The 72,089-nt window shown below is 35.0% G+C and overlaps 2 protein-coding genes and 1 non-coding gene across 3 annotated transcripts; 2 read left to right on the top strand and 1 right to left on the bottom strand.

Moving 5' to 3' along the window:
* The first annotated feature begins 19,212 nt into the window (after positions 1-19,212).
* On the top strand, positions 19,213-34,487 carry LOC140817474 (structural maintenance of chromosomes flexible hinge domain-containing protein GMI1-like). The gene is given in 39 exon segments (XM_073177180.1): positions 19,213-19,385; positions 19,861-20,259; positions 20,348-20,377; positions 20,532-20,618; positions 20,694-20,749; positions 21,077-21,157; positions 21,657-21,729; positions 22,357-22,412; positions 22,529-22,634; positions 22,729-22,788; positions 24,062-24,148; positions 24,229-24,282; positions 24,669-24,804; positions 24,927-24,988; positions 25,121-25,249; positions 25,555-25,645; positions 25,765-25,799; positions 26,783-26,858; positions 27,004-27,183; positions 27,366-27,524; positions 27,711-27,732; positions 27,819-27,930; positions 28,021-28,137; positions 28,284-28,595; positions 28,692-28,801; positions 29,240-29,411; positions 29,490-29,598; positions 29,724-29,738; positions 29,741-29,817; positions 30,042-30,164; positions 30,614-30,680; positions 31,198-31,283; positions 31,445-31,726; positions 31,801-32,100; positions 32,224-32,338; positions 32,957-33,146; positions 33,227-33,376; positions 33,587-33,904; positions 33,996-34,487. Coding segments are annotated over 38 exon segments (4,887 nt in total). The 5' UTR covers positions 19,213-19,385; the 3' UTR covers positions 34,249-34,487.
* A 5,292-nt stretch (positions 34,488-39,779) lies between these two features.
* Positions 39,780-39,853, bottom strand: TRNAQ-CUG (transfer RNA glutamine (anticodon CUG)). Its single transcript has one exon. It is a non-coding gene; the product is annotated as a tRNA-Gln (tRNA).
* A 4,758-nt stretch (positions 39,854-44,611) lies between these two features.
* On the top strand, positions 44,612-47,818 carry LOC140817390 (CLP protease regulatory subunit CLPX1, mitochondrial-like). Its single transcript, XM_073177048.1, is given in 11 exon segments — positions 44,612-44,681; positions 44,785-44,862; positions 45,116-45,172; positions 45,322-45,392; positions 45,940-46,039; positions 46,128-46,232; positions 46,327-46,389; positions 46,551-46,673; positions 46,983-47,014; positions 47,016-47,136; positions 47,226-47,818. Coding segments are annotated over 10 exon segments (756 nt in total). The 5' UTR covers positions 44,612-44,681; positions 44,785-44,847; the 3' UTR covers positions 47,295-47,818.
* Positions 47,819-72,089: the final 24,271 nt, after the last annotated feature.

Here is a 72,089-nt window from a genome sequence, read left to right as displayed (position 1 = left end):
TCATTGTTCATCAGAAAGTTTGGTAGATTCATGAGGAAGAATCAGGGAAAATTTCAGAAGAACTACCAAAGAAATAACTCCAGAGAAGATTCAAACGCTTGCTATAACTGTGGAAAGCCAGGACATTTCATTGCTGACTGTCCAAAACCAAAGAAGGACAATCAAGTCTCAACTGAACGGAAAAAGAAATTATATGAGCACAAAAGGAGACCTAGGGATGACAGGAAAACCTACAAAAAGAAGCATGAAGTGCTAGTAGCTGAAGAAAGCAAAGCCAAATGGGCAGAATCTGACAGTGAGGAGTCAGATCAGGAAACTTCATGCAGCTCAAGTGATGAAGAGGAGGAAGTAAAGTGCCTAATGGCTGATGATATTGAAGTAGAGTCGAGTAGCCAGCAGGTATTTGACTTTAGCTCTACTGATTTCTCAAGAGATGAACTTATTTCTACTCTTCATGACATGGTTAATGAGTATCAAAAGCTTGCTTTATCTTTTGAAAAAGCCAAAGCAAAGCAAAATGATCCCGTGGACAACAATACTAAAACTGATCAGTCAGTTGATATGTTGAGTCTAAAAAGGGAAATTGTTGAGCTTAACACTGAAAAGAGCAGGAATCAGTTAATGATTCAAAAGTTGATGCTTGAAAATGCAAAGCACACCGAGCTCATTCAGGCTTGGAACAAATCTTCTGTAGCTCTAACTGATATTCAAAATTCGCAAAAATCAGTTGCTGACAAGACTGGACTAGGGTTCAGTAGTCAAAGTGAGATACCTTCCAATGATACTCAGTCACAACTGAATATGGACAAAGGGAAATACATTCGTTTTGTCAAATCAGTTGTGGAACAAGAACAGTTTGAACCAAGTAAACTGATTGAACCGCCTATTGAGAACAAGAACAAGGCAAATAGATATGGTATTGGATACAGTCCAAAAGTTTCAACTGACTCTTGTGGTCAATCATCAAAAAGGATTTCAAAACGATTTTCAAATGAATACTCCAACTACTATAACAGTAAGCCTGTTCAGAAACGATACTGGCTGAACAATCAGTTGAAAAAGACAAAATCACATGTTGTTTCACCGACGCATCACACACAAAACGAGAAAGACCATATGGAATACGGTAACTAGAAAGTCAGTCAAGATAATCCAGGTCTGGATTCCTAAAGGACTAATCTGTTTAGGACCCAAATAGATATGGGTACCAAAAGTTATATATTGTGTGTGAGTGCAGGAAACAGGTACAACTGAAGATTCAGTTTGGTATTTGGACAGTGGATGCTCAAGACATATGACAGGAGATTCAAAACTGCTATCCCAATTGATCCAATACAATGGTCCAAAAATCAGTTTTGGAGACAATTCCAAAGGTACAACTGTGGGTAAGGGTAAGCTTATCCATGGTAATTTTATCATCAATGATGTCTTACTAGTTGAAAATCTTAAGTATAATCTGATTAGCATCAGTCAGTTATGCGATAATGGATTTTCAGTTCAATTTGACAAACTTATTTGTTCAGTCAAAAACTCAACTGATGAGATCATCCTAACTGGCAAAAGATGTGGAAACACATATAAAGTCAGCTGGAATGATCAACCTTATGCACCAGTATGTTTTATTGCTTCAAAATCTACCAAAAACTGGTTATGGCATAAGAGACTAAATCACCTGAATTTCAAATCTATTGCATATTTGAGTAAACATGATCTTGTTACTGGATTGCCCAAAATGGATTTTACAAAAGACAAAATTTGCTCAGCATGTCAGTTTGGTAAACAAATAAAATCTTCTTTTAAGAACAAGGGTCGTAAATCTTCTTCCCGATGCTTAGAGCTGTTACATATGGATCTATTTGGTCCAATACCAGTCATGAGCTTAGGGGGAATGAAATACACCTTGGTGGTTGTAGACGATTTTTCAAGATTCACTTGGGTCATTTTTCTCAAGACCAAAGACCAAACTGCTGCTCAACTGATCAAGTTTTTCAAAAGATTATTAAATGAAAAATCAGTTGGAATTGATAGAATCAGATCCGATCGAGGAACTGAATTCATCAATCAAATTCTTTCAAATTATTTAGAGAATACTGGAATCAAACATGAGCTCTCAGCAGCTTGAACTCCTCAGCAAAATGGTGTAGCTGAAAGGAGAAATCGGACCCTCAAAGAAGCTGCTAGAACAATGCTTGCTGATTCTAGTATCTCTCAAAGGTTTTGGACAGAAGCAGTGACCATGCTCTCAACTGAAAAAGGAAATAAGACTGGAATACGTCTCAACTGAACAGCAGGCAGCTGATATCTTCACCAAACCATTACCCGAGACTAAGTTTTCTCATTTTAGAAATATACTTGGTTTAATTGATTTATCTTAATCAGTTTTACGGTTTTCAGTCATTAATTGGCGATTCATTTAAATCCTCAGTTGTCAAATTGTTTTTCAATCAGTTATCTACTTATTTCTCATATCAGTTTGTTATCAGTCATATGTTCAAACTAATGTAAAAACAAAATGCAGGAGAATAAGAAACATCGATTCTTTCATTAACAATATCTGAAAAAGTTCTCACGGATTACATCGAGATACTTTTCCTCTATATGGTTCATCCATATAGACACCCACCCTCTTATTGCTGGAGTGGAAGTCTTGGAATAGCTGTGGGTTCTGATGAGCTTCCTCAAAGCTCCTCTTTCCTTGTACACCATCAACTGATAGATATGCGGGCCGTCAAAGAAGTCACAAATTTCGGAAACGTGCAAACGTTCCCTACACTTGCTTATCTTGGCCATCAGTTTTGGAGTATTCACCTCTCCACTGTAGTACAATATTTGAAGTTTCTGCAGACTTTTCCAAAGGCCTAGAACCTTCTCGTATATCTGCTCTTCAATAGCAGCTCTCATTTTGGCCTCAGCTGCTTCCATGAAAATTTTAGCATCTTCGGGAACTCTTGAGCTTCCTGCACCTGCCATTATTGTTTATCGTTTAAAAGATATATGTTTAAATCTAACTGAGTTACTCGTATTTATAGCACAGGATGACGGAAGATGAAAGGATGACGTCAGCAGACGATTAATCTTCTAACCAATAAGATTTACTTCCCTTTTACGCCTAAGCTTTATTTAATGCATGTTCTAAGGGGGAATAATTTGATTTAAAATGATAACTGAGAAGTCAGTTGTTAGCAAAGTCTCGGCTAAAATCCCTCAGTTTTACAAACTGAAAGTTCAGTTGGGAACTTTTCTAATCTTCTCACATACGTTATTCATTTAATCATATTTTATTCAGATGAACCGACGTGACTGATTTACAAGCATTAAATGCTCTCTGTCAACCAATCAGAGGTTGCAACGTGGCATTTTCTGATTCATTTAAAACTGTACACACGCCTAGTACACACGTACACACGATTTTTTCCGTAAAAATTCTATGGACTGACACGTGTCCGATAATTCAAACAGTCACACATTTCAGTACTTTACCCGCTTAGATTCAGTTCGTCTTCCTTACGTTTACAACTATTCTAAATTTCCAGAGCAAACGCAAACCATTCATCTCTTCGTTTCAGGAATCTACGTATCTTCAGAAATGGCAAATCAAACACCAGCATATATGTTGAATGCAATGGCAATAAACTTTGGATCTATCTTATCCTTTGGAGAAACTGCAGCAAAGAAAGTATTTCAAAGACTGGAGACAGCTGGATTGAAGCATTTCTTGGGCCAATATTCTCAAGAAATATATATTAAGGAGGTCCAAGAAGTCTATTCTTCTGGGCAAATCAATGCTGCTGGAGAAATTGTTTCAACAATCAACAATCAGCAACTGATCATATCTGAGGATTCTTTCGGAGAAATTTTTCTATTGCCATCAGATGGCATGACCTTACTCTCAGATATAAAAGCATCCGATGTGGAGGAGATGCAAACACAACTCTCTGCTGATGGTCAAAAGATTAAAGTCTCAGACCCAAAGAAAGAACTGAAGCAGGAGGTTCAGTTACTAGCAGATATTGTGGCTAAGGGTCTTGTTTCTAAAGCAGGTTCTTTTGCTGCTTTGACCCTTGAGAAATTTCAGGCTATGACGATCATCATGGCTGAAAGAAAACTCAACTGGAAGAAGTTTCTGTTTACTATTCTGAAGAATATGTTTGTTTCTTCGAAACAATCCAAAGGATTTGCAGTGCAGATCAGTTATCTGCTGAAAGGTAAAGGATTGGTGGGTGAAGACTCTGAAAGAATGTCGAAGTTCAAGGTTTTTAACGCCAAGAACGCCCAGCCAATCAAGACAAAATTGGATATCTCCCCTGATAAATTTGTTGAAGTGAAGAAGGAAATAGGAGTTGAACAAGCTGCTCCTAAATCAGTTAAGAAGACCAAGTCTCTGGCCCAAGTAAAGCCAGTTAAAAGAAAATTGATCATAGCTGAATCTGAGTCCGAGCAGAATCCATCACCTAAAATATCAAAGAAGCCGAGGACTCGCAAGTCTAAATCAGCAAAATTTGAGGTCAATGTCCCTGCTGAAAGGACTTTTTCATCGGGTGATCAACCGCCCATTAAAGCAGTGCCCCTTAAAGTTGTTCTTCCGGGTCAAACTGAAAAGTCAGTCAGGATCAAAGCTCCTCAGACTCAGATCAAGACCCCTGCTGTATTAGCCCAGGCTAGGCCAAAGGGTATTTCAATTATTGAAAGGGTTGAAACCACGAGAACTGGACTTGAGATTCCTCACATCTTAAGCACAGACAAGGGAAAGGGAAAGATAACTGAAGAGCCCAGACCCACCAACACTATTCAAACTCACATTGATCTTGTATGGGAACAAGTCAATGCCTTTGCTGCTACACAACTTGTGGCATATGATAGCTGGACTGTCTTCAGGACTGAAGTTTTTGCGAAACAATTGAAGAGAAAGTCCCAACTGAACAAATTTATTAAGTTGGAAGACATTGTTCTCAGCACTGTCAAGGCAGCTACAATTGTTCAGGCTTTGCAACGCCGAACCTATTTCTTTGATCAAGTAAGGGCCAAGAAGTTGGCTCAGATATTGGAAAAACTGAAGGAGAACTACATTCCCACCAGTCCAACTGTCTATTCTGATAGAGCTGTCATCACTCAGCTGGATACTGATCTTATCAGAATCCAATCAGAAATCAAATTTTGGGAGATAGATCAAGAATTGGTTCTTCACACAGGCACTTCTGCTGATGTTGAAGGTGATAAGGAGATAATGACTGAGGAACCAAACCAGCAAACAACAGAGACTGAACAGGCTATTCCTTCAACTGAATTGCCAGTTCAGAATTCACCACCTGCTAAACAACAACTTTACACTGAGGCTGAACTCTCATTGGCCAACATCGATGAGATAATTCAAACAGTGGTACTAGAATCTCAGATGGATGTTCTTAGAACTGATTCAGTTGATCACTCTGTTGATCATACTATTCCTGAAGATTCTACATTAGCTCAGCTAGATGTATCTGCTGAAAAGTTATCTCCAACTGATGTGCCAGTTAACTCAACTGATCAACACCAAGAGGCACCAGTTGATGAATCTGCTGAATCGCCTACACTTCAAGTTCTCTCTTCACCTCCTACAGAACAGGCGAAGATTGCTACAACTGATGTTAATATTCATAAGGAGATGGAAAAGACTGATAAAGCTCTGATCATTTTTGATGAAGCTACAAAAGCACCAGACTTTTCTGATCCTCCAGAAGTCTCAGACATGGATCTAGTTCTTGAAGAGATCCAAAATATGCAGCACAACATGACCAAGATGGTGTCTGCCATGACAGTTATGCAGAACACTCAGCTGTCCCACACCTTGAAGCTGGATCATTCTCATGAATTCAATAAAGAGAGACTAAATGAGATGCAGGCTGCTATTCGTTCTTTAAATGCAGCAATTATCGAAGTTCAAAAGTTCAAAGGAGTAGCTGCAACTTTTACTACATCTCAGACATCCACTAACAGTCGAATTGACGGTGTTCAGACACTGATGTCCAGGAAAGTGGATGCGCTACAGCTAGTAGTCCAAACTTCAATCGAAAATATTTCAACCTCCGTCTCAGTCCTATCGAAAGAAGTGCAGAAATTATCAGTTAAGATGGACTTGTTTGACAAAAAGGGGGAAGAAATAAAAGAACTGATAAGGGAAGAACTGAAAGAGCTGTTGAGGAAACAGAGAGAAGCCTAAATCTCTTGTTTATTGTATGATTCAGTTGACCAGTGAATATTTTATCTACTATGAGAATCTATTCAGTTTATTTTATCTACAATGAAGTCAGTTACTATTCCTTATTTTACTCAGTTTTGTCAAACACCATAAAGGAGGAAATTGTTGGAAACCATATTCCGGAGTTTGACAAATTAACACAACTGAACTAAGTAACTGAATCGAGCAACTGAATGGGCGTCAGGCTTAACTGAATTACGCAACGAGTTACTAACTGTTTACGTAACTGAACATTCAGCAATTATTTAAGCGCCTCAACCATCGATCAGTAAAGTGTGTTCCTAACTGAACACGTCATCAGTTGATCGCGACAACCGACATATAGTACAGTCTAACTGCAACAGTAGTAGTGGAACGCCGCATTTCAGAAGTTGTAGTGTACGAATGTCAGAAAATGTCGACGTGGCAAATAACGGGCTTTATTTCAAATAAATGTTACCGTTGATAGAAGCCTATAAATAGTCAAAGAGAGCAGCTGAATAACAGACCGAATATCTAACATTCTGAACTACTCGAATCACTTGCTGTTACTCTGCGAAAATATTCACTCACCTTCATCAAATCAAAGCTCACGCTTATTAGTTTTATCAGTAGCATTCAGGCTACGTTTTGAGCTAGAAAAGCACTTTGTAATCTTCGATAGATTGTATAAGTTGTGCTAAGATCAGTTGTGATATGTAAAAGAGTTGTTAACTAAGAGTTTCAGTTTTGGCAATAGATAAGTCCAAACTGAAGTGGGTCAGTACACGTTATTGTATTTGATCAAAGTCTTTTAGTGAATATCATATCTTCGTGATAGAAGGGGTGACGTAGGAGTTATTCAAGTCTCCGAACATCCAGAAACAATTCACGTGTTATTTACTTTCAGTTATTTATTCTATCTTTCAGTCAGTTAGTTTTCCGCAACTGTTTTATCAGTTTAACTGATTGTTATCGACAGACGAGATATCTTGAGTCAGTTTATAACAGAACTGAACTCAACCCTTCGAAGAAATTTTAATTCAGCAAGTGTTTATTCAACCCCCCCCCCTTCTAAACACTTCACCTTCAGTTAAACGATCATATCATGGTTGGTATTTTTTTTTAGATTAAATAAATTCAAAAATCCTAAACCATGGTTGGTATTTTTTTTAGATTAAATAAAAAATAAATAATATATAATGACACGTGTCATTCATTGAAGGGGTAAGGGCAGTGCCCTTAAGCCCAGGATCGACTAAACCCTATTTAAATATGCTTGGTAACTCTCCATTCTAGTTACCCTTCAATGGCTCTTCATGGTATAATAATTCTCTCACCTTTAACTCACCAATAAGGCAAAAACTTGTGTGAGACGGTCTCACGGGTTATATTTGTGAGACGGATCTCTTATTTGGGTAATCCATGAAAAAGTATTACTTATTATGCTAAGAGTATTACTTTTTATTGTGAATATGGGTAGGGTTGACCCGTCTCACGGATTAAGATCCGTGAGACGGTCTCACATGAGACCTACTCCACCAATAATTGGTAATTCAAGCACCATTATTCACCTAGTTTCCCTCAACCCACTAATCTAGCATATCAATTCCATACCTCTCATGCAACAAGAATAGAAACAATTGATTTGTCATTAAAACTCCTCACTTGTAACCTCCATCTAAATGCATTTCATGACTCATTAATCACCCCTTGTAACCTTCACCTTCACTACTTAGCATTCCTCCACCCTTAGCTGCTGAAATCATGAAACAGCAGCAGAAAAACAAGAAAGAGAATTCAACTCCGACTCCGCCGCGCCGTGTTCGTCGTATTGGTTTGTTTTCTTCAAAACAGATTTCCAGGCATATATATATATATTGTTTATTTTCTCTTCAATCAAGTCCTATAGATATTTTTAAACCACTATATGTCCATGATTTAAGAAACAAAACACAATTTGACAGCAACTTGCAAAAATCGGTGCAGGCCCCTCCTCGGCCATTTGCTTTAAAACTCACGGATGGTGTGTTCTTTTGATTACAGGATGTTGCTTCGGTTCCAGGCACTCAAGGCTGCATCTAGGCATGATTTAGAGTGTGTTAGGATGTTGGTAAGATACTCTGGTCGGTGGTTCAAGCCCAATGGCCATTTGTTTCATAAATTAGACATTTCATGCACAGCTGCTGCCACTGCACTTTGACAGCAGAATTGTTTCGGTTCAGATGTCTTGTTTGAGTTCTTGGCTGGATTTTAGCCTATGGCCTTGGACTGGACAGTACCCCTATGAGTTATGAAATTTATGTTTTTGGTCGTTTGTGATTTGGATTAGTTTAGAGGCCGTACGAGAATTTACGGTGCAATGTGCCAAAGTGACTCTCGAAAGAGTGTTTTATGATTTTGGCCTCCATTCACTATTTTTCGTGTATTACAGTTCTTATGGATATTCTTTCATCATGTTAGGTGTATTTTAATCATAGTTAAACGATGGTTCAATGTTGGTTTGAGTTGGTACGAAGCCATGGTTGGAAACTAGGTTGTTGGTCTCGTTTGTCTCGTTTTTTTTTTTGGTTCGAATATGAAGTTTTTGTCAAGTTGAGATTATTTTCATGTGTCTCATGTTAGGATTAGGTTGCAGCAAGCCTGGGAACGATCCAACTCATCCGGTAAAAACAGGGTTATAATTATATTACGTGCATAAAAAAATAAAATGTTTATTTTGAGATATATGCGTTATGTCTTGTGGTCACCTCACGTTTATGGGATCTCTCTACCCGGTGACTTACGACCGGTTTACGATTATGTATGGGTACATACATCCAGTCCAAGGTCTGTGGTGATCTCTACCGCCCAGTATATTGTGGTTTAGTATGATCAGACGTTCATGATATGTTATGGGCCACTTACGTTGAAACATTATCTCTACCAGAAAAATTACGATATGGTATTTTATGACAGGGCTCTATCGAGCAAATCTTTTACGTACGATTTTCAGATATGCATGTATTTATATTTACTCATGACACGATTTTCACGTTACACTTTACGATACGATAATTTTACGTTGTATGCGATCTTATGATATATTTACTCATTATTCACGATATATTCATGCTGAGTCTTTAGACTCACTAGACTTGATTGTTTTAGGTACTGATGAGGTCGAGACTGAGGGCAGAGACCAGTGAGCTAGCTTGGGTCAGCAGTAGTAGGAACCCGAGGACCTCATATTTCAGTTTATTCACCTTTTCATGTTCACACTCAGTTTTTAATATGTTGAATTATTTTAAGTTGTTGTTTTGAAACACAAAATTTACTTCCACTGTTATTTTAAAGTTAAATCCATTTATAGGTTTATAATGAAACAAGTTGTTTATTTAAAGAGAAAATTTTAATAATTCCGCGAAAAATACGAATACGAATTACGGGCCTTTACAATTTTGATATTGGGCTGAAAATGATGAAATTTGAAGCTTCTTGTGCGGAGAGAAGTGAAAGAATGTAGATGAGCGCACTTGACTTGAATATAACAATAACCCAATACACGAAATGATATATAAGGAAGATATGGAAGTCGTAAACTCGAAACCGATTTGCAGTGAATGAAAAATTATTTATTTATGATAAAAATATCTACTCGAAATGTATATTATAATTTTCAAGTAAATTTTAAATTTTATAGGACGAATTCCATTCAATTAATTTTTTGAATGTTAATGGATCTGAAACCCATTACAATAAAGACACTGGGAAAAGAGAAAATTTCATATTTTTTGAGCCTGCTTGTTAACAAATTTTTGAAAGTATTATTGAGTAATCCAAATTCTCAAAAGCATTTAATATATGAATTTAAACAAAAACAAAAACAAAAGCAAACAGCAAACAGCAAAGCCGAAAACATTTGAAATGTTCATCAGTCATGTATCGGTAGAAAACTGCCTGTTGTTACCCGCTCTCTCATTAAGTTCAGAGATAATTCACCTTTTAGTGCATTTTATCAAATTCTTTAATCTAATTATAAAATTCTTATTAATTTATTATTGTTTCACGTTGATTGGCTTCGACTGATTTCGATCGATTTAAATTCGTGTGACCTGGTTTCAAATGATTTTTAAGTTCACGTGTACAAGTTTAACTGATTTTAAGTTTATGTTTGTTAGTTTCAACTTACTTTTAGTTCACTTTGATTGGTTTCAACTGACTTTTCAATTCATGTAGATTGATTTTGAGCGAACTTAAGTTGATGTTAACTGGTTTTGACTGATTTTTAGTTCTCATTAACTTGTTTTTGACTGATTTTCATTTTACTATATTTAATTTTTTAATCAAAATAATAGATAGAGCTGTATTGGTGTAGTAACATAATATTTTCTCAATAGACAATATGTGGGGTTTGAATCTAGGCACGAACATGAGCAACCCAGAAAAATTAGGATTTTGATCTTGTAAGTTAGCATGTTTTGGATTTTAGTAATGTAACTTCTCAAAGTTTGATTTTCATCATGTAAGTTATATCTTATTTTGGTCTTGGTCTTTATTTTGCTCACATCACTAAATCCAACTAATATTGTTTATTTAATATCGATATTATTTTATGTAGCTCATTTGAAGATGATAAAAACATTTATTACATATATTAAAATATAACAAAGCAAAATGAAAAGCTTTTTTTCTCTCATTTTAAAATGTTGGATATCGTTTTGGTTTATTTTTTCCATTTATTTTTGTTTAGATGTATTTTAATGGGTAACATGGGCTTTACTTATACCATATGAGCCACATAAGAAATAATCGGTGTCAAATAAGATATATTCGATTGGTTTAAAGACTTCCAATGAAATAAAGAACCAAAACAAAAAGTCCAAATTACAAAATCAAGCTTTGATAAATTACATAATGAAATCCAAAACAAGCCCTTATAAGACCAAAATCTCAATTTCCCTTAAACAACACTCTATTGATTGTATTTTTTAAAAATAGAGCTCACTTTTGAAATAACCATATTATCATTAAATTGAGTCCCTTATTCCCTAAAAATAAAAAAAAATAAAATAAACCTTTTGACCAAATTGCAAATTAAATATGCATTTTTTTCTAATTCATCTTATTTATTGTTAATCTAACTATAAGTCTAAAATTATTATTAAAAAAAAACCCTTCAGAAAACAATGTTAAACATTAAACATGTGAATCTGTCTAGGTTGATTGGATAATACCCACCGTTGTGGATGCCCTTATAATTAGCGTTATTGTGCACATTTTGTATGATTAGTTTTATCACAAGGGTAGTGTCATTATTTGTATCACAAGAGATCGATACGACATGAGTAATTTGGTAATTATCATTCAGTTGTAAAAGTAATTATCAAAATTGCAAAAGGTACTTTTGTAATTATTAAATCTTGTGATGCATCCTTACCAAACTTTTCGGTATAGTAGTTATTATGCGAAATCTTCTTCTACATTTGATATTTCAATGTTTGCACGAATTATAAAAAAATTAAACATGTCAAACAATATATAAAGAAAATATAATAAATAATAGAAAAACATTTGATTTATTTATTTTTTCTTTGAAAAAATATATCTTAAGCACGATAAATGATTAAAAAATTATTTACAATTTTTTTATAAAAAAAAAAGATGAACAAAATGTTTTATCTGTGATTTATTTTATTTTGTTTATATTTAACGTTTAGTGTTTATAATTTTTATAATTCGTGCAAACGAGACTTATTTAAACAAATTATAACGCGGATTTGAGCATCACGTGTGATAGAGAATTTCGTCCCAGTAGACTCCCCCTCAATCTATTACTATCTCATTAAAAATGTAAATTTTATAATAACTATTAACTACCTTTAATAGGTTTTGTATTACCTTTCCTGCTTACAAAACAAAAAGTGTAAAAATATGATTAATTAAGTTTTTTTAAAAATTAAGGAGCAGATTTGGAAAACACTCCATTTTGCTATATTTTTAAAAATGAGGGGCTAGTCAGCAATTTATAAAGAGATCCAGTTTTCTAAGGCTGAGTTATTTGGGCCGCCCGACTCAAGCTAAAGGATTGGCCCAATCTTAGTATTTCATCAACATTATTGAAAAGCCGATGACATTATTAGTGGAAATGCACTTATTACTATTATTATAAATATATACATATATTATAAATTTTAAATTTTTAAAAAAATTCCAACATAATTTTTTTTAAAAAAAATATTTTCTACGTGGGGAAATTTCTTAAATTTAAAAATAAGATGGCAAATCCCGGGAAATTAAAAATAAAATTTAACGTTTTCAATTTAAAACTTTTTAAGTGTAAACTATGGTAGTGTTTGAAATAAATTATTTTAGAGTAAGTCTTATGTGAGACCGTCTCACGGATCCTAATCTGTGAGACGGATCAACCCTACTCATATTCACAATAAAAATTAGTACTCTTAGCTTAAAAAGTAATATTATTTCATGGATGACCCAAATACAGATCTGTCTCACAAAATACGACCTGTGAGACCGTCTCACACAAATTTTTGTCATTATTTTTAGTTTTTAGCTAATGACGAAATATTTAGATATTGTATGTAGAATTTGGGAAGAATCAATTAAAATAAAATCTATCAAAAACTACTTTTATATTGGACTAAATCACGTATGTTAAGACAAAAATTTTTAGTTAAGATATTTCAGATTTCACTACTTTAAAAGGATATGAAATGATTACATATGTTAGCGGAGTTTTGTATGAGTTATTATTTTTCATGATAATAACATTGCAAATGAACATTAATATATATATCGATGTCGCTAAAATTAATGAGTCGCGTAGACTGCGAGATCCGACACCGGTCCACTTGGTCGGTAAATGAACTCACCTGGCTGGTAAACGGATCCAAGTAGGCAATATATAGTTAATTTGCAGGGCGTCACCTGCGTCACGAACATTTGTTAAGTGGGCGCCAGGAAGGTTCCTGGCGTAGACACTTTGACGCTCAAGTCTGTAAGCAATTCAAAGAAAACTAAAAGAACTAAAGAACTTTTATAAAAATGATAGCATACTTTGAATTGTCTGAAAATTCTTCTATTTATAGATTTTTAAATGAGCTTGAGCTTCTGCAAGCATAATCAATATTTTGGACCTCACTAGTGCTAAACCCCATTTGATTTTATTAACCCAACAAATAATTGGTCCCTATATATATATATATATATATATATATATATATATATATTAAAGTGGAGCAATGAAAATGAAGTGGTGGGTCAGCATTTTGAAAATGTAATGATGAAAACGAACATTGTTTGAAAAATTAAGGATCGAGACATGACAGGAATAAAAAAAATCAGAAAACTAAATTAAAATTTTGGACACATTTCAAGATTTTAAAGGCTTAGGGTTGTACCCATGAGCTAGTATCGAATGAACCTTATTAAGATAATATTTACAAATATTTTAACAAAATTTATGAATTTTTTTTATAAATTTGTAAAACTTTGTAAAAAAAAAAAACTCACAATCACTTTTTGTAAGTATTTGCAAACAGTAAAAAAAAATACAGTGACGAGGCAGTTGCAGTAACAATATATGTCCATTTTGATTCATTTTCTGCTCGACCGACTCGAGGCATCAAATATAAAAATATCAAAAAAAAAATATCAAATTTAGAAATTTAAAAAAATAGAGAAAAGGGAATAAATTAGTTTCGTGCATCGCAAGAGTCAGAAAATTTTAAATTCCAACGGTCTCTAAACCAAATAATTCCCTTTTTAAAATTATATATATAAATAAATAATTGCATTTCTTGTCTTGCTACAAGGCAAAAAATCTCAACAAAAATTGAAATGTCATTGTTGCAAAGTTCGGTGCATTGCTCTCTATTTGGAGACTGGAGTATTAAATTTCATGAGAATATGTTATTTAATTTTCATATAATGAAAATTAATTTAATATTGCAATAATTGTGGTTTTTTCGATATAATTTTTTTAATTAAAAAAATACGATTTCCGCATCGAGCAGATAAAAATTTGTAAACTATGGATACTTGGTGATGCACGTAAACTATAGATATTAGACGATGTGTCATGTGTGTATCGACCTGCACAATGTTATAGGTTATTACAATACTCTTGCAAAATTGAAATTTAAAATTTAGTAATCTCAATCAATCATGATCTCGAGAATTAATTGATGGAAATTATAACAATTCTACGATAATCTTTTTATAATTTCATTTTTCCAATGTGTTTTTACTTTCTAGCAAACTTTACTTTAGAAAAATCTTAAATGTCGCAATCGCAATTGAGCTACTATGGTTTTTGTGAAAAGGGGTATGCATGTACAATTTTTAATTTTATTTTTAATTAATAAACTACTCTATTTATAAAAACTTGAAAATTTTACATTTAAAAATTAGAAATTGTATTTAAAATCATTTATAATCTATATTATACTACACTTAATAATTGTTGGTGCAGAGGGACACCAATTTTTCCCCCAAATTTGGCATTATATTATACTAATATGTAAATGTGATTTCATGTACAAATTAGTGAATTTAAGTATTTCTCATCGATTTTTTTCCTTAATTTTCTAAACTAAATATTATAGATAAGATAAAAGAACTTTTCAATTTAAATCATAACTAGACTAATTATTATAAAAATAAAAAAATATAATTTATATATTATTAGTGGTAATTTTGTAAAATAAAAATATCATAGTATAATTATTTTGTTGAGATGGACATGGAAAAAACACTTGTGGTCATACCATGACCCAAGTTTTGTTCATTTAGTATAATGTAGAATCGAATATTTGTCATTTTTATCACAATCTATTGATATTCACTGAAAATTTAGGGTTCGATTCCAGCAGATGATATTAGTTCGAATGCAGACCTCCGATTTATTCTAGGTCTAAAATCACAAAGGAGATTGTTAGAAGAGAGTCGGGAGGGTGTCCCCCCAGCATAATCCTTCCGACGCTCAAATCAGATACTGCGAATAGAGTGATAGAGCAGCTAAAGATGTTGCTACAAATCAATATAGTAAATGAATGAATTGAACACTCAAACCTGATATTTATAGGAGCGTACATGAGATTTATTAAGGGGCACTTAACTAGGTTAGGGATGTGTTAATGGTCCAAAGTCTTGTTTGAGCCTGATCTTGATGGACCTATTCATATTGTATCATCTATAGTTGATGGTAACGCTTAAACTCAAATGTTTTAAATTTTAAAACATCTCGAACATATTTTGAACGTTTTGATTGCTCTACTAAGAAGGACAATTATTGCACTTCAATATGAATATTAGTCTCGTCATTAGCCCAAACCCAATTCTCATTTCTTTTTCCTCATCTTCACCTATATTGACTATAAATTTTATTCGAACATTTACTTTCAAAAATTTTAGCCACCCCATGATCAATTTCAGGATCCGTCCCTACTTATATTTGTTGGAATAATTATTGTTTTAGGTACATGCAATACAACGTTATACATATGAGAAATATTTATGGTATTTTATTAACTTTTTTACTATTATTTATGATAATTTTGTAAAATAAATATATCATAATTAAGTTATTTTGTTGAGTAGACACAATATTGTAAAAATATTTGACGTCATACCATGAAAGTTTTATCGAGATACTATCATTGTCTTTCAATGTATTAAGGGTTCGCTTGGTTTGTAGGATGTGATAATTGAATGATTAATAATTTGATTGATAAATGTTTGATATGATAAGATAGTTAATTTGAGAGGTATGTAATATCATGTGTGGTGTGAAATTAAGAAGATAGATAAATTCATGATAAGTGTGCTAAAGACCAAAATACCCTTCATCTTAATATTTATTTTATTTTCCAATATTGTTTTTCTTCCCCAAACCTACGGCCTGTTCTCCCAAAAATCAGACGCCAAACCCTCTCCCTTCCGTTCGTCCGTGAAGAATGAGAACCCTGTGCGACATACTACTCCTCAGTTGCAGAATGCGGCTACTGCGCTACTGGGGTCGGTGAATGTTGCCACTGCTCCGGTTTTTGGGCCTGTTGTGGGCGGGATCCCAAGAGGCCGTGGACGTCCCCCTAAACAGGTGGGGTCAAACGCGAGCGGGGTCGCCTGAAAGTAGGGGTGGCGTCCAGGCTATTGTTGGGAGGAGCAGGGGAAGGCCTAAGAAGAACGCTGCTTCCCCTGTCATGGCCGGGAACGGCCGATGCTGTGGCCGTCCGCGTAAGGTGGCTAATGTAGGGGGAGGGTTGGCGGCTGTTGATGGTGGGACAGTGAGTTCTATGGCATTTGGGGTTGTTACTGGCGGTGCGTCGATTGTAGCAGGTGGTGGACTTTCTCAGGTGGCTGGGAAGCGCAGGGGGGCGGCCACCAAAGGAGGCTGGTAGGGAGGTTAAAAAGCGTAGGAAGCTTAGTGGCAAGCATCGGGGGTTTTTTGGTGATTTAACTTTTTGGGGGTGGCCAGATAATTACTATCATTCTTGGAAGCATTGATTTATTCTCCACCACAAACAGTAAAATTGTCAAGGAAATAGTCAATGTCAAATCTAATAATTGAAGCAAACAACTTATTGATAATCAATCCAACCTTTATACTACCTACCAAACTGGCCCTAAGGACATCCACAATAGTGGATATAATCCAAGTCATGTCATCCAAATATCCTCTCTAAATAAATATTTACCATTGCATACCATTGATTTGTGTGCCACAACAATACCCGGTTACAAATTTGTAACAGAATATTGCAATTTTTTTTAGAATTTCTTCAAGCCAGCATGAGTTTCACACTGACTTGACGCACGCGCGTGTCAGACACCTGTAGCGAGAATCATCTCGCTGCAGGTGCGTTTCTTTTAAGTTTTTTTTTTCATTTTTTATTATTTATTTAATTATATTTACTTATTATGTGAAATATAAATGGACAATTGAATGAAATCTGTACAAGTTGCATGTGTGTTTCTTTTTATTTTATTTTCATTTTTTATTATTATTTATTTAATTATAATTATAAATGGACAAGAGGCTCAGGGAGACATTGGTTTATGGATAAATGCAAAGAAAGTATCTATACATGCATTATCTTACACAACATGATTGTTGAGGACGAGAGTCATGCAATATCAATGTGAGATTTTGAAGAACTAGATAATTTCATAGCCAATCAATGTTCAACCACATAATTTGGCGAATACCTTCGAAGAAATACAGAGTTACGTGGTAGTCATATGCATCATCAGCTTCGTCACGATTTGGTTGAACACATTTGGGAGACATGTCGTCGTGATGAGTGAACGACTGGTGTATTTGACTATATGTGTGGTTTGTAATTTCTGTTTTCATGTCTTATCTTTTAGTATTTTCGTGAATTACTAATTTTCAATTATTATTATTATAAATGTTGTTTTATGGTCTGTAATTTTTTATTATTAATGTTATAAATATTGTTTTGTGGTAAATTAATTTTGTATAGTTCGTTATAAATTTTTTATTTTTATTAATTTTTATTTTTTTACAAATTAGTTATTCAAAAATAATCGTTATAAACTTTCTAATTTTATATTTCAATAAAATATAATACTAAATAATAAATGAAAGTAATTAAAGTGGTGAAATGATTTTATTTAAATACAAATAAAATATTAATTAAAGTGGCAGTGATACTAATAAATATTTGGTTGGTGCGATATTTGATTGTGAAACATGAGATATTTGAGTAGAAAAATATTTGATTGATGATGTGATCCACAAATATTTGAAAAAATTAGATATTAAAGTGAAAGATTAGAGAAGTAGAAGAGAGAGGATTCGAAAAGTGACGGAAGTTATGACAATTTTTTTTTTAAAATTTTAAAAAAGATTTCAACTTCATACCAATTAAGGGTTCAAATATAATTAATAAAATAATATTTTTTTAAAAATAAATCCAAAAGCACCTTTATATATTTATTTTTATTTATATTGATAAAAGAACTATTTTTTTTAAAGCTATGAAAAAGCTAAAAACTATACACTATACTGAAATGTACTGCTTATTCTTAATGGGCAAGTAATTGATATAGATTGCATGTGGATACACTTGTTTGAAATAAATTTGATTTTAATTTCTTACTTTAAATTTACTATGTATGTTTGTGAAATATTTTAAGAATTATTTTACTTGAAGTATCTACTTCTATGTGAGGTGGTCAAATATTAGCTCTCATATCATTAACATTTATGTAATTTTTATAAAAATGTAAAAGACTCACATGATTTAATTTATATTGAAATATGAGGAAAAACACTCTCGATTTAACATAAAAAAAGTCATATTTTATGTATATGTTTTAAATTTCACTGTCTCCTTCCATACAGTTTTATATATATTTTGAAGCAATTTCAAGTGATTACCTCTCGCGTATCATTTCAAGTTCATGAATTTCTTGCTTATTTAAATTTTTAATTTTTATTCCATTAATTGGATTTTCGGATATTTTAATTTAAAATTATTGGTCCATTTCAAAAATACTGATCAAAATAAAACCAAAAAATAAATATTATTTATAATAAAATATTGTAAATTTATATAAACACATATTTCATAATTTTTTTTTTTATTATTATTATTTCCGGAAAACACAAAATTGATTTATTAAATCAATCAATCAATCAATCAATCAAAATGAAGGAGGCCAAAAGTGAAGGAGTGAGTCTCGTGCGAGACCGTTTCACGGATCTTAATCGGTTAGACGGGTCAACCCACCCATATTCACAATAAAAAATAATACTCTTAGCATAAAAAGTAATACTTTTTCGTGGATAACACAAATAAGAGATCCGTCTCACGAATACGATCCGTGAAACCATCTCACACAAATTTTTGTCTAAGTGAAATAAGCAAGCAAGCTTCAATAATTACAATCCATCAACAGAAAAGGGGCGCATTTCCATGCAAGCGCAAGTTAGCACTGCAGCGCCGCCACTGTTCAATTCTTTTCCTTTCTGTTATTTTTTGTTTACTGAACTTTATGCACCAGTATTTCTACTGGCTGTCTTTTGCGCTTCTGCCGTGTGAAACACACAGTTCCCAATCTTTTAAACCCTTCTGTTTTACTTCTGTTGAGAGGAATAATAGTTGATCAACGAAGGTGTAAGCAGCTAATCTCATTCCTGGAGCAACAACCAGACATCAGCCAGGTAAGGTAAGGAGCCTTGAAAGGGCAATAGTTAGGTCTTTTTTCCACAGGGCTGTCGACTCGAGATGCTTGCTTCTACCTGCTAACAAGACTCGCTTTTGTGGGGCCGTTTCGCCGTGGTGTTGTTTCCTGACTGCGGCTTGGTGCCCGGGGTCTCAAAGATTTTGGAGGAAACCATTTTTCAGTGAATGCGTGTTTGTGGGAGTTTATTTTTTTCGTTAGGTTTTACTTCATGTGTCCTTTTGTGTTTCTTTGTTTGTGTAAAGATCGGAGCTTTTTTGGTGTTTTTAACTATCTCCAGTGTTTTCTTGATTTCGTGCATGATCACGTCGATGCTGTGTTGTTATGTGCTTTATGATCACGATGATGCTGTGTAGTTATGCGCTTCTATGAAAGTAGTTTACAAGGATACTAAGCGGCAAGAAGTGATCAAGTATAGTTAATTAAGTATTTTACGTGATTTTTGCTTGATGCAGATGTTCTCAAAAACGCCTCCGGGCATTTCGGGCAAGAGGCCTAACGGAGAGCCTAGCATAGAAAGGCCTAGAAAGAGCCTATTTGGAGGTGTGAAGGTCGAAAGTGATGCCCTTGTTGCTAACAAAATTTTCTGGTTTCGCATCCTTTTACCGAATGGCACGACCCTTGAGCTCAAAATGACCGAGCTTCGTAGTCACATGCCCATTGAGGAGTTTATCGCTGCTGTCAAAAAAGAGTACTTTAATACAGTCCAACGAACAGGGTCTGGACAACCCGAGACAAGAATTAATTGGACGTATGGAGATTTGCATTTTACGGATGCAGATGGGAATAAGATAAGAACTGAAGTGAAGTTTCGTGATTTGCTGCCTAATAAGCGGCATATCCTCGCTCTTAATGTGAGATAATGTCTAGACAATCGATTATGAGTATATGTATATGTTATCATTGAACAAATTTATGATTTGTGTGTTCACCTTGATATAGGATGGTTCGGCTGAGCCTGAAGCATATGAGGTGTGTTACTCGGATTTCATTTTGAAGTTTTGGTATTTTATGATATAAGGATTGCTGAGTTTCCTAACCCAGGGCTATGGGGTATTTGGCTGTCGTGTTTCTTGATATATTCTTGGTAGTTTTCTTATTGGATTGTCTCCTTTTGGCTTTGTAGGATATGTGGGATCTCACCCCTGATACGGATTTATTAAAGGAGCTGCCTGATGAATATACATTTGAAACTGCCCTTGCTGACTTGATAGTAAGAATTTGATGTGATTGGCTTCTCTGTTTGATATCAATAGTTGGTTACCAAAGGTATTAATTTGTTGACTAGGATAATTCATTGCAAGCTGTGTGGTCAAATCAGAAAGAGGAGAAAAGATTAATAAGGTATGCAATTCGGTTTTCAGTTCTTATGCTTGAATCTAGATAATTGTTGGTTTGTCATCTTTGGGAAACAAAGCATAGGAAACATCAGGATTTCAAACTCGAAGTTGGAGAGAATCTTGCTCAAAGGATGCTAACTTACAAATTTTCATGAGGAAAAATCTCCATTCCCGAGCATAACAATTGAATGCACAAATAAAACTAAAGAACTGCTTACTTGTCTATTTTCTTGTTGTGCATCTCTTTAATGTTTTGGTGGGCTATTTTAGTTTAAATTCTTCATCTTCTCACATAACTCGATTCTCACAAATGTTCTTCTATTGTTTGCAGAGTGGAATTGCGTAAAAACAGAATTTCAATTTTCGACACAGGACCAGGAATGGATGGAGTGAATGAGAAAATTGTGAAGTGGTACAATTTTTTACATTCTTGGGACATGCAAATGTATCTGTTAAAATATTTGATTCATAACTTTTCTTGTAAGATTATCTAACCTAAATCGGTTCCTTTTCTCAAGTCCTTTGATGCTAAAAACATTTTTGGGTTCCACATGTGCGAGTCCATTCCTTGTCTTGATGCTTGTAAAGTTAGGTATGCTTATCTGTTGAGAGCTACCTCATCAACAATTCAATATTTTAGTTTAGACCTTTACTGCTTGTTTTTGGAAGTATTTTTTGGGTCAGATTTGTCGATATGGATAGCTTGATAAGTGTGATAATATGTTAGAGAGATCATTTTATTCCTTTTCTGTATGAAGTTAAATATGAGGTTCGATAGTTTTGCTCTATGCTTGTTCGATTTTGCATGTTATGTTATGTATTTTCTTTCAAGCTATCATCTTAAGCTTATCAGTTAAATTTTGATAGGTTTCTTTCCATCACCATTATCTCATGTTTTTTACATCATCTAGGGGAAAAATGGGAGCCTCCATGCACAGAGAAGAAAGGGAACGAGGCATTGGGGGAAAAGCTCCATATTTAATGGTGATAGTAACATGTGCACTATCTTATTGGTGCTTGTGAAAGATATTAATTACCTTGTGGTCATTTGTTAACTTAATATGGTCCTAATGTAGATGATTTTATTTTTCAGTTGCTACAGAGGTTAATATGTATGAGTCTTGACAAGCATGACATGATTTTTTATGTTAGGAGATATTTTAGAATTATGCTTAGGTTTCTATTTAAGCATTTTGTAAACCTCGTAGAAGTTCACCACATATGAGTACCCCTTTGGAAGATCTTCGGTACACCATTGAGAAAGTCTTTTAAATGCCTTTAACCCTTTCACCTTTACATCCTCCTCTCTGTGTGAACAGCTCAAACTTAATTCTTTGAAGTTCCCATGATGAAGACCTTTTACTCTCTTGATCCGACTTTAATGGATTATCCACTGAAAAGAAAGAATAAGAAATTTCAGTGAAGTTGCTTTGAATCAAAAAAGAATCTTGGGGGCTGACCTGAAATGGGAAGTACTTGAAAGGCTCAGATTTTGGTATAATCTGGAGAATTATTGTATAATTGTGCTGTAATATGTTATATTTTCAACTGGTAGATTTGCTCTTCTTTTTTGTAGTCCCTTGTTAATCTTTTTATCATGGTGAATTGCAGCCTTTTTTTGGAATGTTTGGCTATGGAGGACCTGTTGCCACAATGTTTTTAGGAAGGTATGAAATGCGAGGAATATACATATTGTATATGTACTTTAGAATATATATGTTAAATGATAAAGGGCACTACATAGGAGAAATAGCTTTATCTTATTTCTGCAACCAAAGTGTAGGCATGCGGTAGTCTCATCCAAGACCAAGACCTGTAATAAAGTTTTTACGCTGCACTTGGAAAGAGATGCATTAATAAGCCCTTCACGAACAGAAAACCGGTGGAAGGTAACTGACATATTTCTTTGATTTTGATTTCATTGATGGCTCTTCCTCCCCTTATAGCTGCTAAGTCAGAACCTTTTTCTGTCATTCTCTGAAGACAAAAGGAGGGATGAGAGATCCTCTTGATGATGAAATGGGTCATGGAAGCTTCACAAAGGTCTTTTGCTTCACAGTTTTTCCTTCATGGTTTACATATCTTCAATTCAACCATGTTATCATCTTTAAGTTTCAAATAATTTTTTCCTATTCAGTTCTCTGTACTGATTCATTCGTCAATAATTCAAGCACCTTTCTTTATAAATTTTTTTGCGTCGTGACTCTTGATTTCGTGGCTTCACCGAAAAAGAGTATGCCAATGTAGTTGTTTTTGAGCAATGCTTGGAAGACATTCATTGCTAATAAAGTTCTGATGGAGAGAGTTGCATTAAAATGAAATGCATTGCATGAACTGTAATGATCTCTTAAGCACATGACAGGCATGTACATCCATTCTACAACTTAGGTGAAGTCCATGCATGCAGTATGGGACATCGACTGTCTGGATTGTTCTATCTATCCGGGAACATGTAGAAAGAATGATTATAGGGGTATATCCTAGGTTTATTTACCTTTTACCTTCTTGGGTTTCTGAGGCAAAGTTAAAATTGAAGTTCTTGCTCATTTCCGTTGTCAGGATTGTCATTTTATACTAGAGAGTTCGCCACTGCATTTTGACGATACGGTCCTTTTTATCTAACATTGCTTCCAGGTTTTCCGCAATGCAGATTTTGTTAAAAAGCATGATATTTGAATAGTACAATATGAGAGTTGCTTAAGAAGACTATACTCAACTGGTTTCTGACTAAATGCTGATTGATTGAGTGGAATTTTATTACTGAAAGTTTACTTTGTTTTTTGTTCGATAATAATATTGTTGCTGCTAGTGCTGTCCCTTTTCTGTCTTTTGAAACCTCTTGCTGGCAATGAATAGCAGTTTGAAGTGTTAATTAACTATTACCAATTAAAAATCAGTGTTTATTTTCGTTATTCTCTTCCAATTTCTGAAGGTACATAGATTCTTGCGCGAGCTGAGTACATAATGTTGTATTTCTAATTTTGATTAACATTTCATCATTATTATTGCTGTAGTTTGTTCATGTTAGAAAGAAAATAATTGGATTGCTAACTAAATCTTAACCTATGTTCACAGACTTAAAAGGTTTTGTGATTTGTGATAATTTTGCTGTTATATCATAAATTTAAGCGCCTTATTAATCAAAGCTAAAGGAATAGAATATAAATTTTTATGGGCTTTATAGATCACAAACATATTCTACACGTCAAGAGGCAAATCACATGCATATTTCTTTGTTTTTTCCTTTCTTTCTGGGAATATTGGTTTCTGGTTTGCTACTTGGAATTATCGTTATCAATGTCTACTTTGTTAACAGGTTGAAATACTGGAGCCTAAAACAAGTACCCTGGACGTAAAAAAACTCCGGTGCAAATTGAAAGACATTTACTTCCCCTATATTCAGGTTTTTCTGCGCATTGTTATGCTCTTCTTTCTATTTCTGCCTTCAATGTTTTATCATTTCCTTGTCATTCTGTTGGGCAGTGTGACGAAATCGTCGAAATGTCAGGCAAGACAGATAGACCTATTGAATTTCAGGTGAGTTTGAGACTTTTATCAATCTTTTGGTGTTTTCCTTTGGCAATTCCCTATCCTGATGTTTCCTGTATCTTTATTGACTGCACCTACTGGTTAACTGTCTGATTTTCCATATAGCAAGATTAAGTAGAAATTAAATTTTCTGAATATAAACACCTTAGTCAGTCCGTGTCCTGGCTGTGTGGTTCAAATGTCAAGATGGATTCAGGAAATCTTCTATCGTCATAACAAATTTTGCAAAGGGAGTCCGGAAATAACATCGTGATACAGCTTAAATGTCTAGAAGATGTTCTCAAGTTTTCTTTGTATTCCTGGAATCACAATTCACAATTTTGCTCGAACAATGTTTCCCCCTGGTCTTTGGTAAAAAATTTCATAATGAGCAGGTCAATGGAGTTGATTTAACTGAAATAGAGGGAGGGGAAGTGGCCATAACGAATATGCATTCTTGCAACGGTCCGGAGTTCACTCTGCAACTTCACTTCAGCTACAGCGATGATGCTTCTTCACCGAGTTGTCAAAGTAAGCACGTGTTTTTGTGCCTTCGGTATAAGTGCGATAATCTTCATGTGATGGTATGAGTGCTCTGAACAGCACATCTCGTTTTGTATGACGGGCTCTTAAAAAATATTATTAATTTCCAGGAAAAAATGGATTTCTTGATGCAAATGCCCGATTGAGGTGTGTTTACTTTCCAGTAATTAAGGTATGACCAGCACTCCTGTCCAAATGTTCCTAGATATTGTTGCTCATTTGACCGTTTGCATGCATGTGCAGTGTGGGTGGAATTATGAATGCATGCTCTTTCCTAAACTAATCCACTTTTGGTTGATTTCAGGGAGAAGAAAGTATTACAAGAATAATTACAAAGTTAGAGGCTGATGGATTTGAAATAAGAGAGAGTTTTGAGAATTATAGCAGGGTTTCTGTCAGGCGCTTGGGTCGTCTCTTGCCAGATACTCGCTGGGTGAATCAATTCAACTTTCTTTTACGGTCTTTTATTTTATTCATTTAAATTGTTATAGCAACAACACATATTCGAAAATCTATAATCATAAGCATGGCTTATGTTTACACTATTATAACACCTTGCAACTTTTAGTGTATTTTCTGGAGTGTCATAATATACATGGCAAAATAATATGACTGGATCTGTATTGAGAGAAATATATAATTAAAAACATATAAATAAATGTAATGTAATCTTCGTATTCTTAGTTGATTTGAAACGCTTCTTTGTGTGAACCCTGGGATTCTGTTACTTTTCCACAGACTTGGCTTCCATTTATGGAACCAAAGGCAAAAAAAGGTGAGAAGGCCCAAAATCTGAAACGATGCCGCTACCGTGTCATATGTTTTATAGGTATTAATATTATTGTAAGAAACCACCCGGTCTTGGAAATAGGATATTTGATTTTTTTTTTTTTTGGGTTTTCGGCATGTATATGTATTTATCTTAGGAAAGTAATTTTATGGCTGCAGAGACGGATTCTGGTTTTAATCCAACACCAACCAAGGTACGAACTCAAGTATCATCTGTTGCATTTTAGATTGTTTAGAACAATGGAAACATCAATTTTTATTGTAATAATCTGACAAATTTATGAACATTTGATTATTAACATATTTCTTTATGCTCATTGAATTTTATTAAGGCAGCTCCAAAACCAAATTTTCAGTCTCAAAGTGGAATTTTTGGTGGATGATATGGCTGTGATGTTTCTGAAGATATAATCTCCATTACTTCTCATACATTAATAGATGTTTTGCATAACCAATAATGTTTTAATGCAAAAGTGTGAACTATGTAAACAAAAGGAATTTGTTCTCCTCTTGAGTGAAGGGGTTCTCGTATGTTCATTAAAATAAATGGAAAATTTGAAAGTAAATTGAAAATGAGAAAACATGTTGTATCCCCTTCACCTGATCATCCTAGTTTGTAGGCTTGCAAAGGGAGTCTTTGTCCAAGTAGCACGAGCAAGAAACTGTTAAAGGGAAAATATTTACTCATATATGTACGTATGTTATGCATTATATATGTCCATTCGTTACCAGTTTTTGAATGGTCGATCAAATGAAAAAGGTCTAAAATCTCAAATCCACTTTTAGTTAATGTCTCAATTCCTTGTTTAGATCATACAATTTGTGTTATATATATCGTCCATTTGTTATGGTTGCATTTGGAGTTTCTTTTGATAGTTGTTGCTGTTTAACCGAGTCTGCATTAATGATCTGTTAAACTTAAATATTTATATGAAATGTGTTGTTTAGATCATGACATAAATTGTGTTATATGTTGTCCATCTGTTTTTTTGGCACAATGAAGTTATTTTGATTGGTACTGTTGTTTAACTAAGTTTGTTTCGGTGTTTTATTTCTGTTAAACTGGGTGTTCTGTTAAAGTTAAATATTTTATATGTAAAAAATACGGCTCCTCGGCTCCTGCTAAAAAAAAAAGAATTATAAAAATTTGTACCTGACTGGTTTTTATGTTTTTCAGACAGATTTAGCCCACCATCACCCATACACCAATGCCTTGAAGAATTTTGGCATTGGGACCCCTGTAAATGGAAAAGGTAAAGTTGTCGGTTCTTCATATTCGAAAATGAAATTTGAACTTGCTCAAACTAATTGTTGAATTGAGTCTTATTATTGCTCTTTTAATTTTTTTTTGAAACAAATAAATTCTCTGAAATAAACATAATTTGTCATGTTATGTAGAGTTGCAAATTGAAATCTTGAGAGATGGAAAGAAGTTAACTCTCACAACACTGGAAAAACAGTACAGTGATTGGATTTCGGAAATGCATGATCTCTATGATGATGAAATTGAAAGTGGTCTGGATCAACCCACTATTCTTATTTCTCCAAAGAATAAAAAGCTTGGCATATCTTCGGATGGTAAGTTTGGCAAGAGTAAATCTAATGACACTTATGTTGCTTTTAACACACTTACATTGTTAGTAAATGATTTCTTCATTTTTGGTTACTATAAAAAATGTTTAGAATAATAAAATTGAAGATTACGACTTATTTTATCTTCAATGTGTATAATATACATGATGAGAGTTTGTACACTTTAGTTATTAGGGTTCATAAAGAGATTGAGAGAAAAAGGACATGCTGGAAGGCAGGTCAGAGGATGAAAATATTAAAGGGAGCATGCGCTGGATTCCATAAAAACAATGTATTTGCTACCCTAGAGTACATAATCCTTGAAGGGCTTCCAGGGGATCCTTGTGGTAAGTTCAGTGTTAATCAGGAGAGACTGTGACTAGTTTTTCTATTTGATAATGGTGATCTTCAAGGTGATCTAGTTGCCGATGTGCGCTATATTAATATGTTTCAAACCTTCAACCTCTGAGATTTTTGGTTTTGGTTTCAAATTTTTTTTATCATCTGATTGTTTTCTTCATACGTCAAATTAGGCGAGGCTCGACTGGTTTGCAGGTTGGTAGTTTATTGAATTTCTTATGAGACTTGGTTCATAGTTATGAACTAGTGACAGTTCTCCCTATAAAATTTTCCTCTGATAGGCCACTTGGTCTACCTGAAGCAAAAGGTTGTCGTTTACCAGACAATGGAAGCAATGTCCTAGACATTGGTGAGTCTCTATCGTTATCAATTAGTGTGATCGACTCTGAAAAGGTTAGCCACATGTATCTTAATATTGGTCATATTATGGTTTTACTCTTTATTTGTGTGTCAAGTTATTGACGCTTGTACCCATTGAAACAGTGCATAGCTGTCAATGATATTGAGTGGAATAGCCAACTTGAGAAACATAGACAGAAATTGCCTTCTGGCATTGATCTATTAAGTCTTGAAGAATGCCAAGAATTGGAAATTGAAGGGGTTAGTTGAAACCATTTTCTTCTCTACTTAAATTGTACCTATGCCACGGTGCCATTAAAAGGTTTTCACACTTAGGACCCAGCCTCAGAGAAACCCAACCATCTTTGTACGGCTTCTTTTTGGTTAACTATGTACTTCTTTTACAGGGATTCCCTACCAATATTATAGAAGCTGGAGATGCATTCCCTCAGAAAATTGTTGCTGTAGTGCGACCAAAGGCTTTTGATTCTGCCTCCAGTCCTAAAAGATCGGATCAAAAGTTCATTGTCAGAGAAAATTTTGAGATGATTCTAGAAGTCAACTTCAGAGTCGAAGAGAATGCCAGAAGTGATCATATTTATTCTGTGAGGATTGAACCCTCATCTCACAAGGGGTTACATGGCTTGTACATATTTCTTTTGAGTTCAAAAAAGGAAAAGTTTCAGAAAGCTGGCTACTACACATTCTTATTCTCACTGGTAATTGCTACAAGAAAGATTATGTTTTTCATTGAATAATAAAATGACGTGGAACCATTTGTGATGCACTTCTACTTTTGCGACTTCAATTATTAGGCTGATGTGAAGGATGTACATTTTAAAAAAGCAGTGCAAGTTCAGGCATTGGCTGAAATTGGCAGTTGGAGACTTGTGAATCATAATCAGAATTCCCAATGCACAATTAGGTAGGGCCCTTCAAATTTTCTGTTTGTGGTGATTCAATCATTCTTTTCCTTGATCATCATATGATCAGCCTTGTTTAGTAGAATGTAGAATATTATATATGAAAATTTTCAATTGTCTTCTCCTTTTGTTCAAGATTTTTTGGTAATTTGAGTGGATGTTTTCGACAAAAATTTTTAACAACATTTCGTCAATGATGATTAATACACAAGGATGCTCTTGATGCATATAAGTAAATCTTAAATGCTCTTGATGCATATAAGTAAATCTTAATGTTAAAATATGGTCTCCTTCCAATAATCATTTCTCATCAATCTTCTGTATAAATCTTTTTGTAGTTATTTCTGGAGAAAAATCCTGTAATTTGTCTGAAACTAAAAATGGCTCACGTTTTTTTCAGTCAAATTTTTCTGAGGTGAGTTTTGAATTTTGTCGGACAGGGTTGGTTGTCGCACCCCATCTATTTCCATAGCATGCTATGATCGATACAATAACAGGCTCCCTTTCACTAGCACCCCACGACCAACTATCAAACTCATTAAAGGCAGCCATGTTCTTGCTCAAGTACGTCACATGAAAGTAACAGCTGATAAGTCAGTCATGACAATTAAGGTAAAACTATAATTCTCCACTAAAATCTAAGTTCATTAACCACTGTGCAGTGCTTTACTTGTGCTTAAATTGTTGTAGGACATTGTTGTTGAATGCCATGATTTGGACAAGATTCGTCCAAAATATGAGGCTTACTTAAAAATAAGTTCTGTAGACAAAGCACTATCTGTCAATTGTCCTTGTCAAGGTTTTCTGACTTCCTCATGGTTTCTGCATCACATAAGTGATCTTTATATATATATATATATATATATATATATATATATATATATTTCCTATTGATTTCTCACTCGAACATCTTTTTATTGACAGTCCTTCCAGGTTCACCAAAAAAATAACTACTCGTCCACCAAAGTTAAGAAAACAATTGCTTCCAGGACAGATTATTGAGAAGCTGGTACTCGAAGTATGTTGATCCTCATTCCTCTTTTGTATGCCTTTTTTATTCAGTCAAGGGTAGATTTTTTCATAATGTTTGGCTTTTGGTGAATGATTATTGAGTAGTTGATGAGTATCCTCCTATTTGTATACAAAAACAAAGAATTATTTTCACCGGAAATCATGGAAATTTCGAAATGGAGTCGAACCTGAATTTTTGCATTCATAATGAGAACTTCACTCTTTATGCAGGTATTTGATGAATATGGCAACCACGTTGAAAAAGATGAGAATATTTTGTTGCGAGTTGATGGATTCTCATTTCTGGATGGCAGCAGTGCTGTCCGCAATGTGGTTACTGATTGTAACAAAATGGTCTGTTCACTTGTCTGGACAAGCATATTAGTATATTTTTTTAAGTACAATATAAACTTTGGTACTCTTTTCAAGTGCATAGTCAAAATAAAACTTTTGGCAGCAACTGGCAGTTAAAAAAGGTATATGTAAACTCGATGGAAAACCTAATGCTTTATGAGATTCATATAGAGTAGTAACAACATATCTGGCTACAAGGTTCACTTTATGCTTTACTTTGACCGACTTATCTTAAGCTTTATTTCATTGAATCAACCAAAAGACTTGGGAAAAAAACAAGATTGAATAAGTTGTTTGGTTTTTTTTTATATAGTCCTGAAACAGAAGCATGGATTATTATTTGCATATATTTATTTGTTTTTCTCTTGTTGCATCATTAAGCCTGCCTTCTTGGTTTTCTAATATATCAAGACATTTGTGTTCTTAACCTGAATTCTTTATGCTGGCAGGTAGATGCCAGGGGATATGTGGACCTGAGCGATGTTCTTAAAGTTTCCAAGGGATATGGCAAAGATGGTAATCAGCTTTATCCTCTTCTGTTCTTTCGCATTTGTGTTCTACATCTGCTAGTTTTAACTTGATAGTGTTCAAAATATCTCAGCCTGAACTTAATTTTTTCCATTTTCTACCTATGATAAATCTCCCGAGTTATCCTTACATTTGACTTTAATGTGGCAGCTATACGACTCATTGAAAATTTACTTTTTTACTTTTATTAACAAAAAACCTGTGTTCTGACATAAATTACTCGAATAATCCCTCACTAAAACTAAGCATGATTGAATGAATGCTATCAAAGGTGTTAGAATTAAGGAAAGTGGATGCTGCTGTGTATAAAACTCACGTGCTAGGATTCTGAAGCGAGCTTCCATTTTCCGATTCACCAACCATAAAGCTCTTTTGACAGGAAGTTTTATCATGTTATATCAGTTCTGGAAAATTATTTGAATGAATTTTTCTACTTGCTTATAATTCTTCATGCGAGCACTCTTATTCTAGAACTAGAATTTAAGGTTATATGTTCTTATTACAGTATCTCTCTCTGTGATATCCAAAGACAAAGTTATATTCAAAATGGAGTTTCAAACTGAAAGAAGAGAACTTCGGACAGATTCAAAGGTTTGAAACCATTTCCATTGCAACCTCCTGACACCAATGACGGGGAGATGAGAAACTTTTTAATGATGAAAACTCCCGATGTTTTATTTGAGTTTCCTGTCGGTTTGCTACATTCTACTATTTTTTTAACCTTTCTACAATGTTATGTATCTTGGAAACAGATTTTCAAGTACTGTGAAGCAGGTTCTGAATTGGAAAATTTAGTGTTTGAAATTGTCGATGCTGATGGTGTTGTGGATGAAAATATAAATGATAATGAGAAACATGGGCAAATTCATACTCTTATTTTAAAGTCGGATTCAATGGATATGGATGATTTTGTGCGATATAGCTTCTCCCGTGGACGCAGTACTGTTCGCTCTATTCATCTTCCTCAGAGAGAAGGGATTTTCACACTTACAGCTTTTCACTCCCATTATCCAGATCTCAAAGTGGATATAGAGGTTTTGACAGTTCCATCAATACTTCTAGTTCAGTTTGTTATGGCACACTTGCAAAAGTTAATTCTTGTATGTAGGTTCATGTTCAAAATGATCGGGGAGAGAATCTTGAATTAGCGGATAATGAAGATTACAGGGATCCTCAAATTTTTCCCAAAGCTTCTTTCAGAAATGCACTGCCACTCCCTCGGACACCTGTCCTCGATGTTCCAGATATCGAGCCTGTTAACGTTTCTCCACAATGTTTGAAGGAAAATATATTACATTCGGATTATTCAAGTTGTTTAAAGAATCCAAAACTGGAGCATCAGAATGCCCAGAACGAAAATTCTGGGGATAAAGGCAATTTTGCTGGGAACTCATTGATTTGCTTAAAGGTAAATTTGTATTTGCTGATATTTGGTTTTCTGTCTGAAGTTGCTAGCATAAGTTGATTTTTCATGATAATATTGTGCCTATATCCTGCATTTTCTACATCTTAGAAAAGTTTTATGCTCTAGGAGCTTGAGGATGATCTTGCTAAATGTGGGTTGACAATTGGAAATCATGAAAGTGATTTAAAGATGCTAAAACAGAAGCAGTCAACACTTCAGCAACATATATCAGATCTCCAAGGTGCTCACTTTTTTTTTTTTGTTTATTTGATACAAGCTTTTTTTTGTTGGGCCACTACAGGACTACATATGCATGAGATGGCGGTAGCAGAGATGTATATGTTAAGATGAATGTAGAATTAGGAATGAAAGGATTATGAGCTATGAGGGTAAGATTAAGGAGATACGTCTAACATGGTTTGATGATGTGAATAGGAGATCAAACACGACCCCAATCCGACATTTCTTAAATTGACAGGTTAATGGAAGGAGTAGAATGAGGGATAGACTTCTGTAAACTTGGATAAAGGTGATTATCATCTTAGATTTTGGTCTAAGAGATGTCAGGTTAGAAAATCGCTTAGTTTGGAGAACTAACATCTATGTAGTTAACCTCGTAATTGGTGAGAATGTGCTATGATGATTATTTGATTCCAGCTTTTTCTTTTGTCCATAAAAATTTCTTCATTTGGAGCAATTATCTCCATAGCACGGTTAATAAATCGGCATCACCAGCTCAGTTATTTGTGACACCTATCAGTCATACTTAATAAAGGTTATGGAAATAGCAGCTTGTTCTTCATGAAGTCTTCTAGTTTAATTACATTCTTGATAATCAAGGACTCAGACTCCTTTTCAGCTCTTGTAATAGAACTTGATGCGCCGAGCACATTTGGAAAAGAGTGCATTGAGCAGAAAATTGAAAGCAGAGGTGATTCTGCATCGGCTTTTGTTTGCAAGTTAAGAAAACTAGCATTGGAAGATAGGCCAAAGGGCGTACTTGGTGTCGTAGCTCTTCTTGGATCAGTACAGACCATTGAGCTTAGCAGGTTAGGTTAATTCTTGTTTCTCTGAACTTAGAGTTGGTGAATTCATGGTAAAGTTGAGCTGTATTTTTTGGTCGGTGTAGGATGTTGGCACAATATCTCGGTGAGGATCAAATGCTCGCAATTGTGTGTGAGAACTATGCAGCTGCTGAATCCTTTGATACTCGTTTCTCTAGTAAATTTGGACAATCTTCAAGTGGAAGATATCTTACTTTGTGCCTAGAGGATACAAGGTATCAGAATCAGCACAATTGATTAATGCATCATAGTAACAATTTTAAAATTTGTCATCGCATTCTCCAAGACTTGATCTAAATAAAGGCACAATGGTAGGTGTCCTGGATAACAAAGATTGTCCTTACACTTCGTTAATATATCTACTTCTAATTAATACTAACTTGGTTAATATCTCTGCTTCCAAAATTCAATGATGACGATTTCAGGACAAATGGCAACGAGTTGGAAAGTGATTCCCAAAATCTGGACTCCTTGCAGGGGCCTACCTTGCCAAATGGCAGTACCCCCCACGGATTTCTTGGATATGCCGTTCGCTTGGTAAACATGGAAGCAGTCCATTCACACGGGATAAGGAAAAATGATCTTAGTACCCAACACACGTTATTGTGCTGCCTCTTTGGGGAGCTTCAAGTGTATGAGAACAAGCAGTGTATGAAAATGGCACGTGCCTGCATTAGGGATGGAGCCATATCTTTAGATGGTGGCATCATGAAACGAAACGGACTAATATCCTTTGGCAACTGGTAAATATATACACAACAACCTGTTTTCTTTTTGTATGTCAAGCTTCAGAAATTCTCAAACATTATCTTAATTTTCTACTTTTAAAATCAGGGAGCAAGTTACACCTGATGTCATATTTCCAGTTGTGAACAAGATGCCCGTTTCGCCTACGAGGTTAAAAGCTTCGAAATGCATGGTGGAGAGGGAGTCGGAGCTAGCAGAGGTAACCCGTGAGATAGATGAGAAGAACACATTGTATAAAATAGATATGGAAATTTTCCAACGTTCACGCAACAGGTATAACCTTTACTTATCTCGAATGGAATCGGTTTCTCAAAACAGTTGTATGCCTATTTTGGAATGAAAGGAAGTTACCTAGGAATGGATCGAAACTCTGAAGGATGCCTGGGATGCATAGCTTGTTGGTAGTGTAGCTTTGGTGAAGAAAACAGTTGTCTTGTTCTCCAGTGTTCTGTATTTACAACGTAATTAATTTAAAAGTTAGATTAATGTAAATATCTGATCATTGTTTTGTTTTATAAAGTTGGGGATTATATCCAAAATTAAAATCCAGTGTTCTGTATTATAATTTGTATATCAAAAAGAATGATCCAACAATGGATTCGGAAATTTATATTTGATTTTTAATTTATCCAAACTTAATTTCTAAGTTTTCCCAAAAGAAAATATTGTGCTAAGGATTTATTCATTTTTAAACTTAATAAAATGATACTGAATACGAAAAAATAATCGAATGTTACTTAATGTCGTCAAATATAAAAAACAGTTTGAACACTTCTCGGATTTTTTCTGGTTGGTTGAGGGTCTTTCAAACAATTCAAAATTTACCGTTGATGGTGTTGTGTAATTTTAGATCTCAAACGTCACTATTTATAAAAAAAAATTAATATAATCATCGAGTAAAGATTAAATCTAAATTGTGGCTTATCATAATATTTCAAAATATTATGACCTTGTAAAAATAAAATTATCAAAATATAATTTTACACATCTAACTAAATATTTACAATTTATGACAAGCAGATAAGATAAAATTTATGCATGATTAAATCTATAAATTATCATCATATGGGCAACTTAACCTAAGATTAGATATTATTAGCAAATCTTTCCAACATTCTCTCACTTGGGTCGTACACATCTCATCATTATCAAATGAGTAAACAAAATACACAAATCATGATGATAAGTCTCCTAAAGACGAATATTATCTTTCATGTAATATGTTTTTCAAACTGAAATAACTTAATGAATAAATAATATGTTTATTCAATATTCAAATTTATTAATATTTCTCAAATCAATGAATGTGTACTCAAATAAAAAATATGAGAAAAATATCATAACAAAGTTTTATTAATAATTGAATTTGTACTTATAACAAAATTATATAGAGGAATCAAGTCCCATACTTTCTACATAATCTTAAATTTATGCGATGGCATGTGTTTGGTCAAAAGATTAGCAATCATTAAATCCGTAATAATGTGTTCGAAAACCATTGTATTATCTTTAACATGTTCTCTTGTGGCTAGATATTTAAAATCAATGTGTTTATTTCGCCTTTTTCTTTCGTTATCCTTAATCATAAAAACAGTAGTTGAATTGTCACAAAATAGTATCAATGACTTAGAAATAGAATCCATGATTTTCTCTAAGCACTGAAATGAAACTCTCCATCCAAACACTATGTGAGTTGTTCTCAAAACAAGATACGAACTCAACCTCCATAGCAGAAGTAGCGGTCAAACTCTGCTTTGCGTTTCTCCAAGATACAACTACACTAGCTACCAAGGAAATATATCATGAAGTGGATTTTCTTGAATCAATTTAGCCGGCATACTCTTAATCAGAGTAATCAATCACTTCCAAATTCTTAGTTCGTCTGAATATAAGCATATAGTCCTTGGTCCCTTGAAGGTACCTCGTCATTTTCTTTGTAGCTTTCCATTGGTTCATACTCAGATAACTATGATAAATTCCCAATATTCCAACTATATATGTTATGTCAAGTCTAGTGCGAACCTGAGATATACTCTATGCACCTAGATGCCAATGACATAATGTGCGTCACATATATCCTTCATATTAAAGTTTTTATATAGGCATTGTTTTACCTTAAATAACAATCTTTCATCATTGATTGCAAATAATATATCACCCACATATAGGATAAGGAAATAAATCTTACTCTCACCGACCTACTGGTATATACATTGATCCATGATGTTCTCTACGAAACCAAATGAAGAGATAACATCGTGAAATTTTAGATACCACTAACGAGATGCTTGTTTCAATCCATTTATAGATTTCTTAAGCTTGCACACCAATTGATCACTATCACTAGAAGAAAACCTTTCTGATTGTTTTATATAAACCTCTTCCTCTATATCATAATCGAAAAACGTTGTTTTCACTTCCGTTTGTTGCAACTCGAGGTCAAAATGTGTAACTAATGTCATAATTATTCGAAGAGAAAATTTCTTAGAAACAAGAGAAAAAGTCTCCTTATAGTCGCTTTCTTCCCTTCGAGTGAATCTCTTGACAACGAGTCTTGCTTTATATATTTCATTGTTGCCCATTATGTCTTTCTTTGCTTGGGACCCACTTACATCTAATGGTCCTTGCACTATTAGACAACTGAACAAAATCCCAGACCCGATTTGATGCTATCAAATTCATTTTTTCCTACATGCCATCATACCATAATTTTGATTCACAACAACTTATGGTTTGTGAAACGTATCAAGGTAATTTTCTACTCCTAATTTAAAGTACAATTCTTGCATATATACAATATAGTTACTAGGTATTGCTGATTTTTTTTATTCTAGTAGATCTTCTTAAGTTGTTATCTTGAGAAGCTTCTTGAACAATTATTTCATCAACAATTGTTTCTTCTTCCACATTAACAGTTTGATCGACTAGATTTTCATTAGCATTTTCTAGATCTTGATCAATTGGCTGTCCATCACTAGTTGGGTCTTGAAGAGTGCGAAAGATGGTCAATGGATCACTTAAACAAGAGGGTAGATTATTAATGTGACCTTATTCAAGAATTGCATCTTGTAGATTATCATTTACACTAATCAAGGCTTCCTCAAGAAATTTCACATTTCTTGATTCCACAATTCTAATTCTATAAGATGGACAATATAATCTGTAACCCTTGGATTTTTCGACATATCCAATGAAATATCCACTTATGGTTCTTGGGTTCAGTTTTTTTTTTCTTGTGGGTTATAAACTCTTACTTCAGACGAGCATCCTCTTATGTGTATATGTTGAAAACTCGGTTTCTAACATTTCCATAATTCAAATGACGTCTTTGGGACAATCTTAGTTGGAATTCGATTTACTATTTACATTATCGTTTTAAGAATTATTAGTATTAGATATCGGACCCGGGGCCCCACAGCTTCAATCCACAAGGTATTGAGAAGTTTGAAGTTACTCATCATACTCTTAACTATGTCTATAACAATTCAGTTTCTTTTTTCAGCCACATCATTTTGGTCCGGGGAACCAGATATGGTATATTGGACAACAATCCCATTTTCTTGAATAAACTTCATAAATGATTGAAAAGCTTGTCAATTTTCAATGTATCTACGATAATATTCATCACCTCTATTAGACATATCGATCTTAATTTGTTTATCACATTTTTTTCTACTCCAGCCTTAAAAACTTTAAAGGCATCTAGCGCTTCATGCTTATTATAAATCAAGTAATTAACACATGTGTCTAGCGCATCTAGCGCTTTTTTCATACTAATATCTCAATCCTCTCTATGAAGATGTGTCTCAATATCTGGTGCCACAATATAGATGAATCCTTTTTTATAGCACATATTTTAATATATGTTTGAACATGCATATTGGTTTTTATGAATTAACAAGGCTCCTGATATGACTGAGCAAATTTTTTGAAAAAAAATACATTTTTAAAATTTCTAAATTTAACTAAAATTGGACAAAAAAATCCTAACTTTAAAATCAACACCACTGGCCGGAGATTCAGGGTTATGATCGAAAAATTGTGCCTCCAATCTATGCGTTTTAAGGTCTGTTTATGGCCGATTTCCGACTGATCTTCGACAATTCAGGAAACGACTATGGAGGGAAATGGTAGACAAAGAAGTCCCCATTCTTATGGAAATAAAATCCGACCGTATATCGCTGTGGATTGACAAGAATCTGCAAAAAACCGATCGCTACTTCTGCACGATTTTAAGAATGTTTTTTCAAATTCTGGACAACATCACGACGAAAAGGGAGCGAGGGCTGAATGGAAGTGGTTGACCGTCCATGAGTGTTGGTCGGCGGTCGGTGATTTGGTCGGAGAAAGTGGCGACGTTGAAGATCGGATTTGGGGGTAGGGTTACGGTTCTAATTTTCGAAAAATGGGGTTTTTGCAAGTTGATGATTTTTCAAATTTTAGGGAATGTTTGGCTGCTACAATATTTTAAATTTCAAAATTTTTAAAATTTTAATCTTTTGAAATATTGTCTCTACAAAATTATGGATATTTTACATGTTTAAAATCATTGATATTTTGCATGTTTAAATTATTTGGATAAAATATGTCAAATATTATGATTTATTTTCTTATCTTATATGCAATTAAAAATCATGTTAATTTTTTGTTATGCAAATAAGAAAGTTGTTCATATTAAGTTATATTTGGATCCAAAATTTTTATGAACAAATTAATTTAAAATTTTGACTTATAAAGATCCATAATATGAATAATTAAGTAATAATAATTATGAAATACATATGAAAACATGATCTGAGGGAGTTCTTCACAAACTATATGCTGATGCTAGACCTCAGAGCCCACTAGTCTCCCTGAGAACGTTGTTTTGTCTAAGGAGTTTGATTTTTAAAGAGGCCTTAACCTTACCAATATTTCTTGGGAGCCCTCTTGGAAAATGTTTATTGTGTTATTAATAATTATTATTATATAAAAAATTAAGCGAAACCAAAATTTTGTCCAATGAACCCTATTATTTTAAATAATTAAGATTTTGCCACATAACGTTTAATTATGAAAAATGATACATTAAGTGAATTTGAATCATTTTATCGCTATAAAATGATTAATATATAATTTTTTAAGATATAATTTTGCACATATAAATATTTACAAATCTATTGCAGTATATAAGATAAAGTTTGTGCATAATTGAGCCACTTAATAGGATAAGATAAGATATCATTAACAAATCTTTCCAACAATTAAATCTTATGTCTCATGTAAATTTGAAGAAATCATTATATAATATTCACATTACACACAAGTTGGGTGTGTCTATATAATATATATATACATATATATAAACATGTAACGTGTGCATAATGATATTAATTTAAACTAAAACTAGAGTAGGTTAAATTTTGGTTGGAAAAAATCTTGAAGTTTTGTTCTCTATATTTGGTGGAATTCTTATCTATACTATTTTATTGAGTTTGAGACACTTAGAGAAACTAATTTTGATGTCAAGATATGTTTTAATAATTATATATATTAATAAAATGTTAATATTTTAATGTAAGTTATATGTAGTTCAACGGATAGAGTAATTATTTATTAGGATTTAGGTTATATGTTCAATCTTACTGATATCATTTTTATTCTTTTATTTTTAAATTTATATATCAAAATTACAGTGTAGCCCCTCACTATTACTTGTAATTATATTTTGATCTCCATTTAAATATACATCAAATGAATTATAACAAAAAATATTATACAAACACGCAATATTATGATTCATTAATAGGCGACGAAGTCTCTTTAAATCAGTAATCGAAAAATAATAATAATAGAAGAACAAGGGGACTTTGATAAAAGTCTATCTATTAAAGGTTCCACCGAGATTTGAACTCGGGTTACTCTGGATTCAGAGTCCAATGTCCTCACCACTAGACCATGCAACCTTTACTTGTTAAAGTATATATTTTTTATACTTTTAATTAAGTAACAGATGTACACCTCATCAAATTGATTAAATTAATTCATCAGTATTTAAATATACTAAAACTATTTTTATGTAAATAAAATTATTTTAACTAGGATGTTAACACCTCTATTTATCACGTTGTCTTGTTTTTATTTTACAATATAATAATTACAAGAAACCACAAAAAATAAAATATCATAAATAATTGTAATTTCCAAATGTAATTTCTAATTGTATTAAATTCAAAATATATTAATTTTTAATAGAAATAATATCTGAAAAATCTATAATTACTTCATTTTCATGAAATCAACTCCGAAACCACCATAGAAAAAAATGATTCACTTTAAGTTTTTAAAGATAATTATTAATTAAAATATATTTGTTATAAATTTAGTGTAGAGAATGAGAGAAAGCAAGTCCCACTTATTACAACTAAACACCTCTATTTATAATGTAGAGAGGTTAGTCTATAAAAGGAACGTTACAATCAAATCAATCACCTAATTAATATCATATATATATAACACTCCCCCTTAGATGATTGATGGAGAATCCAATATGCCTCGTTAAAACATTGTCAGTAAAACCCAATAGGAAAAACCTGAACGAAGGAAAAAGAGTACAACAACTAATACTCCCCCTTAGATGATTGATGGAGAATCCAATATGCCTCGTTAAAACATTGTCAGTAAAACCCAATAGGAAAAACCTGAACGAAGGAAAAAGAGTACAACAACTAATACTCCCCCTGATTTCAATCACCGAAGATCTGTTAATTGGTGCATCCCTATCTTGTACATCAATTTCTTGAATGTTGATGTTGGTAACGCTTTTGTGAATAAATCAGCTTCATTGTCACTAGAACGAATTTGTTGTACATCAATATCACCTTTCTTCTGAAGTTCGTGTGTGTAGAAAAATTTTGGCGAAATATGTTTCGTTCGATCACCTTTGATAAATTCTCCTTTTAGTTGTGTGATGCAAGCAGCATTATCTTCAAATATAGTCGTCGGGCTATCTTTCATTGTTGGTAACCCACATGATTCTTGAATATGTTGGGTTACGGACCTCAACCACATACATTCTCGACTTGCTTCGTGCATTGCAATGATCTCAGAGTGATTAGATGATGTCGCTGTTAAAGTTTGCTTTGTCGACTTCCATGAAATAGCAGTGCCCCCTCGTGTAAACACATAACCTGTTTGGGATTTGGCTTTATGTGGATCTGAAAGATAGACTGCATCTGCATATCCTATTAAAGATAAATTTGATTTTTTCTAATAAAACAATCACATGTTAGTTGTGCCACGAAGGTAACGAAATATGTGTTTCACACCATTCCAATGTCTTCCGGTTGGAGATGAACTATATCTTGCTAGGAGATTAACAGAAAATGCTATATCTGGTTGAGTGCAATTTGCAAGATATGACAATGCACCAATTGCACTAAGATATGGTACTTCAGGACCAATGATTTTTTCTCCATGTTCAAGTGGACGGAAAGGATCTTTATTAGTGTCGAGTGATCGGACGACCATTGGTGATGCTAATGAGTGTGCTTTGTCCATGTAAAAGCGTTTTAATATCTTTTCTGTGTATGAAGATTGATGAACAAACATTCCTTCGGATAAATGTTAAATTTGCAATCCAAGACAGAACTTTGTCTTTCCCAAGTCTTTCATGTCAAATTCACTTTTTAAATAATTGGCAGTTTTGGTGAGCTCTTCGGGAGTTCCTATAAGATTTAAATCATCAACATATACTGCCACGATTGCAAAACTCTCATCCGTTCTTTTTGTAAAAATACATGGCAAATAACATCATTTGCATAACCTTCTTGTAGTAGAAACTTGCTAAGACGATTGTACCACATGCGTCCGGATTGTTTTAATCCATATAATGATTTTTGCAATTTATTGAGAACATGGTCTTGGGGGTTGAATCACTTGCTTCTGGTGGTTTAAATCTTTCAGGGATTTTCATGTATATGTCGTTATCAAGTGAACCATATAAATATGCAGTGACCACATCTATTAGTCGCATGTCCAAATTTTCTGATACAGCCAAGCTAATAAAAAATCGAAAAGTGGTGGCATCCATCACAGGTGAGTATGTTTCCTCATAGTCGATTCCAGGTCTTTGAGAAAAATCTTGAGCTACAAGTCTTACTTTGTATCTTACAATTTCATCATTTTCATTCCTTTTTCGTACAAACACCCATTTGTATCCTACATGGACTACATTTTTAGGTGTTTGAACTATGGGTCCAAACACTTTACGTTTTTCTAGAGAATCTAATTCAGCTTGTATAGCTTCTTTTCATTTCGGCCAGTCATTTCTTTGTTGACAATCTTTAACAGATTGTGGTTCGGGGTCATTAACACCTTGCGTGATATCAAGGGCCACATTAAGAGTGAAAAAATTGTCAATGTTCGTTTTTCTCCGATCCCATATTTTTCGAGATATCAAATAATTTGTTGAAGTCTCGGTATTTTCATGTGATTCTGGTTCTCCCTGAATCACGTCATCCACATCTGTTTCATTTATTTTTCTTGTTGTATCATGTAAGGTTGCTTTTGCTGGAGCTTTCAATTCTTGCTTTTCTTGCACCTTTCTTTTCCTAGGTACTGTATCCTTCGAACCAATCGGTCGAGCACGTTTCTGGCGCATTTTAGATTCATTTGCGGGTGAAATATTAGATGGTCCTGTAGGGACATCGATCTTCACTGGAGTATTCTCCACTTGTATGTGTGACTTTGTTACATTTTTGTATTAACAAAAGCATCGGGCAATTCATTAGCAATTCTTTGCAATTGAATGGTCCTTCCAACTTCTTGATCACATTGATTGTTTCGGGGATCATAATGTGATAATGTTTTCTCATTCCAACAAATTTTTCGTTGTTCTTCTGGATACAATTTTGCTCTTCCCAGTGTTGGAAAATCACTTTAATCAAAATGACAGTCTGCAAATCTTGCGGTAAACAAGTCGCCTGTTAATGGCTCCAAATATCTAATGATAGAAGGTGAGTCATATCCCATATAAATTCCAAGTCTACGTTGTGGACCCATTTTGGTCCGTTGTGTAGGTGGGAATGTGGGATGGGTACTTGTACCGCACAACCAAATACTCTAATGTGAGAAACTTCAGGTTCTCGACCATACGCAAGCTGCAAAGGTGAGTATTGGTGGTAATTAGTTCGTCTTACACGAATCAGTGATGCATCGTGTATGATAGCATGACCCTAGACTGAAGATGGTAGTTTTGTTTTCATGAATAGCGGTCTTGTAATTAATTGCAATCTTTTAATAAATGATTATGCAAGACCATTCTGTGTATGAACATGAGCAACTGAATGCTCAACTGAGATCCCAGTTGATATACAAAAATCATCAAATGCTTGTGATTTGAATTCAGCAGCATGATCAAGACGAATTGTCTTGATTGGGTGATAAGAGAATTGAGCTCGTAATTTGATAATTTGACCAAGTAGCTTTGAAAAAGCTATATTCCGAGTTGCAAGCAAACTAACATGTGACCACCTAGTTGAGGCATCAATTAATACCATGAAATATCGAAATGGTCCACATGATGGGTGTATAGGCCCACAAATATCCCCATGGATTCTTTCCAAGAATGTTGGAATTTCAATATCAACCTTCGTTGGAGAAGGTCTTATAATGAGTTTGCCTTGTGAACATGCCACACATGAAAAGTCATCATTTAAAATAATCTTTTGGTTCTTTAGGGGATGTCCACGAGTATTATTTATTATTCTTTGCATCATTGAACTCCCAGGGTGACCAAGTCGGTCGTGCCACAATATGAAATTTTTCTTGTCAACAAACTTCGTGTTTGTGACTGTATTTGCCTCAATTGCTTTAATTATTGTGCAATACATTCCAGAGGAGAGTGCACGTAATCTTTCTTTTATTTGCTTCTGGCCGCATATAATAGATGTAATACAAAGGTATTTTCAACATTGTTTGCATTCAATGTTTCAATATGATATCTATTTCGGCGGATATCTTTAAAGCTAAGCAAATTTCTATTGGATTTGCTAGCATATAGAGCATTTTCAATATATAGGCTTGTCTCATTTGGTAAAATGAATTTTGCCTTTCCATGGCCTTCAATAATTTTTGATGCACCCGATATTGTTATAACATTATTTTCAGCTAATGTTAATTCTAAAAAATACCTTTTGCTTTTAAGGATGGTGTGTGTTGTACCACTGTCAGCTAGACAAACGTCTTGATATTCCCTCATTAATCTAAAAATAAATGCATAATAAAGTTAGTTATAACTCTAAGATTCATAAAATAAAATTGTAGTTAAACAAGGTTCTCAAAGTAGTTATAACTTATTACAACTCAACACCTCTATTTATAATGTAGAGAGGTTAGTCTATAAAAAGAATCTTACAATCAAATCAATCACCTAAATATCATATATATTAACAACGTTTAGCGACGGTTTCTGAGATTCCGTCGCTACTCGCGACGGTTTACAATAATCCGTCGCTACTAGCGACGGCTAATGTAAACCGTCGCTAAACACCAATTTTTTTTTTTAAAAAAAACTGACACAGAGGCGGCCACTCACAATGGAAAGGGTGTTAAATAGGTGTTACACCCCATTCTGGGTGCTCTTATGGTAAACTACATCATCTATAATTCTATAAGTTTATCATGGAAAGTGATGTTAGCCTTGGTTCCCCGTTTCAGGTTGCAGACTATAATGTAGCAGCCGCGCAGCCAGGCATAGTTTATATTGATGAAGTTGACAAGATCACCAAAAAGGTTGTAGATTATTGCTGCTAAATTATGCATCAATCTACATATGCTAAGCCTGCTGATATTGAATTCGATGTATTGTGTGTCTTGTTCTTTCTCGACTCTATAGGCTGAGAGCATCAACATTAGTCGAGACGTGTCTGGGGAAGGTGTTCAACAAGCACTATTGAAAATGCTGGAGGGGACTGTAAGTGCTTTGATTTACTTCCCCCTTTCATGAACCTGAAGTAGTCTATTGGTGATTTTTCATCTATGTGATAAATCTATTTTCCAAGACAAAAAACAGCAATTTATTTCCCCAAAATACTTTCCTAAACATTTATCCGAAGTTTTTCAGTCTGAACTCCCAAAACAATACCAAACAAGTCCAGTGTGTTTTATAATCTTAACCTGATTTATTTTCAATCTTGATTCCAATTAATGAATTTTTTTAATACCAGGTGGTCAATGTTCCAGAGAAAGGTGCTCGAAAGCATCCAAGAGGTGAAAATATTCAGGTATGTTTTGACAGTAAAACGACCTTTCTCTCAGTCTTATGCCTTCAACCAGAACAGCATACCATTTGGAAGAATGATTTGGATAAAATAATTGCTTTGCGATTTGTGAATTGGAAGCTTAGTGACAGCAATAAATTTTGTATTTGCAGATTGACACGAAAGACATCCTCTTTATATGCGGAGGTGCTTTTATTGACTTGGAAAAAACAATCTCAGAGAGGTCATATTACTATATCAATCCAAATACCATGAATGTTGTTACTCATAGTTGTCAAAAGCGCAAGGTGCATTAAAGCACTCAGGTGTCCTGAGGCTTAAAATACAAAGTGAAGCACACATTTTACGGAAGTAAAATGTAATAAATAAAATATTTTTAAAAAATAAAAATTTTACGGAAGTAAAATGTAATAAATAAAATATTTTTAAAAAATAAAAATAAAATAAGTTTATTTTAAAAAATATAAAACATGAGATATCAAATATTATGTCATCTATCATTTTCATCTTCCAAGTATCAAATATTGAAATGTGAGAGGGCAAAAGGCCAAGGCAATGTGATAAATAGAGGAGAATTATCTGTCATATTTTTTAAAACTAAAAAACTGTTTTTTCCTATGAAGCGCAAACAAGCGCGCGCTTCATGGAAGCCTTGTGCTTTTGGAGTGCACTGAAGCGCTGCTCAGGCTGTGCGCTTCACTGTGCTTTTGACAACTATGTTGTTACCTCTTGTTTTGGATTGGAACCTACAATTTTTGACGTATTTGCAGACGTCATGATTCTTCCATCGGCTTTGGTGCCCCCGTACGTGCAAGCATGAGAACTGGCACTGTAACAAGTGCTGCTGTGACATCATCATTACTCGAAACTGTAAGCTGGATAGCATCTTTCTCTCAAGTAAAGATTCCCACTGTAGGCTAGAAGACGTATTTCAATGATGCATAAGTTTTTTTCTCAGGCTGAAAGTAGTGATCTAATAGCATACGGGCTAATACCCGAGTTTGTTGGACGATTTCCTATCCTTGCTAACTTGGCCGCACTTACTGAGGATCAGCTAGTTCAGGTAAAACACGAATTATGAATCGTGCTCAGTTTTGTTGTGTTTACTTATCTACTTTTAGTGACACTGCTACATGATGTTTAAATTTGTTTTTAAGGTTTTAACTGAGCCTAAAAACGCGCTAGGAAAGCAGAACAAAAAGATGTTCCAAATGAATGAAGTAAGTTTTCGTTACCCTTCCATAAATTGACCATTTTCTGTGAAAACAGATTCATTGTAATAAAAATTCTCCTTGTTTTTCTCAGAAGAGTAGAAGTATCTTTTCACGTTAGATCAAGATAAAAAAAATTTCAAGTTGTAAACTGTGCTCTTGTTTATTAGGTGAAGTTACATTTCACAGAAGATGCATTGAGATTAATCGCTAGGAAAGCAATAACAAAGAACACTGGAGCTCGGGGTTTGCGTTCTATGCTAGAAAACATATTGATGGATGCTATGTACGAGGTTTGTTAGTCAAGTTCTGCAATATTTGACTCCTAATGTCAATACCTAGGACAGATTTACTGGGTGTGAGGTCTGAGGGGACAATTCTCCCCTTCAAAGAAAAAAAATTAAAATTTTATTTGTTATTTTTCTAAAGATTCATCCCCATTCCCCCAAACTGCCCTTCCCTCGTTATCTCATCTGGGAAATATGTAGATCCACCCTTGCGCGTATCTCACTGTATAGGATACATCTCTTGCCCTTCACATGTTTTTTTCTCTTCTGATCTGTTTACATGAAATAATGAAATAAGAAAGATTTATCTTTCAGATTCCTGATATTAGAACAGGGGATGATATAATAGTCTGTTGTAGTGGATGAGGAGTCAGTTGGATATGAGGGTCGTGTAAAGGGTGCCAAGATCCTTTATGGCAAAGGGGCGTTCGACCGCTATCTTTCACAACACAAGATTAAGGTTTCTGAGGTTCGTACGAGTAAAAGGGTCTCATTTTTATGCATTCATATTTCGATCTATGTTGACATGAGCTGACAATTGTTTTTACTACATTACAGACGCTTGCCCAAGGTTCCGAAGGAGAACCTGAGATCGAGCAGGAGCTTCCATCTATTGTTGCGCTGTAAACTTTGATAACATTTATCGATTTACCGTGTACAGTATGGAAATTCAAATGGAGTTGATTTAGAGGCTCAGTTGATGCAAATTTGTTGCATTGTTCCTCTATCAATGGATATGTTGCCATCTTCCCAGACATCCTCTTCTGTTGCTCGCTCCCGCATTGGGTCTCATCTCCAAAAATGAGAAATAATTACATCTTAATTTTAAGAAATTCAAATATTTCGAGTCGACCTTGCTACAATGATGTGGTGCTTATTTCTCCATGTTATGAGATTCCATAAAGGAAAATACAGTAGCCAGAGATAGATCTTCTGTCAACAGGCGAGCTTGCATCATAATCTGCATCAATATAAATATCAAGAGCGAATCTACCTTTACTATGATTTTCTTTTAGGTTGTGCTTGGGTGGAAGGAAGCCATGAATTTCAAAAATCCATTTGATTGTTTAGAGAAATTTGTATTGGTTGTATTGAAATTCACAACTTCTTCATATTTGTAGATGTAAATGAATTTGAAAATTTTAAATACATTCAAGCTGTGTGTCATTTCAAATTATTTCCCAAATGAAATTATTTTCTCTAAATCAAATCCATCGATCCAAACACAATCTTGTTATCGTTCCAAACACAATCTTGTTAACTGCTTACAAGTGAACTCCCTTGGGATTTTGCGTAATTTGATTCGCTATATCGACGATAAATGCGATATCTGGATGAGTATGTGTCCATGACAATATCTGAATGAGTGTATTGCTATGGACATATAGATGGCCAATTCTTTTAATTGGAGTTAAATTCAAGCTGGTGTAACTTGTTGGCTGCCTTGTCTTCTTTGTATATTTTCATAAATGTCTCGAGCTACTGTTGTAGAGCATAGAATCAACTGTAACTGTTGGTACCAATTATATTAAAAGATAAAAGAAATTTTATGGGTTGATTAAGATCCATGATGTACCTAATTTTGCTGTCTTTCTTCTTCTCTTACCTATTTCCATAGTTGGGGTTGGATGGTCGAGAGAACCTCTCGATCTTTTGCAAACAGTTGATAGAACTAAAAGGTTCTCCCTATAAATACAAGAATGGTTCCTATCTTGATAACAAAAATCTGCAGAGATTAAAGACTTTTCTAACCTAAAAATTATCTCAAATGGGATAATTTTGCAACATCCGTTTCTTGAAAATGACTAAATTAAAGACTCAAGAAGCTAGAACCCCATGGAAACCAGTAACCATGACAGTTATCATTTAACATTGAAACATCCATTCTTTTTGAGTTGGGGGAAAGTACTCTGTTAAAATTGGGTATCCTTGTTTTATAAGATGCTTGACTCAAGTTATATAAAAGATTAGTATCATGCACCATTATTTTATCCGAATATATTTATTTATCATCTTTATATTCATTATATTATTCATCATACATCATCTCATGCACAAGCCAAGCGACGTCACTAAGGGAAATCTTGAATTTTTTTATTTTGAATTTTTATCCTCCTATTGGCGGGTTCAATTATATCTAAAACCAAAAATCTTGATCCTTGAATTAATTCAATTTTGTAGTAGGGGCCAAAGGGGTGGCATTGCTCTCAAATACCTGAGTTTCTATCCGTTATTGGAAGTGTCGTCTTTAATCCATAACTCAATGGGACCAAAGTATTGAATTATACACGTGCTTTAAATTTATTTCTGTCTGTTAAAAATTTAACATAACATGAAATGAATTCGACAAAAACGTAACAATATCTATTGAATTTGAGACTGATACCGAGACTAACGCAATTTTTCTAAACTTTTATGCAATTATATAGATGATCTATTTTCTAAATTTAGTTGCGTTGGAACATTTCATGTTAGCAATCTTGATTTTGATGTTAACAAAACTTGTTTATTTGTTTCTAATGAGTTTACCTAAGTGCACAGAAACTGAAACTGATCAGGCTAAAAACTGATCAGTTACAAAGCTTGAACTGAATCTATCGAGACGCAAACTGAAAGTGCCAATTGCTTGATTGAACTGAACCAGTACAACTGAAGTATCAAAAGCAGTTCAACTGATTGTCCAGTTGATAGGTGGTTCAGCAGAAGATTTTCAGAAGCCCGACCAGCTGATGAAGTGTTCAACTGATGAAGAGCCCAACTGACCAGTTCAACTGAATCAGTGAAATCAGTTCAGCTGACGAGTCAACTGATTTCACCTCACAAGTTCAGACCAGTTCAACTGACCAGTTCAAAACATCACTTTGGAGTGAACCTAGTTTACAGATACGACAAACTTAAATCCAGCTGTGCACAAAAATACAAAAGCATTGTACGATCATAGTACAATAAGAGACGTTGCAGCAGCGCTTAAAGCCAATTGTTCCAGATATCTATTTGGGGAACAAATTAAAACTGCAACAGATACATTCATTGAGTCTCACTGTACGATCAGTCACTCACTTATAAATAGAAGATGAAGATCAGTGGAGATAATGATGAGAGATGATGATACACAAATGATATACACGTTATATATACACAGAGTGTGTTCATCAGAAAGAAAGAGGGCACGCATAATGCTTATCAGCTTTGAAGAAGCAATCAGCCCAGAGGGTACACTTCAACGTGTTATCAGCTTAGATTAGAAGCCTATTTCCCTCAGTGTGTGAGAACACCTTTCGGGTAGTTTTCAAAGATTGGTTCTCATACATACACCTTCACTTAAATCCCGTCTTGCACAAAGACATTAAACTTGTGTATGTAGTATTTGACACATAGACGTTAAAGAAGTGTTGGCTGGAAGGTGCTGCCTTCAGTCGTAGCTAGGAGTTCAGTTTAGGCAATAGTGTAAGTCCTAGCTGAGTGAGTTTGTTCAAAGTGTTGTATAAATCAAAGTGTTCTAGTGGATCCCACCCGTGGAGGTAGAAGGAGTGACGTAGGAGCAGTTGAAGTCTCCGAACATCCATAAACATATCTTGTGTTATTTCTGTTTAATTGCTTGTTCTTGTGCTTAACTGATTTGATCAGTCCAACTGATATCAGTTCAGTTCTATCCATAATTGAACTGATATAAGCCGGAACTGATCCTTGTTTGTAAACTAAATAAGGATGATCAATCGCCCCAATACTAACGGCCCGTGTGAGCCAAACACGTGCATAGGTCCAATCCTAGGGAATGCATGGGATGCAAATGCACAATTAAATAAGCCTCCAATATTTACATGTCTTTGATCTTCATAATCATCATGGCCCAACATCTTCCAATCTTGATATTCCACTATACTAATATGTATAAATAAATATCCATGGTAAATAGGGATACATCTCATGGGGTGAGAACATGCTATAAACCAAGCTCACTTATAAATTGATAATTATTACAATCATTCAACACAAAATATCCTAGCATACACCTAGCAAATTGGGCTTGGGCTTTTGATCATCTTTCATGCATAATATCACATATCATACACCATCAATTAATTATCACAATAATCAATTGATCCAATATTATATATCTTGAACCAATCACTAACCGCCACAATTATAAATTAAATCAACAAAGTAAACAAACTCCTTTGTCTAATTTCTAATTAATTTATTTATAACCGAATTTCTTCTAAATCACCATTTACAATAAAAAAATTAAAGTTCAACTTCAATTATATGAGTAAATATATATAAAATTTTGTAGATTTAAACTTAGGGCCCAAAAGACATTTTTCACTAAAAATATTTTGGCCCATTTAAATTTCACAAAATATGTCAACCATCTAATGGTCCAACAACTCAAGGTCTATGACACTTTGATATTCCAAAACACCGCTAACATGCAAATTTTTTTTTAATTTAAAAATGGGGGGTGGGGTTCTTGGTTGCTGCCCAAAAATCCTCCCCAACAATGGCCTTGGTTTATTGTAACGATTATCTTATGCGGTCAGAAATTTTCCTCAATATAATATCATATATTTGCTACACAGAATAGTAACCTTAGCTCATGATACAACTTGAAAGGGGATCGGTTACGGTGCCCAGATGCGCAACGGAAGTTTTTTTTTAAATTTTATACAAGAAAATCTAGCACCCCAACATATTGTGTGTAGCAAATACAATAAAAACACAAAATGACATTCATAGAGTGTTTTGCCAATATACCTATCAATCACAAGGATTGATGTTTTGCTCCAACTAAGTTGTAAACAACTTAGCTCTTGAAGGTAGACAATCTACAAGCTTCCAACACCACTCCTTGCTCAAATGGACTCCTTCTTTCAAAATTAGGTCCACCACTAACAAGGTAGATCCCCTTTAATTTTGCACTAGAAAAATTAGAGGATTTTTCTTTGAGAAGTGTAGAATTTCCTCAACAATTGAAGAAGTAAAAATGGGAGAATTTTTGCTCAAAAATTCCGGCCATCACAAGGTGGAGAGAAGGGGAGGAAAAGTTTTCTTGGTGCTTGAAAAAGTAAAAAGTACATGAGCATGCCATGCCTTGTTTATGGAAAAAGTAGTCTCCAACCTTCATCTCCCAATAATGCAATTTTATTTGGGCATGTAACATTTACAAATCCCGTTGACTTTTATTTAAATATCTCAAACCCATTTGAGACCAATTAAACCTTACTTGATTTTACTAAAGCCCACTAGTTGAACAATTATTTCTTATTGGGCCCTACAAAACCCAATATTATTTAATTAATTCAACACTTGAATTAATTTAATTATTTGGACTCTACTAGGTCCACTAGTGTTTAATTAATTCAACACTTGAATTAATTTAATTTAATCCATAATAATGTTTATGAAAATCACAATTTTCAAATACAATATTTATTTGAGCCATCTTTTAATTTAGGAACACTTACTCAAATTAAAAGTTACATTCCCCATAATCCTCTTATAGAAGTCATACTTCAATTTTTCTTTGCGCTTATAAAATCCTTCATAAGCCGTTCAACACATTGAACTATTTTTCCTTCTCAACGGGATCTAGAAAGTTAGCACTTGTGTGACCCTAAATGGTTCAATGATATAACTAGCACTGGGTTCACATCTCAATGTGATTCGGGAGTAAACATGTCCTTGCATGAGCATACCTCAGTTGCTCCATTCTTACTTATCAACTACTTGATAATAATAACGTCAGAACTCAAGTATGATAGTACCCAACCAATCATGTTAAACGCCTAGCAGCATCGCTTACATGATTCCCTAGGTATCAAATGATAGTGCCTGCAAGAACCATTCAATTATGATTAGCGTACAGTACGGTCCCTTCATCTCATATATCCCGACCGATTCGACAACTATTGGTATATCGAGAGCTGTCAAAGAATCGATACTATGTGTTATGTCGTAGTTGCATCGATCGTGTAATCTATGAAACCCCTTTCATAATTACCACCAATACTCTGATCAGAGATTTCAAACTACATACACATGAAATTGAAATGGATCGATATACGGTGTTCAAAATCGCAACGGAAGCACAAAAGTTTACAAAACATGAAAACCGAAATTTTGGTATAAAAAATTTTTCAAAATTGAACACCATGTACTAGTTGTGCAAACATATACAAAAATCTCAACTTTCAAGCATAGGGTGTTGAGAAAATTACCTATCAATCACAAGGATTGATTTTATGGCTCCAACTAAGGTGTAAACACCTTAGCTCTTGAAGGTAGACAATCTACAAGCTCCTCCTCCAAATCCTTGAATCTTTCCTTCAAAATAAGGCCCACCACCAACTAGGTAAATCCCCTCTTAATTTGCACTAGAAAATTAAGAAGATTTTTCAAAGAGAAGACTTTTATTCTCCAACACTTGAAGAACAAAAGAGAGAAGAAAATTGAGAGAAAAAGAGACACACAATTTCGGCCAAGGTGTGTGGAATGAGGAGGAGAGTTGAGTCTTGGGGTTGCAAAAAGTTAGATACAAAAGTTGTATGCCTTTGCAATTTTTTAATCAAAAGTATTCAAGACTCTTCACCTCCCAAGCATGCAAACCCTAGCATGTCTCACATATATTATATGGTTTTTAACACATTAAAAACCATGGACTAAATTTTAATTATCTCAAACATATTTGAGATTAATTAAATACTACTTGAATTTATTCAAGTCCCACTAGTTAAATAATTATTTTAATTGAGCTCTACAAGACTCAATATTATTTAATTAATTCAACACTTGAATTAATTTTAATTATTTAGACTCTACTAGGTCTACTAGTGTTTAATTAATTCAACACTTGAATTAATTTAATTTAGTCCCCAATAATGTTTATGAAAATCACAATTTTCAACTACATTATTTACTTGGCCAAATTTTAATCTAGGAACACTTTCATAAATTAAAATTTATATTTCTCTCATAGAAGTCATACTTCTATTTTTCTTTACGCTTATAAACACATTTATAAGCCGTTCAACACATTGAACCATTTTCTCCTTTATAGAAGTCAAACTTCTAATTTTACTTACGCTTATAAACTCCTTTATAAGCCGTTCAACACATTGAACTATTTTCACTTCTCATCGGGATTTACAAAGCTAGTACTTGTGTGGCCCTCAATGGTTCATTGATACAACTAGCCGTGGGTTCACATCTCCATGTGATTCGGACTAAACATGTCCTTATTCGAGCATACCCCAATTGCTCCATTCTTACTTATCAACTCCTTGATAGTAAGAACGTCAGAACTCAAGTCTGATAGTACCCAACCAATCACGTTAAACGCCTAGCAGCATCGCTTACGTGATTCCCTAGGTATCACATGATAGTGCCTGCAAGAACCATTCAATTATGGTTAGCGTACAGTACGGTCCCTTCAACTCATATATCCCGATCGATTCGACAACCATTGGTTTATCGAGAGTTGTCAATGAATCGATACTATGTGTCATGTCGTAGTTGCATCGATGGTGTAATCTATGAAACACCTTTCATAATTACAACCATACTCTGGCCAGAGATTTCAACCTACATACACATGATAACACATAGGATATCCATACCCGAAGGTAAGCGGTGAATCCCCGACTACAATGCATCGACTCCTATGTGTTTCGACAGAACACCCAACCTTGCCACCTGATGACCCCATGAGAGTCGGTAAACAAGTCAAAGTGTAATTCTAGCACATAGAGTCTCAATGTTGTCCCGGGTCATAAGGACTAATTCTGTACAACCATAAACCAGGACTTTTCCACTCGATAAGTGAGAACCACTTGGAAAGTCCTTTTATGGAGGGTTGTTCAGTGCACTCTACAAGGAGCACCTATCTGCATGTTCGGACATCACAATGTCCCCTACCAATGAAACATGGTACTCACATCGCAGATACTAGTCTCTAACTCGAGCGGCCTATATCCTTCTTAGTGGCGGCTGAATCGACTAGGAACCGTTTAGAATATACAGTATTACAAATATGAGTTTCATGATACTCATCATATGAGCATCTCATATTCTTTCTACTATTTGTATATTCAAGGGCTTTATCTATGCAGCTAGCATGGGTATACAGATAAAGATTTGCCAAAATAATAATTTCAAATATTATTAAAATAAAGACTGCTTATACATAGAGTTTCATTGTGAACACTCGGCCAACACTTGGCTCGACGGGCACCTACTCTAACAATCTCCCACTTGCACTAGAGCCAACTACCCATATGCTTAAAACCCATTGATTCGCGATGCTTGTCGAATAATGGTCCAGGTAAAGGCTTAGCTAGTGGATCAACAACATAGTCTGCGGAGCCGACTTTGTCAATAGACACTACTCTTCATTCCACAATCTCTCCGAGGATGTGGTACTTTCTCAATACGAGTTTGGATTTCTGATGAGACCTAGGCTCCTTTGCTTGAGCTATAGCTCCCGTGTTGTCACACAACACCGGGACAGGAGCAACTCCATTAGGAATGACGTCCAACTCTTAGACGAAATTCCTTATCCAAACAGCCTCCCTTGCTGCATCTGATGCAGCAATGTATTCGGCCTCTGTGCTGGAATCCGTAATATTGTCTTGCTTGGAACTCTTCCAAGAGACAGCAGCACCGTTGAGCATGAATACAAAACTAGAGGTTGACTTCGAGTTATCGATATCGCTTTGGAAGCTAGTGTCGGAATAGCCTTCCAATTTCAGTTCTCTACCCCATAGACCAAGAACAATTTATTGGTCCTTCTCAACTACTTGAGGATGTCTTTCACATCTTTCAGGTGTGGAAGACCAGGGTTCGATTGATATCCTTTCACTACACATAGTGCAAACGCCACGTCAGGACGTGTAGATATCATCCCATACATGATATTACCAATTTCCGAAGCATACGGAATGCGTGTCATCGTCACTATCTCTGCATCAGTCTCAGGAGACAGACTTGGATAGGGACACGCCATGACACATTGGTAGATGTCCTCTCAAGGACGCATCCATCGAGAACCGCTTCACGATGGTATCATGTATGTGGACTGGGTGAGACCAAGCCATCTTTTCGATCTATCTCTATAGATATGTATCCCAATACAAAAGATGCTTCACCCAAGTCCTGCATCGAGAACTTACTCGCTAACCATATCTCAGTTGATTGCAACATTCCTACATCATTCCCAATGAGTAGAATGTTATCAACATATAACACCAGGAATGTCACAACACTCCCACTGACCTTCTTATACACACAGGGTCCCTCATGATTCTTAGTAAATCAAACTCTTTGATTGTACTATCGAATCTAAGGTTCCAACTCCTTGATGCCTGCTTTAGATCATAAATAGATCTCTGAAGTTTACATACCATATGCTCACTTCCGATAGATGTAAACCCTTCAAGTTGAGATATGTAAATCACTTTCTTAAAATCCCCATTAAGAAAGACTGTCTTAACATCCATCTGCCATATCTCATAGTCATACTATGCAGCTATGGCTAATAAAATCCTTATGGACTTGAACATTGCGATTGGGAAAAGGTTTCCTCAAAGTCAACTCCTTGTCTTTGAGTACATCCTTTTGCCACCAATCGCGCCTTGAAGGTCAACACCTTCCCATCCTCCCAAGTCCCTGTGGGAACAGTTCCCACAGGTGGATCAACAAGATCCTACACTTGGTTCGAATGTATGGAATTCAACTCAGATTCCATTTCTTCAAGTCACTTGGATGAATTGGCATCAGATAACGCTTCCTTGAAGGTCCATGGATCACATCCATGGTTAGGCTCATCATGGCCTTCTTCAAGAAGCTGACCATACCTCATAGGTGGTCTCGAGACTTTCTCTTATCTGCTAGGAGCTTGTATCTCCTCTCTTGGCTCATCGGGTGTGGGTTCTATAATTGTGGGTTTCTCTCGAACTCCTTCGAGTTCTATCATCTGCCTTTTTCTATCCAATAGAAAATCCCTTTCCAAAAAGGTTGCATTCCTAGAAACAAACACTTTTGTTTCTTGGGGATGATAGAAATGATATCCAACTTAATTCCTTGGATATCCCACAAAGTAACATAAAATGGATCAACAATCCAATTTATCTCCCACTTACCTGCTTCACATAAGCAGGGCTCCCCATATTCTAAGATAAGAATATTTGGGAGGCTTACCCATCCATATCTCATATGGTGTCTGCCTTTGAATGGACATTTAATGGAATATCTTTTAATTTTAAGTTATAGAGATCGTTTTCAAGTTCTCAAGTACCAATTAAACATTCATTCTTGTAAATGTTGCAAACACCTTTGCTAAATAAACAAGAATATCCATCTTTATCACAATAGAAATGGAAATAATGTTTTTTCATCAAAAAGGTACAAACAAACATCTCTTAATTAACTTAAAACTATTGTTCAACAATAAGTAAACATCTCTTAAGGTCTTGGCAGCAACTCTTGCTCCATTGCCCATCCTCAAGAAGGTCACACCTTCCTTAAGCTTCCTACTTCTTCCCATCACCTGTAACCCATTACAGAGATGTGAGTCACAACCGGTATCTAATACCCAAGAAGTAGAGTTAATTAAAATGTTTACTTAAATTTAGAACATACCGTTTCCAGAACACTTCTGGGCAAGATATTCTTTGCAATTTCGCCTCCAATGTCCAGGCTTCTTGCAGTGATGACAAACATCACCAGTCTTGTCAGCCTTAACTGGTCTGGCTGCCACAACGGGATTCGGAGATTGCCTCAACAAGGGCTCGTTCTTCTCGGGACGTTGGAAAGAACGCTTCTTTCCATTCCCATGTGGATCAATCTTCGTACCAGATGAAGAACCCACATAAAGAACCGACTTCTCTTTCTTGATAGTGGACTCAAAGGTAACAAGCATGTTTACCAACTCCTCAAGGGTCGGTTCCATCTTGTTCATGTTGAAGTTCACCACAAAAGGATCAAATGAGCTAGGCAGCGATAACAGCAACACGTCTGTGGTCAACTCCGAAGGCAAGATCAAATCCATGCCAACGAGCTTGTCCACGAGCCCGATCACCTTTAAGCCATGCTCATGGACCGAGGCCCCATCTCGCATGCGCAAAGTGATCAGCTCCTTGACGGTAGCATGCCTAAGAGGACGCGTTTGCTCTCCAAAGAGCTCTTTGAGATGCAAATGAATGTCAGCAGCACTCTTTGCACCCTCAAAACGCCTCTGAAGCTCATCGTTCATAGAAGTCAGCATATAACACCTGGCTATCAAGTCATGGTCACACCATTCCTTGTAAGCCTGCAATTCCTCAGGATTGCAGTCAGTCGGAGCCTCAACAGGGGGCGACTGAGTTAGTGTATATGTTACCCTTTCCGAATTCAAGACGATTTTTAGGTTTCTTAGCCAAGTGAGGTAATTAGGTCCGGTTAACATGTGTTTGTCGAGTATTGCAGATATCGGATTGCGAATCGAAGACATTGTCAAAATTTGTACTGAAAAGTAAAACAGATAAATGTTGATGACTATTTAAAATATTTGGTAAGATATAAAGTATGGACTTTAACATTATAAATATTTACTCCCACTGTTTTGACATTTTTCACTACCCTCTAGTGAAAACGGGAAACTCCTTTCCTCAGTAGGTACGTAAGGTCCAATTAGAGAATTATGATCCCGAATAATATCAGCCAATCACAATTCCTAAAAGGTAGTTTCCAATTGCATCACAATGCAACCCTTAACGTAAACTTTTGTCTCACGTTTGATTAGGACCCAATAATATGACGTCGTTCATCTTCACGTGTCAAGCCTTACCCATCGATGTTGAACCTTAATGGACGGTCGCCATGAGTTCCCTCAATAATATGAGCCGAAATCATGGGAGTTCCACGTAGTTCACATCACCATGTCAATGGATGTCACAGCTTTCCGGCACCCAGGGCCCCCCCAATAATATGAGCCGAGCCCCGAGTACGGGTAGCGTTCATCATGCACCCATTGTCGATGGAAGACAAGGAAATTATAAACAAATTTATAATTCCCCTTTTCGGGCTTGATATTAATTTTGAATCTTATTCAAAATGAGGGTTTTTAATTTTGAAAGGTCTCATCATTAATTTTATTTTAAAAGCTCGCCATGTTTGATCGTATGTTTGCCGGATTCATGCAACTTTGTTATTATAATAATAATAACGCACATACTCATTATTTATAACATATCATGCATATATCATAAATAGAAAACAATACAAGGATGATCAATCGCCCCAAAACTAATGGCCCGTGTGAGCCAAACACGGGCCTAGGTCCAATCCTAGGGTAAATGCACGGGATGCAATGCAACTAAATTATTACATTAGCATCCAATATTACATGTCTTCGATCTTCATAATCACCAAGGCCACCATCTTCCAATCTTGATCTTCCCCTATTCTAATATTTACAAATAAATATCCATGGCACATAGGGATACATCTCATGGGGTGGGAACGGGCCATAAACCAAGCCCACTTTAAAAATTGATAATTATTACAATCATACAACACAAATATCCTAGCATACACCTAGCAAATTGGGCTTGGGCTTTTGATCATCCTTCATGCATAATATCACATATCATACACCATTAATTAATTATCACTATAATTAATTGGTCCAATATTATATATCTCGATCCAATCACTAACCGCCACGATTATAAACTAAATTAACAAAGTATACAAACACCTTTGTCTACTTTCCAATTAATTTATTTATAACCGAATTTCTTATAAATCACAATTTACTATAAATAATTAAAGTCCAACTTCAATTATTTATTTTATGAGAAAGATTTGCAACTTTTGTAATATTAAACTTAAGGGCCCAAAAACTTATTTTTCACCAAAAACATTTTGGCCCATTTAAAATTCACAAATATGTTGACCATCTAATGGCCCAACAACTCAAGGCCCATGACACTTTGATATTCCAAAACACTTTTGGAAACCCTAGTCGTCATCGCCGTCGCCAGAGTTCCGTCGCCGGATTCCGTCCAACATGCAAAAATTTTTTTTTTTTTATTATTAAACTTTAGGGGCTGTTCGGGCAGCCCCTCGGGCTGCCCTTGCTGCCCGAAATGGGCAGCCCGAGCTGCCCGAAACGGGCAGCAACATGCTGCCCGAAATTCCCCACAAGAAGGCCTCGGTTTTGTTGCAAATTTTCATCTCAAACGGTTAGAAATCGCCCTCAATATAATATCTTGTATATGTTGCACAAAAACTAGTAACCTTAGCTCTTGATACCACTTGAAATGGATCGATATACGGTGTTCAAAATCGCAACGGAAGCACAAAAGTTTACAAAACATGAAAACCGAAATTTTGGTATAAAAAATTTTTCAAAATTGAACACCATGTACTAGTTGTGCAAACATATACAAAAATCTCAACTTTCAAGCATAGGGTGTTGAGAAAATTACCTATCAATCACAAGGATTGATTTTATGGCTCCAACTAAGGTGTAAACACCTTAGCTCTTGAAGGTAGACAATCTACAAGCTCCTCCTCCAAATCCTTGAATCTTTCCTTCAAAATAAGGCCCACCACCAACTAGGTAAATCCCCTCTTAATTTGCACTAGAAAATTAAGAAGATTTTTCAAAGAGAAGACTTTTATTCTCCAACACTTGAAGAACAAAAGAGAGAAGAAAATTGAGAGAAAAAGAGACACACAATTTCGGCCAAGGTGTGTGGAATGAGGAGGAGAGTTGAGTCTTGGGGTTGCAAAAAGTTAGATACAAAAGTTGTATGCCTTTGCAATTTTTTAATCAAAAGTATTCAAGACTCTTCATCTCCCAAGCATGCAAACCCTAGCATGTCTCACATATATTATATGGTTTTTAACACATTAAAAACCATGGACTAAATTTTAATTATCTCAAACATATTTGAGATTAATTAAATACTACTTGAATTTATTCAAGTCCCACTAGTTAAATAATTATTTTAATTGAGCTCTACAAGACTCAATATTATTTAATTAATTCAACACTTGAATTAATTTTAATTATTTAGACTCTACTAGGTCTACTAGTGTTTAATTAATTCAACACTTGAATTAATTTAATTTAGTCCCCAATAATGTTTATGAAAATCACAATTTTCAACTACATTATTTACTTGGCCAAATTTTAATCTAGGAACACTTTCATAAATTAAAATTTATATTTCTCTCATAGAAGTCATACTTCTATTTTTCTTTACGCTTATAAACACATTTATAAGCCGTTCAACACATTGAACCATTTTCTCCTTTATAGAAGTCAAACTTCTAATTTTACTTACGCTTATAAACTCCTTTATAAGCCGTTCAACACATTGAACTATTTTCACTTCTCATCGGGATTTACAAAGCTAGTACTTGTGTGGCCCTCAATGGTTCATTGATACAACTAGCCGTGGGTTCACATCTCCATGTGATTCGGACTAAACATGTCCTTATTCGAGCATACCCCAATTGCTCCATTCTTACTTATCAACTCCTTGATAGTAAGAACGTCAGAACTCAAGTCTGATAGTACCCAACCAATCACGTTAAACGCCTAGCAGCATCGCTTACGTGATTCCCTAGGTATCACATGATAGTGCCTGCAAGAACCATTCAATTATGGTTAGCGTACAGTACGGTCCCTTCAACTCATATATCCCGATCGATTCGACAACCATTGGTTTATCGAGAGTTGTCAATGAATCGATACTATGTGTCATGTCGTAGTTGCATCGATGGTGTAATCTATGAAACACCTTTCATAATTACAACCATACTCTGGCCAGAGATTTCAACCTACATACACATGATAACACATAGGATATCCATACCCGAAGGTAAGCGGTGAATCCCCGACTACAATGCATCGACTCCTATGTGTTTCGACAGAACACCCAACCTTGCCACCTGATGACCCCATGAGAGTCGGTAAACAAGTCAAAGTGTAATTCTAGCACATAGAGTCTCAATGTTGTCCCGGGTCATAAGGACTAATTCTGTACAACCATAAACCAGGACTTTTCTACTCGATAAGTGAGAACCACTTGGAAAGTCCTTTTATGGAGGGTTGTTCAGTGCACTTGTAGTAGCCCGAATTCCAAATTGGGTAATTAACGGATTAATGGTGATTAAGAAGGTTTAATGTGTAATTTTGACCGTGGTCATGATCGGACGGACCGAAGATGGTTCGGTAGCACCGAAGAGTTCGGACGATCCGAAGTGAGTTCGGTGGATCCGATCATGAGGTGTCAAGAGCCGATGGACACGTGGGAGTTCGGACGTTCCGAAGTGGGTTCGGTGATCCGATCATGAGGTGTCAAGAGCCGATATTCGATATGGTTGTACCGAATATTTCTGAGTTATTATGGATTTTCGATTGGGGTTTATAACTATCATTTGTTGGCCTTTTCCGCTATTATCTCTGATTGTTATTAATTAAGTTAGTTGCATGCTTAGTTCTTGATTAGTAGGTGATTCTGGAACGGGTCACTACAGCACTCTACAAGGAGCACCTATCTGCATGTTCGGACATCACAATGTCCCCTACCAATGAAACATGGTACTCACATCGCAGATACTAGTCTCTAACTCGAGCGGCCTATATCCTTCTTAGTGGCGGCTGAATCGACTAGGAACCGTTTAGAATATACAGTATTACAAATATGAGTTTCATGATACTCATCATATGAGCATCTCATATTCTTTCTACTATTTGTATATTCAAGGGCTTTATCTATGCAGCTAGCATGGGTATACAGATAAAGATTTGCCAAAATAATAATTTCAAATATTATTAAAATAAAGACTGCTTATACATAGAGTTTCATTGTGAACACTCGGCCAACACTTGGCTCGACGGGCACCTACTCTAACAGAAATCACGTAGGATATCCATACCCGAAGGTAAGCGGTGAATCCCCGACTACAATGCATCGACTCCTATACGTTTTGACAGAACACCCAACCTTGCCACCTAATGACCCCATGAGAGTCGGTAAACAAGTCAAAGTGCAATGCTAGAATATAGAGTCTCAATGTTGTCCCGGGTCATAATGACTAATGGTGTACAACCATAAACTAGGACGTTTCCACTCGATATTGAGGGTTGTTCAGTGCTCTTTACAAGGAGCACTTATCTGCATTCTCGGACATTACAATGTTCCCTACAAACGAAACATGATACTCACATCGCAGATACTAGTCTCAAGCTCGAGTGGCCTTTATCCTTCTTAGCGGCGACTGAATCGACTAGGAACTATTTAGAATATACATCATTCCAGATATGAGTTTCATGATACTCATCATATGAGCATCTCATATTCTTTCTACTATTTGTATATTCAAGGACTTTATCTATGCAACAAGCATGGGTATACAAATAAAAATGTGCCAAAACAATAATTTCAACTATTATTAAAATAAACATTGTTTATACATAGAGTTTTATCATGAACCCCTAGCCAACACTTGGCTCGACGGACACCTACTCTAACAAAAAAACCCCACCCCAACGTGCTAGGCACGCCCCAACTGGTGCAACCAGCTGCCCCAGCGCGCCTCCTGCGCAGAATGTCTGCGAGACCAGTGCACCCTGGCGGACAGAAATCCCCGCCCAAGCGCGCCGCGATGCAAATTTTATTTATGGAAACCTTAACTTGCGATTTTATGAACTTTTACCTTGTTTAGTTATTAACAATGTTTTATAAACATGTATACACGAATTGTAAAAGAACAGATTGAGGTTTAATATTTTTTTTTTGAGTTTTTCTCTAAAATTCAATGTTTGTCTTTGTATATACATTTGCGTGTTTCTCAAATCAAACTTATCAAAGATTTAATCTTTGCGTCGTTTGTCGATTGTTTTCACTCGGATTGTCAAAGACGAATTCTTTGAAAGTTCGTTTAAGATCAGTTGTTTATCTTCGTGAATTCATGCGGAAATGGTTTCAGGGATAATTGTATGTTATAAAGGATGTTTTTGGGTCCTATGAATCGTGGACAAATTATGCCCTTAGATTATTTAATGGGTGTCTTTCCTAAATACACAAAAAAACATTGTGGGACAAATCTCTTATTTGGATCACCTATGAATTTTTTTTATTTTTATGCCAAAATATTACTTATTATTAAAAATATGAGAATGTTTGACCCGTTTTAGAGATAAAGATTCGTGAGACGTTCTCACAAACGACCTACTATTCATAAAATATGAGACGTTCACGTGATCCAAAAATTTCATGGATAGTTTTGTTCGATCTAGGAGTAGTGTAACTTTTATGGGATTTTTACCTTCGGTTCTGTATGGATCAATAACCTAGGATTGTCGTAAGAAATACTCAAAAAACAGAAAATTGATAATGATTTTTTTTTAAAAAAGGCAAGAAAATGTTCCTGTAAGAAACAAAGTTACATGCATTGTCACGGGAGATTTTTTCTCATTCAGATCAGACAAATAATCGGCAAGGATTCTTTGTCTCAGGAGGTCTCAAGATTCTCAAAGATTTTTGGGTTCAAGTCTCACTCGTGTGAGTTTAATTTGTAGGCTAGAATTGAATGCATTAACGATTCATTACTAAAGGATCGTGTGCTGGTACCTTCAAAGGTACTTCAAACAAAATATTCTCCATAAGCTGAAATAGCTTGTGTTCTAAGAATGTTAACACTGATGAATTAAATCGAGTTTGGTTAAACACCAAGCGGAAGAAACTCGAAGTAATCATTTGTGAAGAAAACCGTTATATTTGAAAGCCTTTTAACTTATGTAAAACTGAATAACTGAAAAACATGGGATCAGTTCTAAGATATATCAGTTCGGTTATGGTGAGAACTTAACTCATAACACCTCGAGCTGATTGAATCAGTTTGAAAACAATAGTTAATCAGTTAAATACACATGATATGTTTATGAATGTTCGGAAACTTCAACTGTTCCTACGTCACCCTTTCTACCTCGTCGGGAGGATACACTAGAAGACTTTGATTTATACAACACTTTGTACAAACCCACTCAGCTTAGGACTTACGCTACTGCCTTTACTGAACTTCTAGCCTAGACTGAAGGCAGCACCTTTCAGCCAACACTTGTTTATCATCTATGTTTTAAAGACTACATACAAAAATTTATTGTCTTTGTGCGAGGATGTATTTGAGTGGTGGTGTGTGTACGCATGTGCATGTGCCTGAGAACTGAACAATGAATACACCAAGAAATTTATAATGGCCCGAAAATTCATGTTTGAAAATTTGCGGAAAATTTAAAATTTTCTTTGTAAAATAATTAAAATTGCATCATTCACAAAATCAACTGATAAATCAAGTTTAGATGTTTAACATGGCAGCGAAAGAAATTATTACTCGCCAAAATAACAAGTTAAAGTGTCCAACAACTGATAAAAATGTTTGAGCATATAATGGCAAGTGCTGTAAATGAGGTCCTCGGGTGCCACTACTGCCGACCCAAGCTAGCTCACTGGTCCCCGCCCTCGGCCCCGACATCATCAGTACCAACAACAATCAAGTCTAGTGAGCCTAAAGACTCAGCATGCATATATTGTAAATAACGAGTAAATAATATAGTAAAATTGCATGAGAGTAAAATATCCTGTCATGAGGCATAATCGTAAAAATAATTTATCATGAACAATTATAATACGTGCATAACTGAACTGAAAATCATAGTGAAAATGTTTGCTCCTTGGAGCCCTGTACTGAAATGGCATGTAATAATTTTCTGTTGAGATTATGGTCTACGTAAGTGGCCCCTGCACTGAACTGAACTGACCGGTAACTGGCGACCGGGTTTTACTGAACTGACCGGTAACTGACGACCGGATGAAACTGAACTAACCGGTAACTGGCGACCGGATGAAATAATGCTCCCATGATAGTGAAATGGCCACAAGCAATATCGCATAAATATCAAAAATAAGTATTTTCTATTTTTATGCACATACTATAATTAAATGACATAATTAAATATCCTGTATTATTTTACCACATGGATTGGATCGTTCCCAGGCTCGCTGTGACCTAAATTTAACATGAAAAATATGCAAATGATTTTCCTTGACCAAACTATGCAATTAAATCCGAAAATGCGACAATGACGCCCAACGACTCGTATTTAATCATGACTCCGAACCAACCCGAACCAACACTGAACCATCATATAGTCATGATTAAAATACACTTAAAATGATGAAATAATGCTCCTAAAATGGTGAGGGCCGAAATCTAGGTGAATGGAGGCCAAAACATGAAATGCTTTTTCGAGAGTCAATTTGGCACATCGCACCGTAAATTCTCGTACGACCTCTAAAATGATCCGAATCACAAACGGCCAAAAACATGACCTTTCCAACTTGATGCGGCACTGCCCAGTCCAAGGCCATAGTCTAAAAGCCAACCAAGAACTCGAACGAGCCACCAAACCGACGCAGCAAGTTGCTGTCACAAAAATACAGCAGCTGTGCTTTGGTTTCCTTGCGTCGTTTGCGAGGCTAGTGGCCATTGGGGCTTGAACCACCGACCAAAACCTCTTACCAACATCCTAAAGAATGATTTGAACCTTGGCTAAGGGCCCTAGACCAGCCACAATTCGCATCACACCAGAAATCAACCGAAAGTTCCAACTTAGAACACCCTTGCATGCGTGTGTGGTGTTGTGCTTCGTTTGCTGTCTTGCGTCGTTCCAGTGGCCATTTGATTGACCATGGCACGATCTAGACATCTAGGGGTATGGTATGAACCGTGGCTAAGGGCCATAGGCCAACCAAGATCCACACCATCCCACCAAATTCGAAACACACATGCTGTCAAAATGAGAAGCCGAGGGGTGCTGGGGCTGTTCTTGCACTTTTAATTGAAAACCGATTCACCATGGACCAAGCCTCCAAAAGGGCGACTTAGTCACGTCTTAGACATGCTAGGGAAGTGTTATAACCATGGCTATAGGCCCCTAGGGCAGCCATGATAAGAAACTTCCTCTATGGACAGCAACTCAAGAAAATCGAGCACACAATGACACTTAATGGGGTGTTGCTGTCATCTCTTGATTTCGTATAGCATGGGACTCGAACCAATGGACAAATGTATTCCTAACATGTCCTAGTACATGCCTAGGAGCAGCCTTGGAAGCCTGGAATCGAACCAATACCTGAAACACCAAAAGCAAGAGAACCCGTGAAGCATAAGAGGAACCGGAAAATTCTGCATCTTTTATTTTCGAAATGTTCTTGATATATTTCGGTTTTGGCTATCAAACCATGATCATGTAATGTTTAAAAATCATAATACGACTTGATTGAAGAGAAAAGAAGAACATATGCATGCCTGGTTTCGTTTTGAAAGTAAAACGAACGAAACACGACGACGCGGCGCAGAGGAGGCGGAGTGATCTTCTTTCTTGCTTGCTACTCGATTTTTCCCTCTTGTTATTAGCTATGAGGCTCACGATTTTCTATTCTAAAATGCTCTCAGATTCGGTGATGGGGGAGGGGAAATGGTGGTTAGGAGAGAGAGGGGAAGGGGTTGCAATATAGATGGGATGGCAAGACCAAGTCTCCTCTCTTTTTAAAATTTGAAATTGGTTGATATCAAATGTTTCTTGGAGGGATATTAGAGGTGACCGATTCTTCATGTCATCACAAGGTTAGGATAATGATCTAGTATTAATTAATTAAGGGTGATTAATGAATGAAAAGATTATCATGATAGGAAATGACAATGAATGGGTCAAAGGGGTGAGTTGGCATAGAATTGTTGTCTCACTAAGGGGTGGCCGAATTTTATCAAATAAATGGAAGGGAAATGTTGTTTAGTTATTAAATTTTAAACCTTAAGAGCCTTACCTATCCTTTAAATAATTTTGTGAATTAACCCCTTAATTATTTAACCTAAATGAACTTATTTCCTACTCACCTCAAGTTACTTAAATAATTCCTTAAACCTTATTTTAACTTAAATCAACTTATTAGCTAGCTAAAATAAAATTCTGGAAATGTTTTATTACTATTAAATTTTATCTCAAAACTCCGACTCCAGTCCGACCTCACTGAATTAACTGAAAAGATAAAAATTAAACTACTATATAAGATAATTAAATTTAAATACTCATGCAACAAAAATAATTTTAATTTAAATACTCGAAATTATGCATGGCTTATACGTAGTCTAATTTATGGGTTCTACAACTTTCCCCCCCTTAAAATAAATTTCGTCCCCGAAATTCGCTTATCCTTGAAAAACAAAAAGTTTAGACTCTTAATTATAGAATCCTACTAATCCACGCTTCCGATGCGCTACTCTGATAAGATAAATATTAAGCTGTCCTTACATCTCCTCAATCCTAACTAAATTTGTCTACTAAAATCCTCGTTTGTGAATCACAACTTAAAACAACTTATGGTGACTTAGTTCTATTCAACCATAGCCCCGAATTTTGACTTATCCCGCAATTTCTCATACTAGAGATTGATGTCCAAATTTAACGCATCTTATTTTCCTTATAATATACCCAAGATGTTCATTGACCTATTATATTCCAATATTGAAATCTTAACAACATCCCTTCTTAACTTTATTGAACTCAAGATAATATTAGACTAAGATCCTTGAATCGAATCTTTATCTTACCGCACCAAACTTACATAACCTAACTATTTTGAAGTACATCCCCAATATAGCGTTGTTGCAAATCTTAAGTTCGAGTAGTCTTAATCCATAAAACCCAAAATATACGATACCGATCTTTTACCTAAATAATAAAATTATTATAACACCAATTACAGGCTTAAACTATTCCCTTTTCAATTAGATTAAAGTTGAGACCTAAGACCCTTGGACTTTCCTTATTGAAGCGAATGTCGCATTCTTACGTAATGCTTAATTAATACTAGCATATAAAAATTAATAAGTTCTCCTATGATAATGATGGACTAACTCTAATAAATCAACTTCACTTATAACCCATAAATTCTAGAATCCTCATATCGAGATTTTAGATTTCTTACTCGATAAAAATCTTAATATTCATCCATTGATAACTTATATTGAACACAACAAACTCCCTTTTGTTTTTATTTCACCCAAAATTTCCGTATGAACAAATATCCCATAAACTTGAAATTCAAACTTACCTAATCTAAATAGCTTTGAATAAAATAATCCCAATACACATATTCGTTTAGTCCCAAGTTTGTTAATGACTTCTAACATTTCTCAAGACAAGGTGTCTACTTCAACTCTTGCGTGCGTCTATCGATTAGACTATCCCTCATTGTACCCAACTTTCAAAAATTTTAAATTTTCACAAGGTATAATCTTAACTGTTAAGATCATGACTAAAACTTGTGACACATCAAACCTACGTTCCCAAAAATTTACTAACTCAATGTTTATTCTTATAACTTAACTAACCGATGAAATTTACCTTAAATTGTCATCACTTCAAATTCAAAATTTGCAACAATATTATTTCACTAACGCTTAAATTTTCACGCCTAAGATTGATTCATCCTACAATGTCCTTGGTTACCATTTCTTATAACATTATAACCCAGATATCTCAAGGTTCCAAATATCCATTCAAATCTAAATCATCAAAAATTTCGGTCATTTAAACCATTCGTTTCTCACTTACTACTAATCAAATCCCCCAAATTTCTTAAATATTGCAAAATTAGTTCTTACTTTCCTCGAATATTATCCGATTTGTACTTAATCTCAAGAATCCAACAATTGCCCATAAGTTTTTGGCGTTCCTAATTTCATTTTATAAGTTTATTGTATCATAAAGTTCAATAACCTTAAGTTCATTAAACCCAAAATTAATTTTCATAACCCGTCTTACATTTCTATAAATACTTAAAATCCCACGTGTTTCTCAAACATTCGTATTTAATCCTCAAAATTTTCGGACTTCGCAATTTGGCCCTTAAAGTCCTCAAAAATTAATTTAACTAGCAACCACGAACCATCATTAATTTCTTAGAAATTTTACGAGTCCCAAAAACATTCATAATTTTCAAGATTAACTTATTGATATGAATCTAGCCAGCCACTATGCGTTCCAAGTAGGGCTGCAAACGAACCGAACATGTTCGCGAGTTTTTCGAGCCGGCTCGATAAATATTCGATTCGTATTCGAACTTATCGAATTTGAGCCGAACTCGAACACGTTCGAACTTTTTTTCGAGCCGAACTCGAGCCCAAATTATTTTATTCGATAGCTCGCGAATAGTTCGCGAGCCTTAATATTTTATTAATATAATATAATTATATATATATATATATATATATATATATATATATATATATATATTTGAAATTATCGAACTTCGAATCGAGCTCGAACTCGAATATACCTATTTCGAGCCGAATTCGAGCCTGACTTTTTTACTATTATTCGGCTCGATTCGGTTCGTTTGCACCCCTAGTTCCAAGAACCAATCCCGAGAGGACCATTGAAGATGTTGAATGTTGCCCTTCAATCAACCAATGAAAGCTTGGAAACAAGGCTCGAGGGGTTCGGGTTGCATCACAATCAAGTAGAGAATGAAGTTGGAAGATATTTCAATATTATTCAAGTGCTAAATTATGAAGAGAAAGCCAAAACAAGACTCCTGACCCGAGAGCTCCGCGCTAGGACGGTCAAAAGTCGCGCCCGAGCGCGTGCCTCGCGCCCGAGCGGTAAAACATTACCGCCCGAGCGCGAACAGTCCAGAAGACGCGGCGCCCGAGCGGTAGAAATCTCGCGCTCGAGCGCGCCGCCTGCGAGGAGTAATTTCGAGAAATATTTTAATTTCCTTCTTTAGAGTTTTATTTCTTTTGGTAACTAGATTTATGATATCTCTTAGTTATTAAAACATGTTGAACGAAATTTTGAACACAATTCAGATTATTATTGATATTTTATCAAACTTTTGAGAATTTTCTCTCAAGCTTTCAAAGCTTTGCTTTGTAAATTCAAAATCAAACTTATTAAAGTTTTAAATTTTGTGGCGTTTGTCGATCGTGCTTGTGCGGATTGTCGTAGGCAAAGTTCTTCGAAGGTTCGTATAGTTTTCGATTGTTTTTATCCGTGTTTATTTGTTGCTAAACTCTTGCTAGTTTAGAGGTGAATATCACACCATACTTGAATCAAAAGATCGGGAAAACAACACGGGTCTTAATATTGTAATTGAATAGAGGGTGCGATTTATTTTAATCGTGTTTGCTATTTATTCGTATCAACATTCACATCATTTATGACCCATAAGGAGGACATCAATACTACTGATCTAAAAACTAATACAGTCAAATCATTTTCAACTTCTCCTAAAGCCCAATATTCGAATTCTTAGACATTTCCTATTCCAAACGTAACCAACATGCATAATTACATTATTTCTTTAACTTTAAATAAATACTGCATAATCAAAATCTGAACGTAAAATATTTCATGAAAATATGCTGATAAAATAATTCATGCTTTAAATAAAATGCATAAATGTAAAACTTACAGACCGAAGACGTGACTTCATGAGCTTCTCGTGGTCAGTAGTAGTACAACCCTTTACAAGAATCATTGCTCTGATACCAGCTATAATGGCCCGAAAATTCATGTTTGAAAATTTGCGGAAAATGTAAAATTTTCTTTGTAAAATAATTAAAATTGCCTCATTCACAAAATCAACTGATAAATCAAGTTTAGATAGATGTTCAACATGGCAGCGGAAGAAATTATTACTCGCCAAAATAACAAGTTAAAGTGTCCAACAACTGATAATGATGTTTGAGCATATAATGGCAAGTGCTGTAAATGAGGTCCTCGGGTGCCACTACTGCCGACCCAAGCTAGCTCACTGGTCCCCGCCCTCGGCCCCGACATCATCAGTACCTACAACAATCAAGTCTAGTGAGACTAAAGACTCAGCATGCATATATTGTAAATAACGAGTAAATAATATAGTAAAATTGCATGGGAGTAAAATATCCTGCCATGAGGCATAATCGTAAAAATAATTTATCATGAGAAATTATAATACGTGCATAAATGAACTGAAAATCATAGTGAAAATGTTTGCTCCTTGGAGCCCTGTACTGAAATGGTATGTAATAATTTTCTGTTGAGATTATGGTCTACGCAAGTGGTCCCTGCACTGAACTGAACTAACCGGTAACTGGCGACCGGACCAGTAACTGGCAACCGGATTTTACTGAACTGACCGGTAACTGACGACCAGATGAAACTGAACTAACCGGTAACTGGCGACCGGATGAAATAATGCTCCCATGATAGTGAAATGGCCACAAGCAATATCGCATAAATATAAAAAAATAAGTATTTTCTATTTTTATGTGGCATATCGCATAAATATAAAAAAATAAGTATTTTCTATTTTTATGCAC

This window comes from Primulina eburnea, chromosome 16, assembly GCF_022965805.1.
Source record: "Primulina eburnea isolate SZY01 chromosome 16, ASM2296580v1, whole genome shotgun sequence".
Classification (NCBI taxonomy): domain Eukaryota; kingdom Viridiplantae; phylum Streptophyta; class Magnoliopsida; order Lamiales; family Gesneriaceae; genus Primulina; species Primulina eburnea.
This window is presented reverse-complemented; position numbering and strand designations above follow the sequence as displayed.